Source organism: Narcine bancroftii, chromosome 1 (assembly GCF_036971445.1).
Source record: "Narcine bancroftii isolate sNarBan1 chromosome 1, sNarBan1.hap1, whole genome shotgun sequence".
Taxonomy (NCBI): Eukaryota; Metazoa; Chordata; class Chondrichthyes; order Torpediniformes; family Narcinidae; genus Narcine; species Narcine bancroftii.
Genome location: NC_091469.1, coordinates 157,322,612 through 157,394,700, shown reverse-complemented (window position 1 = coordinate 157,394,700; position 72,089 = coordinate 157,322,612). Strand labels below are relative to the sequence as shown.

The following is a 72,089-nucleotide window of genomic DNA, read 5'->3' as shown; positions in this document are numbered from 1 at the left end:
AGAAGAAATAACATAAAGATAGTGGGCCTTAAGGAAGATGAAGAAGGCAAGAATATGAGAGAGTTTATAAAAGATTGGATCCCTAGGATCCTAGGATGTGTAGAACTACAGCAAGAAATGGAAATAGAAAGGCCACATAGAGCATTGGCCTTTAAACCACAACCACAACAAAAACCAAGATCTGTTTTAGTAAAATTCCTAAGATATACTACAAGAGAAAAGGTACTGGAGAAGACAATGGAAAAAGTAAGAGAGGGCAACAAACCACTGGAGTATAAAGGGCAAAAAATCTTCATTTATCCAGATATAAGTTTTGAACTCCTAAAGAAGAGAAAGGAGTTCAATACAGCAAAGGCGATTTTATGGAAGAAAGGGTATAAATTTATACTAAAGCATCCAGCTGTATTGAAAATATTTATTCCAGGACAACAAAACAGACTATTCTCGGATCCAGAAGAAGCACGAAAATTTGCAGAACAATTACAAAATAGACTGAGGGATGAAGACGTGTAATGAGAGTAAAAATGACCACGATTTATATGTATGTGGGTAAAGAGGTATAAGTGTGTAGATGTATAATGTGCATACGTGAATGTATCTGTATTTAGAGGAAAATATAGATAGTATAGACAAGAATTAATAAGGGAAGGAAATGGAATAGAGGGAATAAGGAGAGAACTAAAAGAGTGACCTTTGTTACATATGAAAAGTGAAATCTTTTCTGGGGGGTGCTGGGTGGGGGGAAATAGCGGTCACTGCAAAATCAGTTGACGCTTGCGAGTGAATTCGCAAACCCAAATGGAGAGGGGAGATGTGGTTGTCCGACAAGGGATAAAGGACAACTCAGGAGGGGAAGGGGAGATTGGGGCTAAAGAAGTTTTAAATAGGAGAATAAGGAAAATGTTTGATGTTTTAGGAATGTTGTCTTATAAAGGGTTTAAAATAAGAAAACAGAAATGGAAAAGGAGGAAAGGTAATGATGGAAAAACGGAAAGGGAAGATAAACAAAATATAAAATGGCTACGTTGAACTATATGACTTTAAATATTAATGGAATACATAACCAAATCAAAAGGAAGAAACTGCTAAATTTACTGAAAAAAGAAAAAAATTGATATAGCATTTGTGCAAGAAACACACTTAACTGAATTGGAGCACAAGAAATTAAAGAGAGATTGGGTAGGACATGTAACAGCAGCATCGTATAATTCAAAAGCAAGAGGAGTGGCTATATTAATTAGTAAAAATGTGCCATTTAAAATAGAAGAGGAAATAATAGATCCAGCAGGGAGATATGTAATGATAAAATGTCAGATATATTCCGAGTTTTGGAATCTACTCAATGTATATTCACCTAACGAAGAAGATCAAAAGTTTATTCAAGATATCTTTTTGGAGGTAGCAAATACGCAAGGGAACATATTAATAGGAGGGGATTTCAACCTGAATTTGGATTCAAATATGGATAAAACTGGGAAAAAAATTAACAGAAAGAACAAAGTAACCAAATTTATAATTAAATCAATGGAAGAAATGCAACTTTTGGATATATGGAGGAAACAACACCCAAAAGAAAAGGAATATTCATATTACTCGGCTAGACATAAAACATACTCAAGAATAGACCTATTTTTGTTATCAGCTAGTATGCAAGATAGAGTAAGAAAAACAGAATATAAAGCTAGAATATTATCGGACCATTCACCCTTGATATTGACAATAGAGTTAGAGGACATCCCTCCAAGAATGTATAGATGGAGATTAAACTCCATGCTACTTAAAAGACAGGATTTTAGAGAATTAATTGAAAGACAAATTAAAATGTACTTTGAAATAAATACGGAATCAGTGGAAGATAAATTTATCCTATGGGATGCAATGAAAGCGTTCATCAGAGGGCAAATAATAAGTTATGTAACCAAGATGAAGAAGGACTACAATCAGAAAACAGAGCAGTTGGAAAGGGAAATAGTAAATATAGAAAAAGAATTAGCAATGAAGGAAGACACAACTAAAAGAAGAGAATTGGCAGATAAAAAAATAAAATATGAAACACTACAAACGTATAAGGTGGAGAAGAACATAATGAAGACAAAACAGAAATATTATGAACTAGGGGAAAAAACGCACAAAATCCTAGCATGGCATCTTAAGACAGAACAAGCTAAGAAAATGGTATTGGCATCAAGGAAAAAAGACAAACAAATTACATATAATCCAAAAGAAATTAAGGAAAATTTTAGAGAATTCTATGAACAATTATATCGAACTGGAAACGAAGGGAAAGAAGGGAAAATAGAGGAATTTCTGACTAAAATTGAACTACCAAAACTACAAATAGAGGAACAAAATAAATTAACAGAACCATTTGGAACAGTAGAAATACAAGAGATAATAAAAAAGCTACCAAATAATAAGACACCAGGAGAGGATGGATTCCCAATAGAATTCTACAAAACATTTAAAGACTTATTAATTCCGCCCCTCCTGGATGTAATCAACCAGATTGATGAAACACAAAGCTTACCAGATTCATGTAAAACAGCAATAATTACAGTAATACTAAAGCAAGGGAAAGATCCACTCTCACCAGCGTCATATAGACCAATATCTTTACTAAACACAGATTATAAGATAGTAGCTAAACTATTAGCAAACAGATTAGCAGAGCATGTACCAAAATTGGTAAATTTAGACCAAACTGGATTTATCAAAAAAAGACGCACAACAGACAATATTTGTAAATTTATTAACTTAATTCATGCAGTAGAAGGAAATAAAGCACCTACAGTAGCAGTTGCTTTAGACGCAGAGAAGGCCTTTGACAGAGTAGAATGGAATTATTTGTTCAAAGTATTGCAAAAATTCAGTTTACCGGAGAAGTATATTAATTGGATTAAAGCATTATATAAGGGACCGTTAGCGAAAGTGACAGTAAATGGACATGTATCAAAGCAATTTAACTTAAGCAGGTCAACGCGGCAGGGATGCCCACTATCACCTTTATTGTTTGCGTTAGCTATAGAACCACTAGCAGAATTGATAAGAATAGATAATAATATAAAAGGAATAAAAATAAAAGACAAGGAATATAAAATCAGTCTATTTGCGGATGATGTTATAGTGTACTTAACAGAACCAGAACTATCAATAAAAGAATTATATAAGAAATTGAAGGAATATGGAGAAGTGTTGGGTTACAAGATAAATGTAAATAAAAGTGAAGCAATGCCTATGAATAATGCGGATTTCTCAAAATTTAAGTAGGAATCTCCATTTAGATGGCAAATGCAGGCAATAAGATACCTAGGTGTACAAATAAACAAAAATCTCGGCCAACTATATAAACTCAATTATTATCCACTAATGAAAAAAATTACAGGACGATTTAGAGCATTGGAAAGATTTACCACTAACACTAATAGGAAGGATAAACTGTATTAAAATGAACATTTTTCCAAGGATATTATACTTATTTCAGGCATTGCCAATACAACTGACAGAAAAATTCTTCAAGGAGATTCTTATCCTTTGAACAAATGAAAGATAAGTACAATTTAACTCAAGATACAGCGCTGGCATATTACCAATTGAGATCCTACTTGAAGGATAAATTAGGAAGCAGTTTGAGTTTGCCAGAGGCAAGTAACCTTGAATATGTGATTACAGATACAATGATAATCAAAAGATTTATAACAAATATGTATATTAAACTGCAAGAAAAGGAGAATGAGGAAACAAATGGTAAAACTAAACAAAAATGGGAACAAGATTTAAATATAAAGATAAAAAAGGAAACATGGGAGAAATTATGTTCTGGAACGATGAGAAATACAATAAATACGAGGCTACGTATGATACAATATAACTGGATACACAGACTATACATTACACCTCAAAAGTTAAATAAATGGGACCCAACAGTATCTGATAGATGTTTTCGATGTAAAAAAGAAATGGGAACAACAATTCATGCAATCTGGACATGTGAGAAAGTAGAAAAATTTTGGGAAGATCTCAATCAGATATTAAATAAAATAACAGAAAACAATATACCAAAGAATCCAGAGATCTTTCTCCTAAGTAACATAAAAAACAAAGAATTTGGAATTGATTTGGAGGATGCACAAAAAAGATTTGTTAAGATAGCTCTAGCCGTAGCAAAAAAATGTATTATGTCAACCTGGAAATTGGAAGATAATTTGAAAATACAACAATGGTATATAGAAATGAATAAATGTATTCCATTAGAAAAAATAACATATAGTTTAAGAAATAATATTGAAATATTCGAACAAATATGGGAGCCTTATATTAAATACAATAGCGAAAACCTACCGGGGACAATCAATACCTAAGTTGATGGAAGGAGAAGGAAAGAAAAGAATGGACTCAGTAGAATTTCTGGTGTATTTTTGTTGAGTGACAACATTGTCTGACTGGTTTAATGTATCCTAGATTGTACACCTTAAATGGATGGGAGGGGGGGGGGGGTGGGGGGGGGGGTGGGTTGGGAGGAGGGGGGGGGAGAAAATGTCACTGTATATGTGTGAAAAGGAAAAAGTGTGTATCATGGCTAATGTGATTTATGGTGTGAAAAATAAAAAATTAAAAAAAAAACAAATCTTCCCACAGGGTCAATAACAATTGATTCTAATTTAAATGGTAACTTTGTATTAACTAAAATAGCCACTCTTCTTGCTTTGGAATTAAAAGACGAAGTTATAACTTGACCAACCAATTCACTTTCCAATTTTTTATGTTCTTTCTCAGTCAAATGAATCTCCTGCAAAAAAAAAAGCAATATCTACGTTCAACTTTTTAATATAAGCTAAAACTCTCTTTAATTGGATTATTGAGCCCATTCACATTCAACGTTACATAATTAAAACTATTTACCACCATAATATAATTTCAAAAATACTTGACTCCCATTTCCACCCTGGCACATCTCGGTTCCACAGCCAATCTTAAAAACATACAACTTCTTCAAGAAAGAAAGTAAGAAACCCCAATAATAAAAAAAAGAGAATAAAACCCCCAAAAGTGCTGATTAGGTCAGCTCTAATCCCCTTTATTAGGAGAATTGGCTCTCGCCACTAATAGCATGAGGCCTTGGATGAAGAAAGTCGGAAAAAAAGGATATGTCTCCCCCCCCCCCCCCCAGACAGAATATCAAAAATTAATATCAATCAGTCAAGTATGATGAGCTTCTTCAGGGTCTCTATTAACTCGATCAACATCAATGTCAACTTGAATTTTCTAATTGTTGTTAGGCAGTGAATTGGCAAATTCCAGAGCTTCAGATTCATTAGCAAAGAATTGTGCTTGGTATTCTCCATAAAAGATTTGAAGAACTGCTGGATATTGAAAAGCAAATTTATATCCCTTATTCCATCAAACTGACTTTGCTGGATTAAATTATTTTCTCCTTTTAACAATTGCATTACTCAAATCCACATATAAAAATGCTCTATTATTCTGAATCATTAGGAAGCTTTGCTGTTCCCTGGCTTTTTGAACTGCCATTTTCAAAATCATTTCTCTATCTCTATGTTTCTATAATGATGGGAAAATCCAGAACCCGGGGCCATGGTTTGAGGATAATAGGCAAACCATTTAGGACCGAGATGAGGAGGAATTTCTTGACCCAGAGGGTGGTGAATTCATTGCCACAGAGGGCAGTAGAGGCAGGTTCATTAAATCTACTTAAGAGGGAATTAGATCTATTTCTTCAGTATAAGGGTATTAAAGATTACGGAGAGAAGGCGGGGTCGGGGTACTGAACTTTAAGATCAGACATGATCTCGTTGAATGGCGGAGCAGGCTCGAAGGGTCGAATGACCTACTCCTGCTCCTACCTTCTATGTTTCTATGTTTGATAATGTAACATCGAATCAAAATAGAGGGTGGCGGTTGTCCTGGATACGGGTTTTTTTTTCTAAGAGCTCTATGTGCTCTATCAAGTTCCAATCCATTTGGAAAATTTTCAGAGCCCAAAATTTCAGGCAACCGATTTAAAAATAAAATTGAGCTGGATTAGTACCCTCAAAATCTTCCGGAAAACCAACAATTTGACATTATTTCTTTCACCCTGATTTTCCAACATCCCAACTTTATGCAATAAATAATTTTTCTGAATTTCTCACACTGTAGAAGAATCTTCTATTTTATTAACTCTATTTTTACATTCTTCTACTTCCATATGATAGTCTTGAAAATCTTCTTCAAACCTTTCAACCTTAATTTTAATTTTATCAACAGTTTTAATACACTTTGACATGACTGTCTTCATTACAGTCATTTCTTCCTTAACAGCTCCCAAGTGTGCAGTACAGCCTGTTCTCCAAACTTTGCATCCATTTTGGCACTCAATGAATCAATTGTATCAGAAATTTTATTAAAGATCTGTGGGTCAAAGGGTTTTGGAGTAACATAATATGCACCCACTTTAACAAGTATATTGACCTCCTCCATCTTCTTCTGACTCCTCTTCTTGGGACTGTGGTACGTAACTTTCTTCTTCCATTCTGCCCTCTTTCTTCTTCTGCAGAGGTGGCTAATGGTTGAAACTGTATATGGGATCTTTGGTAAGCACTTGTCTGACTTGCAAATGGTAGAACTCCAAATTCCTTGAAAATGTCTGGAAATAAATCTAGAATTTTCTCTACACTGTTCTGTGGTTTGGCACTATTAATATAACCATAAAACAAATGCAGCACAGAAACGGACCAACATGGCCCTTCTAGTCCATGCTGACCACTTTCTCTCACCTCACCCCATTGACCTACAGTCAACCCATAACTCTCCATTCCTTCTCCATCCATATACATTTCCAACTTCACCTTAAATGGTAATATTGAGTCTGGAAACTCATTCCATACACCCAGCACTCTCTGATTTGATTGAGGTATTTAAAATGATTAGGAGTATAGATAGAGTGGACGTTGGAGGGTTTTCCTTTAAGAAAGGGAGAGATACAAATAAGAGGACATGAGTTGAGAGTTGGGGGAAAAAGTTTAGAGGAAACATGAGGGGGGAATTTCTTTAAACTTTTATCCCCTAATTCTCAACTCATGTTCTCTCATTTGTATCTCTCCCTTTCTTAAAGGAAAACCCTCCAACGTCCACTCTATCTATACTCCTAATAATTTTAAAGACCTCAATCAAATCCCCTCTCAACCTTCTATGCTTCAAAGAATAAAGACCTGAATTATTTAACCTTTCCCTATAACGTGGACCCTGTAACCCCAGCAACATTCTAGTTAATCTTTTCTGCACTCTCTCCAATTTGTTAATATCTTTCCTATACTTTGGTGACCAAAACTGTGGACAATACTCCAGGTTTGGCCTCACCAATGCCTTGTACAATTTTAACATAACATCCCAGCTCCTTATATCCAATGCTCTGATTTATAAAGGCCAACATGCCATAAGCTTTCTTCACCATCCTATCCACATGTGACTTCACCTTCAGGGAACTTTGTGCCATTATTCCTAGATCCCTCTGTTCTTCTGCAATCTTCAATGCCCGACCATTTTTGCATTCCTTGATGTCCTTCCTCAGGCCCTTAATAAACTCCATCATAGAAAGCGTTAAATCTCTGGAGTAGAGGCCTGAGGAAGGATCGGTCTCAATATAAAGAAGTTATGTTTCAGATGGCCTCAAGCCTTCACCGCCCTTCCCAGCCCAACTGCAGTTCACTTTGTTGGACAAATCTCCAAAGTGGTTCAACTTCCCTAAAACAGCATCAATTTTTGGAAGAAATTTCAACATTAACTGACACTTTGGCTCTAACTATTTTCTTTCTTACTTTGCTGTGAAGGTTGAGAGTTAATCTCTATTTGGGCATTCCAGTTGAATTCTCCTTAACACTTGCTTGGTTATTTAAGCACTTTTTTTGTGGTTTAAATTGGGATCCGCTTAGCTCTTTCTTTCTTTGTGTTTATTTTTATAACTGGAGAAGAGTCAATTCTTTCTTTTCCTCTATAGGATTACCAATACCATATTCTCTCTCCTTCAAATTAATTAATAGTTTTCCATTGGGTTTCTGGATTTATTTTTTTGCAATATAATTTTCAATCTATTTCTATCCTTCACTTTGGCCTTGCTTGTTTCTTCCAGCCATAATATGTTTTACAGTTGTGCAAACCTGGCTTATTTTTCACTTTTTTTTCTGGGATTGCTGCTAACAGCGAGATTTGGGGGGTGGGGGGGGGGTTGGTAGGACCCCAAAACCCAGGATCAATACATATTCACCAAGATAAAAATATAACAAATATAAAAAAACAAGGGATTAAGGAGATGTATGGTCTTAGATTGCAGGAAGAACCTTAAGAAGGAAATTAGAAAGGCAAAAAGAAGGTATGTGGGGTCCATAGCTAATAAGGCGAAGGTGAATCCTAAGGGTTTTTACAAATGTGTGAACAGTAAAAGGAGGGTTAAGGATAGAAAAGGTCCACTGGATGATGGGACCGGTGAACTATGTCAGGAACCGTAAGAGATGGGAGAAATAATGAACAATTTTTTCTTGTCCGTATTCACGAGGGAAAGAGACATTATCTCATACGAGATAAGAGAGGCAAAGGGCTTAGTTATGGAAAGGATAGGGATTAGTAATGCGAGTGTTTTGGAGCTTCTAGGGTGAATTAAGGTGGATAAGCCTCCTGGTCCTGATGGGATTTTTCCCAGGACTTTAAGGGAGGTCAGGGAACAAATAGCGGGGACACTGGCAGTGATTTTTCAAAGATCACTGGAGGAGGGGGTGGTACCACAGGATTATAGTTCTGTTGTTCAAAAAAGGCAGTAGGTGTAGGCCAAGTAATTATCGGCCAGTAAGTTTGACTTCAGTGGTGGGGAAGGTTATGGAGGGTTGAAGTGCCAGTTGATGAAGAAGACAAAGACGATGTGGTCAAACAATAATCATGGCTTTTATTAGCAGAAACTCATGGTACAATAATGAAAGACAATAGGTGCATCTACAGTTATATCCAAGGGGAGTGTCCATAACAGGAGAGGAAATGCACAGCCAATGTTAGTACAGCAAGGCTCGCCAGAGGGGAGACAGGCAGCTTGGCAGACATTCACCACAGTCTCCCCCTGGCAGAAGAAGGGTTAAAATCAAAAGGACAGCTACTAGGGAAAACTTAAACAAGCGATACATGGATACCATGCTTGGCCTTGAGAATAACCTAATAGTCAAAATACACTAGTATCTAGCAAGCAATCGAAATATAATGAGATGTTTTATGAATATGTCAGCCTATCAGGTTGTTTACGAATTCTGGAGCTTCATCTCAAAACAGATGGCTTCTTTACAACCTTGGGAACTGGTACAGGTCCTGGGTCAGTAGAGTAGGAAGGACTGACTTCTGGACCTGCTCCAGAATCGCCAGCGTGAGGCAGTGGAGCCTCAGCATGGCCAACTGAAAGCTTACTAGGGGTCACAGGCTGGGGGGGTGGGGCGGGGGGGGTGAGCCCAACCTCTCAGGCTCCCTCTGTGTAGGGGTGCGAGGAAGGGGCAAACCAGGCGAGACCAGATCTCTTAGGGGTACAGTGTCAGTACTCCCGTCTGGGAATTTGACGTGAGTGTAGTTGGGGTTAGTATGCAGTAGCTGAACTGGTTGGTCTAACGGGTCTGTTTTACGTGCCCGAGCGTGGCTCTTCAGCATCATGGTTCCAGGCTCAGATAAACAGGCTGGCCAGTCCATCACAGATCCTGATTTCCTTGGAAAGGCAAACACATGTTCATGAGGTGTTTGATTTGTTGCAGTACACAATAAAGACTGAATAGAATGTAGTGCCTCAGGCAGCACCTCCTGCCACTGGGTAACAGGGTAACCATGTGTTTTTAAAGCAAGATTAACAGTCTTCCAGGCTGTAGCATTAGCCCTTTGAACCTGCCCATTGCCCTGCGGGTTGTACCTCATGGTACGGCTGGTGGCAATTCCCTTTCGTAGCAGGGCTCGCCGCAGTTCAGCGCTCATGAATGCTGAGCCCCTATCGGTATGAATGTAATTGGGAAAACCAAAAATGCTGAAAATTCTGTCAAGGGACTTAATGACAGACGCTGACTAGACGTCAGGGCAGGGTTTCGCAAAGGGAAACCTGGAATTTTCATCAATCACAGTAAGGAAATATACATTTTTGTTGTTGGAAGGTAACGGTCCTTTAAAATCTAAGATAATCCTCTCAAAAGGTCGGGTTGCCTTGAGGAGACTGGCCTTTGGAGCTTTGAAGTATTGCAGTTTTTATTCTGTACAAACAGGACAGCTGATTTCTTCCAGAGAGTAAGGAAGGTTGTTAGCCTTTATGTAGTGGAAGAATCTCGTGACTCCTGGGTGGCACAGTCTGCTATGGATCTCTTTAAGCCCCTCCAGCTGAGCACCAGCAGCAGATCGTGACCATGGGTCAGAGGGATTATTTAACCTGCCCGGTCTGTACTGGGTCTCATAATTATAATTTGAGAGTTCTATTCGCCAGCGTGCCATCTTATCGTTCTTGATTGTACTTTTGTGTTTAGTACTGAACATGTCGGCTACAGATTTCTGATCAGTGACAAGAGTAAATTTTCTGCCGGCTAGAAAGTGTCTCCAGTAGCGAACAGCTTCAATAATAGCCTGGGCTTCTTTTTCAATGGCAGGATGTTTAAGTTCAGGTCCGCATAACGTGCGGGAGAAGAATGCCACAGGTCCCATTCCATTTGGAATGGGACATCCTCGTCAATGGACGAGAGGGCAGCTTTGGCAATATCAGCTTTTTAAAAATTTTTAAAAATTTTTCACACTATGAACCATATTAACCAAAATACACACAAACATTTCCCTCTTGAACATACACAGTGTCATTTTCTCCCCTTTTGCCCCCTCCCTTCCTTCCCTCCTTCCCACCCCCTCCCCACCCACTCAACGTTCAACATATACGATACATTAAACCCATTAGACAATGTCATCACACAATGAAAATAAACAAGAAAATTGTGTCATCTACTTTTACACACTGGGCCAGTTCATTTCGTCTTCTTCTCATTCTATCATTTTAGGGGATGGAGGTCCGCGGTAGGCCCTCTCTGTTGTGTTCCATGTACGGTTCCCAAATCAGCTTTAATTCTCTTGAAAGCCTTCAAGGCCATTGGAGAGAGAGGAAAAGATTTAATGTCAAACAGAGGGTGTGCCTTTGTGGCATAGTCCCGAACCCATTTGCAGTAGTAGGAAAAGAATCCCATACACCTTTTAAGGGCTTTTGCTGAGTTTGGGGGGTGGTAACTTCTTAAGGGGGGCCATTTTCTCTGGGTTGGGACGGATTTCGCCCTTGCGGACAATGTAGCCCATATGGGTAGCTCTGTCGCATTGAACACACATTTTCCCTCGTTAAATGTAAGGTTGAGTTCTTAATCTGTTTCTAAAAATTTCTTTAAGTTGTTGTCGTGGTCAGCCTGTGTTTTCCCACAGACAGTGACGTTATCCAGATAGGAAAACATACCCTGTAACTCATACGTCCTAACAATCTTATCCATTTCCCTCTGAAACACTGTCACACCATTAGTGACTCCAAAAGGTACCCTTTTAAACTGGTATAACCTCCCATCAGCTTCAAAGACTGTATAAGGTCATTCCTTTTTTTTAATGTGGATTTGGTGGTAAGCTACTTTGAGGTCGATAGTGGAGTACACTTTGTATTGCGCCATCTGATTAATCATTTCATTGATGCGTGGCAGGGGGTAGGCATCCAGGTTAGTGTAATGGTTGATTGTCTGGCCGTAGTCAATAGCCAGTCCAGTAGCCAGTCCAGAAGCCAGTCCTTCCCACACTACAGACCCAGGACCTGTATCAATTCCCAAGGTTGCAAAGGAGCCACCTGTTTTGAGACGAAGCACCAGAATTCATAAACAACCTGACATATTAATTATATATCGATTGCTTGCTAGATACTGGCATATTTTGGCTGTTAGAGTATCTCAAGGCCAAACATGGTATCCATGTATCGCTTGCTTCAGTCTTTCCTAGCAGCCGTCCTTTTGATTTTAACCCTTCTTCTGCCGGGGGGAGACTGTGGTGAATGTCTGCCAAGCTGCCTGTCTCCCCTCTGGCGGGCCTTACTGTACTACCTACCATTGGCTGTGTATTATCTCTACTGTTCAGGACACTCCCCTTGGGTATAACTGTAGATGCACCTATCGTCTTTCATTATTGTACCATGAGTTTCTGCTAATAAAAGCCATGATTATTGAGTGACCACATTGTCTTTGTCTACTTCATCAACTGGTACTTCTGTTGTAAAGGGTTAAAATGTTATGTATTTATCTGTATTTTTATTGTATGATTTATTATGATTATTAACTAAAATATTCAAAAATAAATAAATAAACTGATCCATCTGCTTCTCGCCAATCTCAGATAGTTCAATATTAGCCCATATCTAATTCAAACATCCTGTTAATAAAGTTTAATTGTGCTGATTCATCATAATTTTGAAAGTTAGAAAGTTGCAAGCCTCCTAATTCATATTTCCAAGTTTGTTTCTGTAATGATACCCTTACCATTTTACCTTTCCATACAAATTTCCTCACCAAAGCATTTAAATCCTTAAAATTTTTTTGAGGAATCTTACAAAGAATAGACTGAAAAAATATCGAATTCGAGGAAAATTATTCATTTTAATACAATTAACTTGTCCTATTAATGTAATCAGTAAATCTTTCCATCAATTCAAATCATATTTAATTTTAGACAATACAGGTAAATAATTCAATTCATATAAATGACTATAATTACACTCCAACTTAACACCTCAATACTTAATCCGATCTGACCATTTAAATTTCACAATATGTCTACACAAAGAATAATCCATTTAAACAAAAGGCATAATCTCACTCTTTTCCCAATTAATTTTATTACTTGATCCCTCACCATACTGTTCCAATCTACCATGTAAGCTCCTCAAAGAATTCTGAGGTTCTGTTCAATATATCAAAACATCATCTGCGAACAAATTATTTTAAAATTCATTAGATTTTGCCTTAATACCTTTAATACTACTATCTTGTCTAATCACCTAAGCCAAAAGTTCAATAAATAATGAAAATAGGGCTGGTGACAAAGGGCAGCCTTACCTAGCCAATCTGATCAACAAAAAAGGTGAAGATAACTGTCCATTTGTCACGCCTCTAGTCGTAGGACTTCTACATGAAGCCTTAATGCAGCCAATAAAATGGGGCGAAAGTTAAATTTCTCTAAAACGTTAGATAAAAAAACTCCACTCTACTCTATCAAAGACCTTTTCTGAATCCAAAGAAGTAACTATTGGTAGGTTGGATCCCTCCCAATGCACATTAATTAAATAAATCTACTTCACAATATTTTCTGCCGAGTAATAATTTTTAATAAAACCCACCTGATCAAAATGAATTACATCTGGTAAATAAAGAGGAAAAAAAATAAATGAAAAGTAAAGGCATGGAAACTGGAAAGTTAAAAAGAGCTAAGAGCAGCTAAAAAAGCTTGTCACACCATGGACTGCCAGTAGTTTACTGCCAAAGGCTGGAATTTCAAGCCTGAATCTCTCCATCCTCTACATCTTTTTTTGCATCACAAATGATAATGGCCATGCATATACCGTTATGGCTGTCCATTGCTCTTGGTGTTGGAGCCACCTGGTTTCTTGTCTCCGCTGTAGTCTCAACATTGGAGTAAATAGCTTCTCTTTCTAACTCCTGTAAAACTGTCAAAGGCACAAAAATGTCAGAAAACATAGCGGGGAAATCACAGCTCCCACGCGACCGTCCCGCAGGATTGAAACTGTCAAAGGGAATATGAGGGAATCCTGGATCAATGATCACAGAATGGGGAGCTTTCCAATGTGGGCCCTTGGCCAGGCTCATGGGAGGTGACGTTGCTGCTCTATTCCCAGCTCCAGAGGTAGGAAAAAGAATCGAGGCTGGAATTCCAGGTGCAGCACCTTTGGGGAGGCACACTTTCATCTGAGGATTGCGGATGAAGATTTAAATAGAGATCTTTTCAGTGAGATCTAAGGGGTGGTTAGCGTAGCGGTTAACGTGATGCTATTACAGCGCCAGTGACCCGGGTTCGAATCCAACGCTGTCTGCAAGGAGTTTGTACATTCTCTGTGGGAGAACCCCCCACCCCGTAAGCTTGGGATTTGAACCCCAGTCCCGATGGCTGGCACTGTAACTGCATTGCACTAGCAGCTATGCTATCCATATCACCCTTAGTTTGTATGTTCTCCCCATGACTGCGTGGGTTTCCTCTGGGTGCTCTGGTTTCCTCCCACCCTTCAAAGTACTGAGGCTGTAGGTCAATTAGGTGAACTTGGACAGCACGGACTCATGGGCCAGAAGGGTCTGTTACCATGCTCTATGTCTAATTTAAAAAAAAAATTACCTAAGGAAGAATGAGAGGTGCCCAATTGAAATGTACAAAATACTCTTATTGGGTTTGACAAGTTAATCCCATGAAGGATATTTTCCATGACTGAGGAGTCTAGAACCAGGGCAAGCATTAGGCAAATCTTTTGGATGTTAGTCTTCCATTTTACCCACACAACTGAATCAACCAAGCTCAGAGAGAGCATCTTTGATGAGGCTTGGATGATTCTGGAAAGACTCGTTATTAGACTCAAGTTTAATCTCAGCCTTGCTTTTCAAAGAACATTCTCAATGTGAACGAGGAGTTTTGGAAGATTGCCCCATTACCTGGCTCTGCTCCTTGAGATTTCAGATTGATTGCCACATTGGGATCAACAGAGCTTCGACCCTTATGGGAATCTGTCAAAAAAAACCCCACAAAGGTAAGAAAGTATTTCCAGGGAGATGAACACTGAGGGGTGGATGGGTGGGTCATAGAAGACCTCAATTCTCCTTTTTTTATCAGGTGGGAATTACTCCTCACTCCTGATCTGATCAGGGTTCAGTGAACCAGACATTTAGTTGTGGGTGAAACAAGAGCTGTACTTTGGATCTCTGCCCTTCCACGCTATTTGAACTCTTCCATCTAATCTCTAAAATAGTCCACTCCAGACAGCATCTTGGTGAATCTCCTTTGCAAATGTTTTGAGGTATATTATATTTTATATTATATATAAATGTTTTTAAAAGAGATAAATTGTGGGGGTTTAGTGTTGGTCCCTTTACAAGCAAATATTTCACAAAAGAGATCTCATTTAAAATGCAAGAGTTTTCCATAAGCCGAGATTTCACGTCCACAGTAACTTTACAGAAACATTGAAGAATGCCTATGGAGACTTCACAAGTAGGTGTTAATTAGACTGATGCTGGGAATAAATGGATTATTGTTGAGGATACTGAATTCCTCTAATGCAGACTTCAGACCACAGAAGCAAGCAGTGGAGGAGGGAAGGAGGAAGGAAGGGGCGGAGAGTGTGACAGATATGTTTCTGGGACATAAAATGGGGCAGGTTTTTTAGTGTAGGTCACATACAAACACTTTAAAACAGATCTTTGAAGAAGCTTTCGAGAGTGCCCAAGAGACTTCACTAATGGATTGTTTACAAAAAGTTAACAGATGAAAGAACTTGTCGGAGCCACATTGTGTCTGGAGGAGTACTTGCTATTCTAGGAGAGTCATGTGGTTTTGCAAGGAAAGAGAGACAGAGAGAGAGACAGAGATGAGTTCAACAGTTTTACAATTAACAGCAGCAACAGAGACTGGAACAGGACAAGCTGGCAAGCTTGTGGAAGACCCCATTTGGAAGACGGGTTGTGAGTACTAAGTTCAGTGTGGTCAAAGACTTTGTGGTTCATGCAAGAGGAGAGAACTGGCTGCATAATGTTTCACTTGAAATAGGAGAAACAAAAAGGCACTCTGTGGTGACCTGAAAGAAAGAGGTTATCATCTGGAGATCCCTGAGGTGGCAAGTTTCATCAGTAAGACACTAAAGTGGCTGATGGAAGTACAATAGTTATGGGTGTCCTGGGACAACAAATCTCTCTCTGAAAACTGACAAGAACCATTTACCTTTCAAGCACCAAAGCCGGGTGAACTTTACAAATATTAAATTCTGTGCACAGTATAAGAATTGCCTGCAACCAGTGAACTTGGAGGAATGAGAAGTGAGATTGCATTGTGAACCAAAGAACTTTTCTGAACTTACACACACATTACATGGAGATGCGCTTAGAATTAGAAGGGGGTTAAGTTAGATTGGTTATGTCAATAGTGATAAGTTAAAGTTTGATTCTGTTTTCATGCTTAAAGTTAATTAAAAGCAACTTTTGTTTAAGTAATCATTTGTCTTGGTGAATATCTATTGCTGCTGGGGTTGGGATAACAAATGCTCCAAGCCTGAAACATCGGTTATATATTTCTATTGTTGCTATAAAAAGTGTACTGTTTGACCGGCTGAGTTTCTCCAGCATTGTGTTTAACTTCAAACCAAGTTGAGTGGCTTTAGATCAGCCAGGACAACTGACGCCATGTTGGGAAGCTCTCGATTTAATTTAGTTTAATTTAATTTAGACATACAGTATGGTAACAGACCCTTTCAGCCCACAGACCCGTGCGCCCAATTACACCCAATTAACTGGCATCTCCTGGAGTGTTGTGAAGAGAGGGAGGAAACCCGAGCCCTTGGGGAAACCCCACGCAGACACAGGGAGAATGCCAGACAGCATGGAGTTTGTCCCGATCGCTGATGTTGTGACAGCGTTGCACTAACCTTGCCACCCTTACTGAAGGCGGATGGGGGTCTGTGCAAACTGAGAAACTGTGATCGATGGATATTTCCATGGGTTGATATATTTGTGCTGGGGACCAGGGGAGTGACAGGAGTTTTAAAGGCTATCAGCCATGATCCAGCAGGTATGGTGGAATGGGGTTGAGGGGCTGAAGGTCATCCTGTTCCTATCTCCCTCTGTGAAATGTAGTAAAGCCATCAAACCCAGGAACATTCCCACCAAATGCTACGCAGTGCACCGTTTCAATTTACATTTAGACACACAGCACGGTAACCGGCCATTTTGGCCTATGAGCCCGTTCCGCCTAATTACACCCCATTGACCTACAACCCCACCCCCAGTACATTTTTGAACAGTGGGAGTTCACTTAGAGATTCACCTTTTTTCACAAAGCAGAGAGCAAAACCAGCCAAAAGCAGGAAAACAGCTGCAATGGATTTTCCAATGTAGAGAGCCAGCTTGAATGCATTAATTCCCCCCGTGGGTGGGAGGAACTCGCGGCTGTCTCTCCCATATTGGTTCTTGGCCACACAGTGGTAGCTCCCTCTCAGGCTGGGTTGAAGCAGCTCTACCGTGATTTGATTTCTCTCTGGATCTCGTGTGACTCTCGTCCTGCTGCTGTTCATGGCCAGCGTGTTGTTCCCAGGGCTGATCCACGTGATGTCTGCAGGAGGCACCCCTTCAGCCGTGCACGAGAGTGTGTCTCCAGCCACAATTCGCAGCTGCAGGATGGCCGCTGGGACTTGAAGAGGAAAGAAAGTCGAGTTAATCTCCACTGGACGGGGTGTGGCGACGGAATCCGCGTGAGGTGACACACAGGAGATTGGAGGAAAATATTCAGCGAGGAAACGGGCCATTGTGATTGCTCTCACGTTGGTGTGGATGCTGGAGACAGGATTCAACGTCCCCAGTTGGCGTATGCATCTTCACAACACAGGGTCTGGAAATTTAGCAGCTCAGTGGGATCCTGAACCTTCAACCTTGTCACTGGAAGTGTCATCTGATCAGGGTCAGAATTGGCAGAGGAGATAGGGGCAGCGTTGAGTAAGGAAGTTGAGCCCAAAAGCAAGAAAGGGACCCTCAAAGGATCGGGCCAATCTGGCTCCAGCTCCTCAGCAGGAGCTCCTGACCCTCCTATTCATGTTCAATGTGTTTTTATTGTTAACACAACAATATTGACAGATTTTTCCTTACCCACAACCTCCAGCTTTATTTCATCCTGAATCACTAGTTCCGGTCCTTCATTCCAGATCCAAATGTGACTGAAGTAGAAGCTGGTGTCGTTCAGTCTGAGGTCCGTCACCCTGATGGAGGCGTTTCCTTGCTCTGGCCTTCCCACCAGCTCGTATTGACCTCCTTTATTTACAGTGACATTGCAGGGAAGGGCCGCAGAGAAGGAACAGGTGCAATTAAAGACAGTAAACTCTTCCTGTAGATTCCCCTTCGTCCAGACGATAATGATGGAGCTGCCATTCTTTCTCTTGGGTTTGTAAGTCAATGGCAGCAATATGGCAGAACCACCCCTTTTCCCAATCACTGGTGAGGCTCCGGTGCCAGGATCTTGGAAGGAGAAAGATTTTAAAGCATAAATATTATTTATTTGTTGCATAGATTTGTTGTATTTTCTTTATCAATACTTCATCCAAGACCCTGATTTTGATTTGGAGCAGCAGCAAACCCATACGGCCCGTTTCAACCTCCTACCCAAGATCCGCAAACCTAATTGTCCCAGCAGATCCATTGTATCCTCCTGCTCTTAACCCTCTGAACTGGTGTCCTCGTACCTCGACTCCACTTTGTCCACCTTGGTCTAGTCCCTCCCCACTAACATCTACGACACTTAACACGCCCTCCATCACTTCAACAACTTCCATTTTCCTGAACTCAGTCTTATTATCCTTACTGTGGATATCCAGTCACTATACCCCTCCATCCCCCATACCAAAGGTTGCAAAGTTCTTTGTTCCTTTCTCAACAAACCAGTCCCAACCAGTCCCCCTCCACCACTGCCCTCCTCCGGCTGGTAGAATCTCTCTTCACCTTCAATAACTTCTCCTTTGACTCATCCCACTTTCTCCAAGTCAAAGGGGTAGCTTTGGGTACCCTCAAGGGACCCAGCTAGGCCTACCTTTTTGCTGGCTATGTGGAGCAATCCATGCTATAAGCCTAAACAGGCAAGGCCCCACCACTCTTCTTCTGCTACATCAACAACTACTTTGGTGCTGCCTCATGTACACATGATGAGTTTGTCAACCTTATCCACTTTGCTGCCAACTTCCACCCTGACCTCAAATTCACTTGGTCCATCTCTAGCAACACTCTCCCTTTCCTCGATCTCTCTGTCTCCATCTCGGGAGACAAACTCTCGACATATACCTACTATAAACCTACCAGCTCCCACAACTACCTCGACCTCACCTCTTCACACCCTGTCCACTGTAAGGATTCTATTCCTTTCCCTCAATTCCTCCATCTCCGTCGCATCTGCTTCCAGGATGGTCTTTTGTATGAGATCATCAGAGATGACTTCCTTCTTCATACAAAGGGGTTGCCTTGGGTACCCACCACCACCAATAACTCGGTGCTCAGCCCCATATCCTCCGCTGCTCATGCATCTTCCCTGGCCCCCTCCGCACCTGTACCAGCACTGACTTACCACAGCGTACAAAACAAATGAAGAATGCACTCACTCGTTTCTTCCAGCACACCATGAAGTCAACTTTCTTTAATTATCCACTAGACACAACATTGCATTCTTCAACTCCTCAAACCCTACCCAACTAAACCTCTCTGACCTTCACTGCCACACGGATGATGCTGGCACTCTCACTCCCCTCCTCCTGCATCTGAGATTCACCACCCATATACTGATGCTCAACACACATGCGCGCTATTACTCCCCATGCATCGCATCGCTTATGTCATCAGCAACGACTAGCACTGCTCCCATTGAAGATAAGTATGTGACTGCCACACCTTTACATTTAACAAGGAGAGGATTCCACTTGTCCTCACCTACCTCGTATTCAGCATATCATTCTCTGCCATTTCTGCCACCTCCTACCTGATCCCACCACAAGTCACTCCTTCCCTCTCCAGCTTTTGGAGTGACCACTCCATCCACCACACACTCGTCAGCTCCTCCATTCCCGCCAATCTCCCCCTTGGCACCTACTCCTGTGACCGCAGGAGATGCTCCACTTGTGTCCACATCTCCTCCTTCACCACCAATCAGAGCCCCAAACAGCCCTTCCAAGTAAAACAACATCTCTCTTGTGAATCTGCAGGGGTCATCTACTGCATCCAATTCTCCCGCTGTGGTCTCCTCGACATCGGAGAGACTGAACGCCGACTGGGAGATATTGCTTCGCTGATAGTGTGGATCTCCCAGTGGCCATCCATTTAACTTCCCAACCCCACTCCCTTGCTGACATGTCTGTCCATGGTCTCATGAATTTCCAGATTGAGACCACCCACAAATTGAAGGAACAACACCTCATATTCTATCTTGGCACCCCCCAACTGCTTGGCATTAATATCAACTTCTCCAGTTTCCCCTGGCCACGGCACCCCACCCATGTCTCCTTTCTTGTTGCGCGCTCTCTCACTCTCTCTCACTCTCTCTCCTTCAGTTCAGCTCTGCATTCACTGAACCAAACCCTCCCCCTATCAATTCTCACCTTTCCTATCTGGTCTTCCTATACATATCTCTGGTTCCTTCCCACCCTCCTAAAACATGGGGTCTATAGGTTAATTGGTGCCTTTGCGTGGCATGAGCTCATGGGCAGGAAGGGCAGTATCTCTAAATATAATTATTTTATTTTAAATTTTAAAATATCAACCTCCAATTTGCAGAAATGCCCTTCCTCTGTCTTCCTGCTCTCTCTCATCCCTCAGTCGTGCCCACAAAAATCACATCAACATGATGGAGTCATTAAACACCTTTAATGACCAAAAGCTTGAGCATTTCTGATACGCTACCTGGCCAGGTTCCAGGTACAGGAGCAAGAGGGGGCAAATCCGTGCATGCCTGTCTTTACTGGGAAATCCAGGGAGGAACCAGGGGAAGGGTTAGGGAAGGTCAGGGAGGTTTGTATTGGCCAGTCCATACATCTATGCAAATGCCTTTCACTGCACCCTCTGCTTCCCTTCCTCCAGCCCCTCCTATCTCCTATCAGGGAGCAGCATTCTGCCACCCTCTCCCCATCACCTTTCAGCTCCTTTATCTTCTTCTCCCTCCCGCCTGCCTCCAGCCTGCCAGCCCCCCTTCCCCACCACCTCCTTTTCCGGCACACCTGAAGAAGGGCTCGGGCACGAAACATCGGCAGCTGATTGCTTTCCATGGATCTCGTCACTTCCTCCTCCACTTTTGCGCATTGTACAGCCCGATTTTCTCCTGTGTTTTCTGTTTTTATGGCCACATGGTTGCCCTTATTTTAGACTCAATAATTTCATTCATGAGCCCCAGGAACTCTCACCCTACTAAACCAGCCTCGGAATATACTGCGCCCTTGTCATGTGAAATAAACAAAAAAGCTGTAGATTCTGGACACTGAAATGACAGGAGTTGGGGCAACTCGGTGGGCCATGCAGCATCCGCTCATTGAAATGTCTGGTCAATGTTTTGGTTGGAAACCTTTGTCCAGATTGGTCCCAAATCCAGGAATGCCACCGGCATAAGCTTTTGATGAAACCATTTGGTTGATGGATAAGGAGGGAAACTGGAGAGAAAAAAAAAGCTGTTGGAAATGCCCAGCAGATCATGTGGTGTCCGTGGAGAGCAGAGTCAGTATCGCAGATGGGTCACTTCCAGTAAAACTGTCCTGCTCTTCACGGACACCACATGATCTGCTGGGCATTTTGGGCAGCACAGGCGGTGCCACGCTGTTACAGCGCCAGTGGCCGGTACGGGGGTGCGAATTCCGCGCTGTCTGCAAGGAGTTTGTAGGTTCTCTTCGTGTCTGCATGGGTTTCCTCTGGGGGCTCTGTTTGCCTCCCACCCTTCAAAACCATAGTGAGGGTTGTGGGTCATTTGTGTGTAATTGGGCTTTTGGGCCAAAAGGTCCTGTTACCGTGCTGCATGTCTTAAATTTTAAATTCTAATGAAGTAGGGAAAGCGGGTTAGGTGGTCAGCATGGCTTTATTGAGGAGCAGGCTGTGCATCTCTAGCCCAAATGAGTTTTTCGAGGAGGTGACAAACAAATTGAAGTTAGGGCAGTAGACGTGGATTTTGATGAGGTGCTTGATGAGGTCCCCCATTCAGTAAGTCATAAGGCATGGTATCCAAGGAACTTTGTCTGTTTTGGTTCAGAATTGTCTTGCCTGCAAATAGCAAAGGGTGGTAATAGATGGATTATACTCTGCCTGGAAGTCCATGATTAGTGGCTTTCGGGAGGGATCTCTTGTGGGACCTTTTATCTTTGATGAATGAATTGGTGGAAAATGTAGAGAGGCAGGTCAGTAAATTTGCAGATGTGAATAGCATAGAAGATTGTCATAGGTTACAATGGGATATAGATTGAATGTTGAAGTTTTACAGACTGCACTTGGGGTACTGTGAACACTTTTGGGCTCCTTATCTAAGGGTGTGTTGGCATTGCAGACAGTCCAGATGAGGTTGACGAGAATGATCCCTGGAATGAAAGGGTTTTCTTATGAGGACTGTACCTATTGGAGCTTAGAAGAATGGGTGGGGATCTCTGAAACCTATCTAAAGGCACTTTCAGGTGGTCAATTGCCCCGCATGTAAAGCCGCAGGTTTAGGCAACATGCGGCTGTTTTGAGGCCACTTGATTGTGCAGAAGGCGCTCTTGAGGCGAGCTACATAACCCTCCTCCGAGAGGGATAATCAGCTCAGCTCAGTGGTTCCCCCAGCCACCTGAATGCAGCTGGCTGAAAGTGGATGTTAAAACCATCAAGCTGCTGATCACAGCTGACACTGGGCAGGAGCCCGAGTGCGCTCAGAGCCACGTCCTGTGCAGCCATGTCCTTCAGGTGGCCAGCGTTGCGCTTTAAACGCTGCCACCTGAATGGCAATTTAAAGGGCTGCTTCTGCTTCTTCAGGCACATTCTTAGTGTAGAATACACCTGAAAAAGCCTAAAGGCTCATTTAGGTAGTAAAAAGGGATTGAATGCAAGGAGGCCTTGCTGTGTGGATGCAGAATGGGTTGACTTACAGAATGCAGAGGTTGGTTGTCAATGGAGGTGAATGGTGTTCCACAGGGATCTCATCTCACCTGGGACCCCTCCTGCATGTGATTTTTATAAATGACCTGGATGCGATGATCCTAACCCGAAACTAAGCTACTCCGTCACCACCAAAAGATCTGCCTGTAGTAATGAAAAACCACCATTTACTCACACGAAATGCAATGTGAACACTGTGGAGTGTTTCCAGCACTTTTGTGTATTTGCACGGCCAATCAACTACCTTCAATTTCATGTAAGTTATTTGTTTGTAGGACACACAAAGACACAATGCTAATCCCTTCAGATTTCTCTTCAGAAAACACCCCTTAACCACGACCCTCAGTCTTCCATCATCAAGCAAATTTTGGATTGTTTGCCAACAATCACGTGCTTGTACCTTCGACATCTGTCTATCACTTGGGATTTTGTCAAAGGTCCATGTGAACCATGACCACCATGCTGTCCCAATTGATTTCCAGAGTTAACTCTTAACAACTTTTTCCCCCAAGCCACCAGGCTCTTGAATTCCCAGAACATATGTAGTACCATGGACTTTTACTGTATATGTCTTAATATTTTAATATTTCATTGTGTTTAACTTCTATTCTAATTTACATTTATGTATATCTACTCCGTGGCCCTGGAGAAACGCTAGCTGTCTTCACTAAAGAAGCATGGGATGAGTGTCAAATAAAGGCGACTTGACTGGACTTGAAAATCTAATTTGTGAGGTAGTATTTTCCCTGCAGAAGAACATTGTGACTTCATCGAATTAGTCCCTACATTTCCAAGAGAGCAGAAATCCTGTCTTAGTGCTTTTTCCAACAATTTCCCTGTCATTGATAGAGCTCCCTGGGCTCTACTTCCTGGCCTATCCTTTCTGATCTGTGGTTCACACCAATCCAAAACATGTCTATTTGAGCCCCACCAATCTCCTCCCTTCCTTCTCATAGCACTGTGGGATAGATCCTCTCAATCCCTGGGGATTTATCCATCTTGATGCCAATATGTCCGATAATACTTCCTTGACCAGATGTGTTCCAGAGTATCAGCGTACCCCTCCTTGAACTTTCCATCCTACACGTCCTTCCTGGTGAATGCCGCGATCCTGTTCATGTTCCCTGGTTGATATCCCCTTTCAGGACTAACTCATTCCCCCGTACCCTCTTCCTTTGAATGGACTAATAGAGAATTTTTGGATTCTCCTCCATCCTATTTATCAGGGGCTCTGTTGCTCTCTTTTTGTCCTCATAACGTGGCAAAGAAAAAGACCCTTTGGCCCCAGTTCCTTCTGCACTTCCTGGTCAAATGCACACGATAGATATTCCTCTATTCCTCATAACCAAGCATATCGTGCAGTCTCTTAAATGCTGCTCTCATATCTGCTTCTTCCATTTCCCCCGGCAGTCCATTCCAGGCACCAAGCACTGGGTAAAAATACCTCACACTGCACATCTCCTTTAAACCCCCTCCCCTCACCTCCAAATGCATAATTGGACACGGTTACACCGGGAGAAAGGTTCTATCTACCTGATCTGTGCCTCTTCTAATTATATAAACATTTATCAGAGCATCTCTCAACCTCTGACACTCCAGAGAAATCCGCCTGTTTGTCCAATCTGTTCCCATCCCCCCGATCCAGGTTGCACTCTGGTAAAGGAGTGAAACACGCAAGTCTGCAGACGCTGCGCTTGTAGTGAAAATACACATAAATTCTGGAGGATGTCCTGTAGATCCTTCGTGACGGGCCGAGTTCCTCCAGCGTTCTGTGTTAGCACTCTGGTAAATCTCCTCTGCACCCTTTCGAAAGCCATCCCATCCTTCCTGCAGTTGGCGAACGGAATTTCATGCAATTCTCAAAACGCAGCCTCACCAAATGTTATATTGTTGCAACATGACTTGCATACTCCTGTGCTCACTGCCCCAACTAATGAAGACCAGCAGGCAAGCAGGCCATCCATCCTTACCCTATCTCAGGGTGGCTAACCTTTTAATGCTGCCCAATTAACCTACACCCCCGGTACGTACTCGTGGGCCAAAATGACCTCTTACCATGCTGTATGTCGAAATTAAAAATTAATATGTTGGCCACCCCATGCCTGTAGAGCTCGTCGAAAGAACCAAAGACTTGTTGATCCAAACCAAGGCTTTTATTAGCAAAAGACCGGAGCTCTTCACAGGTGGCCGACCAGTCCGGAATGATCCGACCTGGCTAGGGACACAACCCTTTAAGGCCCAGACAATAGTCGTGGCTTAGCTCTCAGCCAATCGCTGTAAGCACAGTCTAGATACTGTAACTATATACACTATATACATTGGTGATAGATCTGTACTATCACATTCACCCCTTCTTGGAGAATTGGCCCTGGGAAAAAAAAACAAAAACGAGGGAGAATGAAAGGAAGGGGTAGGTCAAGGACTGTAGCGGTCAGGGGGTCGTGACCGCTGTGGTGCCGGGATTGGGGTCGCTGGAGTGGTGTCGCCAGTGGGCTCGTCGGGTGCGACTGCTCCGTCGCTCAATTCCCCAGTCGTGTTGTCGGCAGGGTGGCCCGGGTCATTGGGGTGCTGTTGGTCCTTCTGTTGCGGCACGGGGCCTGGAGAATAAGGAGTTGGGGGGTTTGCTGGGTCTACCGCGTCCTGAGCTAGGTCCCGCACCGAAACAGTGTCCTCCCGCCCGTCTGGGAACTCATCGTAGGCGTAATGTGGGTTTGCGTGGAGTAGAGTCACTCGGTTGACCAAGGGGTCGTTCTTTGAGTGCCGGACGTGGCGTCGCAAAAGGACGGGGCCAGGGACGGTGAGCCATGCCGGTACAGTGTTTCCTGATTCGGATTTCCTCGGGAAAAGGAACATCCTTTCGTGGGGGGTGGCATTTGTTGCAGTACATAGGAGGGAGCGGATGGAGTGTAAGGCACTAGTGAGAACCTCCTGCCAGTGAGAGGTGGGGAGACCTTTAGACCGGAGAGCCAGTGTAACCGCTCTCCATATGGTGGCATTCTCCCTCTCGACCTGGCCGTTACCGCGTGGGTTATAGCTCGTGGTCCTGCTTGAAGCAATACCACACTCCAGAAGGTACTGTTGCAGCTCTGCACTCATGAATGAGGACCCCCTATCACTGTGGATGGAATTGGGGTACCCGAAGATGGTGAAAATACTGTGAAGGGCCTGTATCACTGAGGTGGCAGTGGTGTCTGGGCAGGCCACAGCGAATGGGAAGAGGGAGTACTCGTCGATGGCCGTAAGGATGTAGGTATTACGGTTGGTCGACGGTAGGGGCCCCTTAAAGTCTACGCTAAGACGCTCGAAGGGGCGGGTGGCTTTGATAACGTGGGATTCAGCGCACACCGAACAGGCTTGGGTCATGGAGCGGATCTCCTCGACTGTGTAGGGTAAGTTGCGCGCCTTGACCAAGTGAGCAAACCTAGTGACCCCTGGATGAAAGAGCGCCTCATGGAGTTTCCGTAGTCTGTCCATCTGTATGCTGGCGCACGTCCCCCTGGAGAGCGCGTCAGGCGGGTCGTTGAGCTTACCAGGCCGGTACTGGATGTCATAGTTAAAGGTGGAGAGTTCGATTCTCCATCTGGCGATTTTGTCGTTTTTTTATCTTACCACGCTGGGTGTTGCTGAACATGAAGGAGACCGCGCGTTGATCAGTCAACAGTGTAAAGCGCCTCCCAGCGAGGTAATGTCTCCAACGACGCACCGCTTCAACTATGGCCTGGGCCTCCTTCTCGATCGAGGAGTGTCTACTCTCCGGACCCTGGAGGGTTCTGGAGAAGAAGGCTACAGGCCGACCGGCCTGGTTCAAGGTGGCTGCCAGGGCAAAGTCGGATGCATCGCTCTCGACTTGAAACGGGACAGACTCATCAATCGCGTGCAGCGTCAAAGCAGCGATGTCAGATTTGATTCGATCGAAAGCCGCTGTGGCTTCGGTTGAGAGGGGAAAAGAGGTGGTCTTGATAAGAGGACGTGCCTTGTCGGTGTAGTGTGGAACCCATTGGGCGTAATACGAGAAAAGGCCCAGGCAACGTTTGAGAGCTTTCTGGGTATGTGGGGGGGGGTAAGTCCATTAGGGGACGCATGCAGTCAGGATCTGGCATGACTATCCCGTTCTCCACCACACAACCTAGAATAGCGAGTCGTGTGGTCCGGAAGACACACTTGTCCAAATTGTAAGTCAGGTTTAGCTGACGGGCAGTTTGAAGAAATTTGTCTAGGTTGGCGTCGTGGTCCTGCACGTCGTGGCCTCAGATGGTGATATTGTCCAGATACGGGAAGGTAGCGGTTAGCCCGTTCTGGTCCACCATCCCGTCCATTTCCCGCTGGAAGACCGCGACACCATTCGTGACCCCGAATGGTACCCTGAGAAATTGATATAGCCACCCATTCGCTTCAAAGGCCGTGAATGGTCGGTCCTCGCAGCAGATCGGGAGCTGGTGGTAGGCCGAACGTAGGTCAATAGTGGAGAAAATGCGGTATTGGGCGATCTGGTTCATCACATCCGTGATGCGTGGCAGGGGGTACGCATCCAGGAGCGTGAAGCGGTTAATGGTCTGGCTATAGTCGACCACCATCCGTAGTTTTTCCCCATTCTTGACAACCACCACCTGGGCTCTCCAGGGGCTTGAACTGGGTTCGATGATGCCCTCATCCAGCAATCTACGCACCTCACTCCTAATGAATTGCCTGTTTTCGTAACTATATTGCCGACTTTTGGTGACCACAGGCTTCCAGCCAGGGGTGAGGTTTGCGAAGAGTGCTGGCGGGGCAATCCGGAGTGTGGAAAGGCCGCAGGATTGGCCCCGGGGCATGGGGGCAGGTTGCTCGGGTGCTTCGGGAGTGGGGCGATGGCAGACCGAGAGGGGGGCGTGGGGTCCCCCAAAGTGGAGGGACACCGTTTGGAACTGACACTGGAAGTCTAATCCCAGCAACAATGGGGCGCACAATTGGGGAAGGACGAATAATTTGAAGTGGGTGACCGTCACGCCCTGTACTTCCAGCGTGGCGATGCAATACCCCTTTATCCCAGTCGAGTGCGACCTCGTCGCTAATGAGATCCTCTGGGTAGTGGGGATAATGTCAAGTCCCCAACGGAGGGCCAGTTCTGGCTGGATAAAACTGTCAGTTGACCCAGAGTCAAATAAGCAATTGGTGTAGTGTCCATACACTTTAATCAGTTCCATTGCTCTGGTGAGGGGATGAGAGCATTGCTGGTTTAGTGTTATTGAAGCAGTTGACAGGGGAGTTTTGCGCGATGACGTCACACAATGAGATGACGTCACGCAACAGGATGACGTCACGTAACGGGATGACGTAGTCAACGCTCGAGGAGCAGGTTGGAGGACCTCCCGGAAGTGCTGTTGTGGCGGCGTTGGCGGGTGAATGGTAAGTAGTGGGGTTTGTAGTTGCTCGCGATTGGCAGTGGGTAGGTCGTTGGTCGCGGCGGTCGGGCCCTGGCAGTCGTCGGTGATGGACGCTAGGGTGAGCACCTGGTTGGCCGTGGGGGTGGCTGTGGCGGCGGCAGCAGCGGCGGTAGCGTCGGCCCCCCAGGGTGTCTGTGGCGGCGGCAGCAGCGGCGGTAGTGTCGAGTGTTCCGCACGGGGGCGAGAGGCGGGCCAACGCCATGGTTGTGAGGGTGGGCTGCCCCTTCCGGGTTCGGCGTCTCCGTGACATCAAGCGTTGCCGTGCAGGGGAGCCCTCGCTCTCATTGGACAAGAGCTCTGGGGAAGAAGAGTTTGAATGGGATAGCGGCGATTGGGCTTCACACGAGGCACTGTGTTTGCCGGCGGCCATTTTAGACCTGCAGACTGCAGCAAAGTGGCCCTTTTTAAGGCACTTCTGGCACCTGGCTTTTCTTGCTGGGCACTGGGACCTGCTGTGCTTGTCCCTCCCGCAGAAATAACATTTTGGGTTCGCACGGGGCAGGGTAGCAGCAGCCGACAGGCCGTCAGTATCTCGGGGGGTGGTAGGGTAGAAGGGCACTCTACTCACATCAGAACGAGGGGTCCAGTCCCTAGAGAACTCGGTGGACTTTAAGGCTGCATCCTCCATTGTGATCGCAATACGGGCCACGTCCTCTAGTTTTTCTACCCTTTGCTCGAGCAAGAGCAGCCTCACTTCGTTCGATCGGAGCCCGGCCACATAGGCATCCCGGATGAGATCGTTTGTGATCTCGGCAGCAGTTTTGTCCACACAGTTACAGTCCTTGCCCAATGCCTTTAATACTTGTAAATATGCCCTGCTGGACTCGCCGGGCTGTTGCTTCCTCGAAGCAAGCACGAGCCGGGCATGAACTCTGTACACCGGTTGATTATACAGTCCTTTCAGTACCTTTATGGCTGCAGTGTAAGTAGTCTCATCCTGGATGTTCTCGTAGACTCTCAAGGACACCATAGACAGCAATGCTGTTAGACGCTGGTTATCCTCCTCTACCTGAATGAATCTCAGGAAGTTTTCAAAGTTCAGCAGCCAGAACTTAAAGGCTTTGAAAGCTGTAGCTGACTGTGGGTCGATATCAAGTTTTTCTGGCCGAGTCAAACGCTCCATCCCTTCCAAAAAAAAATTCTTTTGCCAATAAAATTGTAGAGCTCGTCGAAAGAATCAAACACTTGTTGATCCAAACCAAGGCTTTTATTAGCAAAAGACAGGAGCTCTTCACAGGTGGCCGACCAGTCCGGAATGATCCAACCTGGCTCGGGACACAACTCTTTACGGCCCAGACAGTAGGTGTGGCTTAGCTCTCAGCCAATCGCTGTAAGCACAGTCTAGATACAGTAACTATATACACTATGTACATTGTTGATAGATCTGTACGATCACAATGCCCACTTTCAAGGAGCTAAAAATCAGGACCCCCCGTTCCTTCTGCACATCAATGTTTATAAGAATCCTGTCGTTGTACTTTCCCCTGACCTTTAACCTTCCAAAGAGCTGCATCTTACTCTTGCCCCGATTAAATTCCGTCTGTCTTTAACGGATCTATTTTAGAATTCTTTGATAGCTCTCTGCACTGCTCACAAGTTCACATTTTGTGTCATCTGCAAACTTTCCTAATCCACCTACCTCCTTCTTAATCCAATCATTTCTCTACATTACCAACAATAGGCGTCTACTGAACGTTTACATTTTGTTTCACAGATGGGACTCAGTTCTCACCTTCTATTCTTCTCTGATGTACACAGGCATGGACAAATCTCCTGCGTCTGCTTGGATATACCCGATGACATTGTGGGAAAGATTTTTGGATCCAGTGATCATAATGCGATTCGTTTCAAGTTAATTAATGGGTAAGAAGATTCTGAACTGGACAAAAGCCAATTTTCAGGATCTGGAAAGGATCTGGATTGGGATGTTATTTTCTGGCAAGGATGCATCAGGTACTTGGATGCCTTCAAAGGCGAAATTTTTAGAGTACAGAGTTTGTATGTTCCTGTCAGGATTAAAGGCATATTGAACCTTGGTTTTCAGGGGATATTGGGATTTGGTTAAGAAGAAGAGGGAGGTGGGCAGCAGGTATCGGCAACAAGGAACAAGCAAGGTACTTGAGGAGTATAAAAATATCAAGAAAAAGCTCAAGAAGGAAATGATGAGGGTTAAAAGAAGAAATGAGGTTGCCTTGGGAGACAATGTGAAGGAAAATTTGAAGAGTTTCGACAGATGTTTTAAGAACAAAAGGATAGTCAGGGACAAAACTGGACCTCTTGAAGATATGATTGGTCGACTATAATCTTAAATGGAATTCTTTGCATCAGTATTCATTCAGGAAATGGGCATAGAGTCATGGGAAGTAAGGAAAACGAGCAGTGAGGTCATGGAACTTATACAGATTAAAGAGGAGGAGGTGCTTAAAACAAATGAGGTTGGATAAATCCCCAGGATCTGGCAAGATATTCCGTCGGACCTTTGGGGAGGCTAGTGTAGAAATTGCAGGGGTTCTGGGAGAAATATTTAAAGTGTTCTTAGCCATGGGTGTGGTACCGGAGAATTGGAGAGTGGCTCAGAGAACTATAGAACGCTACCGCATGGAAAACAGGCCCCTCTAGTCTTGCAACCGTCATCTCCCTAGTCCCACTGACCTGCACCCATTCCATCAACCTCCAGGCTTCTCCTATCTGTATGCTTATCCAATTTATTCTTAAAACACAAGATCGAGTCCACATTCACCACATCGGATGGCAGCTTGTTCCGCAATCCCACCACTGTCTGAGTGAAGAACTTACCCCTAACGTTCCCCTTAAACCTTTCCTCTTCATCTTAAAATGATGACCTGTCATATTTATCTCCTCAAATCTAAGTGGGAAAAGCCAATTCGCATCCACTCTGTCTGTACTGCTCAAACTCTTGTAAACCACTATCAAATTTTCCCTCATTCTTCTTCACTCCAAGGAGTAAAGTCCTAATCTCTTTAATATTTCTCGGTAACACAACTCCTGAAGACCCAGCAACATCCTTGTAAATCTTCTCTGCTCTTTCAATCTTATGACATCTTTCCTCTAGTTAAGTGACCAGAACTGCACACAATATTCCAAATTTGACTTCACCAATGTCTTAAACAACTCAATATAACATCCCAACTCCTACACTCAAGACTTTGATTTATAATGGCTGAGATGCCAAAAGTCTTTTTACAACCCTGTCCACATACGATGCCACTTTCAGGGGACAATGTATTGTTTCCCAGATCTCTTTCTCCTCTGCACTCCTCAGTGCCCTATCGTTTACTGTTTATGTCTTACCTGGGTTTCCCCTTCCAAAATGCATCACCTTGCACTTATAACCATTTACGGAGCGGAAACAGGCCATGTCGGCCTTTCGAGTCTGCACCAATTCACTAGAACAACTCCACTAGCTCAAATCTCCCACTCTCCACCAATACCCTCCAACCCCTTCACCTCCATGTAGACATCCAACCTTCTCTTAAATGACAGAAGGGACCCTGCTGCAACTATCTAATTCAGAAGATCATTCCATTCTGCCACCACTCGCTGAGTGAAAAAGCCACCTCCTAAAGTGTTGCCCCCTTACCCTTAACTCATGGCCTCTTGTTCCAACCTCTCCTGCCCTCAGGGGAAAGAGTCTGTTTATGTTTAGTCTATCTATTCCTTTCATAATTTTAAATACCTCTATCAAGTCCCCTCTCAGTCATCTACATTCCAATTAATAAATTTCCAGTCTCCTTAATATCTCCCTGTAATTCAGATGCTTTAAGCCAGGCATCATCCTTGTAAACCTTCTCTGCACCCTCTCCACCTTATCTATATCCTTGCCTCCATTAAACTCCATTTTCCATTTTTTGGCCCATTCTCCTAACTGGTCCAGACCCCTCTGCAAGCTTTGATAACCCTCCTCGCTGTCCACGAAGCCTCCTGTCCTTGTATCGTCAGTGAAATTGCTGATCCAATTTAACACATTATCATCCAGATCATTGATATAAATAAATAAACAATGATGGTTCCAACACAGACCCCTGAGGCCCACCACTAGTCATAGGCCTCCAGTCTGAGAAGCAACCATCACTACCACTCTCTGTTTCTCCCACACAGCCAATTTCAAATCCAGTTTACCACCTCTCCTTGAATACCCAGCATGATAACCTTCTGAGCTAACCTCCCATATGGGACCTCGTCAAAGGCTTTACTAAAGTCCATGTAGACAACATCCACAGCCTTTCCTTCATCCACCTTCCTGGAGACCTCGAAAAACTCTACAAGATTTGTTGAACATGACCTATCACACACAAAGCCATGCTGACTCTCTTTCATCAGCCCATGACTATCCAAATACCTATATATCCTGTCTCTCGGAACTCCTTCCAATAACTTACCCACTACTGACATCAGGCTCACCAGCCATAATTACCCAGATTATTTTTGGAGCCTTTTTAAACAATGGGACCTCATGAGCTACTTTCCAATCCTCCAGCACCTTACACATGGCCAAGGATCATTTGAATATAACAGCCAGGGCCCCTGAAACTGTGCTGGGACCATTGTTGTTTGTCATCTATATCAATGATCTGGATGATAGTGTGGTAAATCAGATCAGAAAGTTTGTAAATGACCCAAAAATTGGAGGCGTTGTGGACAGTGAGGAAGGTTTTCAGTCTTGCAGAGGGATCTGGACCAACTGGAAAAATGGGCTGAAAAATGGCAGATGGAATTTAATGCAGACAAGTGTAAGGTGTTGGATTTTGGTAAGAAAAACCAAGGTAGCACATACACGGTAAATGGTCGGGCACTGAGGAGTGTGATAAAACAGAGGGATCTGGGAATATAGATAAATAATTCCCTGAAAGTGGTGTCACAGACCGACAATCCCGTGCCCGCCAATTTACACTCAATTAACCTACACCCCCCAATATATTATTTGAACAGTGCGAGGAAACCAGAGCCCCCAGGGAAATCACACGCAGACACGGGAAGAACGTACAAACTCCTTACAGACACTCCAGTCCCAATCGCTGATGCTGTAACGAAGTTGCGCTAACTGCTACGCCAACTGAGCCCCCAAACCATTCTAAGGTGAGATGCCAGAAGAGTAGAAGGTGGTAAATGTTGTGTCTCTATTCTGGAATCGCTGCGGGGAAAACTCTGGCAGCGACAGGCCAGTGAGTCTCACATCTGTGGCTGGTAACTGACGAGAGTACCCTGAAGATGAAGGTAGACATATACTTGGATGGATATTAAGGAGCATGGTTTTGGAAGTGGAAGGTCCTGTCTCACAAATTTGTCTGAGTTCTTTGAAGATACGATCATGAAGGGCAGATCTGTATTTCGTCAAGGCATTCGATTTGGTTCCGCCCAGTAGGCTGTTCCGGAAGGTTGGATCACATGGGATCCAAGGTGAGATAGCAGAATGGCTATAAAACTGGTTTCATGGAGGAAGTAGAAGGTGATGGTGGGAGGTTGTCTTTTGGACTGGAGACCTGTGACTAGTTGTGTGCTACAAGGTTTGGTGATGTGCCCTTTGTTTGTCATCTACGTTGTTAAGTGTCTGATATTGTAGATGGTGAAGATTGTTGCCAAAGGTTGCAACAGGGTCCTGCTAGGTTGGGAAGGGGTACAGAGGAATGGTTGAGGGAGTTTAATACAGAGAAAGATGCATTTTGGGAGATCTAATGTGGGTAGGACCCACACAGTGAATGGTGGGGAGCAAAAGGCACAGGTACATAGTTCCTTGAAAGTGGCATCACAGGTAGACAGGGAGGTCAAAAAATCCTCTGACACATTGACCTACATATTGAGCATTGAAGTTGGGAGGTCATGTTTCAGTTGATGTTGATGAAGACCCATTTGGAGTTTTGTGTTCATTTTTATTCACCGTGGTGCAGGAAAGATGTCAAACTGGAGAAGGTTTACAAAGATATTGGCAGGATTCACGGGCCTGAGCTACAGGGAGAGGTTGAGCCGGCTGGAGCTTTGTTCCTTAGAGTGTGGGTTGACAATGTGTGGTGTCACAGAAGTTTCCAATATAATGAGAGGAATGCGGAGAGTCTTTAGCCCAGAGTCGGGCAAATCAATTTAAATTGTGGAAAGATTGAACAGGAACCTGAGGGGTAACATTTTTGCACAGAAGATGGTGGGTATATGGAATGGGCTGCCAGAGGAGGTGGTTAAGGCAGGTTTGATAAAGATTTGGATGGATACACAGATAGGTTGGGTTTAGAGGAATATGGGCCAAATGCAGTCACATGGGTGTGGGTGTGGGTGGGACATTTTGGTCGTCATGGGTAAGCTGGGCCGAAGGGCCCGTTTCCATGCTGTGTGACTCGATGACAACCACTGCTAGTGACACGGAGATCCCAGGAAGCAGGAAGGAAGACACTGTGGTAAACCACTGCTGTATGTATTTGTCTGGTCAGGCACACCCATTGGCCCCCCCCACAGGCATCTGTATAAAGGTGACTGTTCCACCCCCCCCCCCCCTCCCTCAGTGCAGGACAGTCGAGCTGTGTGGATATGACTTTGTTTTTTTAGTGAATAAAAACCTTTGGTTTCTCAACCTCAGTCTTTGAGTAATTGATGGTGCCTCAAAAACATGAGTGTAATCGTATTACTTTACTACCTAATAGAGCAGTGTTATGCAGTTATAAAAATATTTCAGTCTCTATTACTTTTTACCTTTTATAATGAGAGTCCCATGTTCCAGTTCAAATTTATCCTTTGGCTTCTCTTTGAGATCGACACGACACTTGATCTTCTTATCTTTGTCCTTCAGCATCAGCTTTTGAATGAGTATGGAGGCATCGTTCCTCCGTGGGTTCCCTCTTGCTTTGTAGCGACTTTCCTCATTCACCTCGATCTCATTCTTATACTTCCTATTTGATAATTTGTGTAATTGAAAAACTGATGGACATTCGTGTTTTTCCAGGCAATGCTGATGTTGCCACGATAGTCAGGGTGAGGGTGAATGAACTTGCAAAATAGAATCAGACGCTTCCCTTCTCGCCCCACCACCTTGTCTGGGGTCTCCATACTCCATCCGTTGCCAGAATGGCCTTGAGGACAAAGAAACATGATGTTAACGTGATGCCAGAAGTTTGTGGAGGTTTGGTACGACACCAGAAACCCTGGCACAATTTCTATAGATGTGCGGTGGAAATTGCGCTAGCTGGCTGCATCACAGTCTGGTATGGGGACACCAATACCCCCCACCCCCCCAAGCGCAATGCTCTCCAAAAGGTAGTGCACACAGCCCAGGACACCATCGAGAACATCTCCAAGGAATGCTGCTGTCGGAGAGCAGCAACAATCATCAAGGATCCACACCACCCAGCACACACTCTGTTCTGGCATCAGGAAAGAGGTATCGGTGCCACAAGACTTGCACCAGCAGGTTCAGCTGCTACCCTTCCACTGTCAGACTCCTCAACCACAGACTCAGTCAGGGACTCGTTTAAGGACTCTGACTTCTGCACTTTATTTATTTTTAAAATTCAATCTGTATTGCAGTGTTTACAGCTCTTTACGTGTGTACTCTGTGTACAGTATTTTTGGACTACCAATAAGTGGTAATTCTGCCTCGTCCACAGGAAAAGGAATCTCAGGGCTGTATGTGACGTAACTCAACCAATAAATCGGAAATTGGAAATCTAAAATGTTATCACTGAACTGAGGGCCACAGTCACCAGTGAAGACTGTGGCCGCCCAGCTCCTTCTGAAATGGGGCAAGTTGCATTGCATTATGAGTGTCACATGCCACAGGTTGTGAGAGGAGAGAAGTGGAACAGGAGGGACAGAGACATTCCTCCCTGCGCTATCTATCAGCTGCTGTCTGGGAGAGAACTTCACGATTTACATCACTTGCCTAACAGCTTGTAGATGTTTGTGGGAAAGGCACAGAAAAATGACAAAGAGAAGGGAACTCATATTTGGAAAACTTTAAAAAGCAATAAAGAACCACTAAGCAAGCAATAAAGAAAGGGAAATTAGAACATTAATGGTGTCACAGTTGCTGTAGCAGTTAGTGCAACACGGTTACAGTGCCAGCGATTGAGATTGGAGTTCGAATCCTGTGCTGTTTGTAAGGTGTTTGTATGTCCTCCCCACATCTGCGTGGGATTTCCCCGGGGCCTCCGGTTTCCTCCCACTGTTCAAAAACGCGCTGGTGGTTGTAGGTCAATTGGGTGGAATTGGGAGGCATGGTCTCATGGGCCGAAATGGCCTGTTACCGTGCTGTATATCTAAATTAAAATTTTTAATTTAACTCTAGGCCATGACAACACAGAAACAGGCCCTCCAGCCCATCTAGTCTGTGCCAAACTTTTATCCTGCCCAGTCCCACTGACCTGCATCCAGAATCTATCCCTCCATACCCCTCCTGTCCATGTACTGGTCCAAATTTTTCTTAAATGTCAAAATCGTGCCTGGATCCACCACTTCAGCTGGCAGCTCGTTCCACACTCTTACCGCTCTCTGCGTGATGAAGTTCCACCTAATGTTTCCTTTAAACATTTCGCTTCTTGCCTTTAACCCATGTCCTCTAGATATCTTACACAGAACTCCATGTTCTCTCTGAATAAATTCATGACCTCTCTCTTCATTCAAGGTTCTCTGACCTTTGGCAAAAGCTGTTCATTCTGTGGTGAAACCACTATTGAACATATTTGCATGTCATATATAAATACCATGACCTTTCCTGGTTGACCCTGGTCTCTCTGACCGGCTCGTGACTCCTCCTCCTTTCTTTCCCATAAAGGCTGTCACGCCACAAGCCTGCCCCCAGTTCGTGTCCAGGTCAGCGTGAGCAACCAACAGAGGGATCTTGTCCATCTCTTGTAAATAAAAGCCTTCAGTCTCGGCATCGTCAGTCTTTGTGTCACTGATCATGCATCAATTTTATTTGCAAGAATGTTTTTTGGAACACGGACAAAGACATGAAGTTGGATCACCTGGAAATCATCCCAAGAGAACTTAAGGCAGCCAACAAGTTCGCGCTCTGATGCTGCGGTTTCGAAAATTTCCTCACAGCCACCGTAGCAGCAATCCAGTTCCATCTGCTGCACTCAGACATCGGGCACAGGATCTACCGGATGGTCCGGGACTGCCCAACATACAGAGCCGCAATGGAGCATGGCACGAACTCCACTCACGTAGGCAGCGACCGGAGGAAACCTTCAATGACTTTGTCAGAGCTCTGCAGGAGCTCGCGAGGGACTGCAACTGCCAGGCTGATCAGAGATGCCTGTGTAGCAGGCATCTGCTCTGACTACGTGAGGCAGAGGCTTCTCAGACAGAGGCAACTGAGCCAAACTCAGATCATTGAGCTGGCGAACACTCTTGAGGTAGCCATCCAAAATGCCGAATTGTTCCCCAGTGAATGCACGGCCGTCTTGTGGGGAATACAGGGATCGCCATCTTGGGAAGTGGCATCACCAGCTTCGTCCTGCTCTGAACTGACCACCATTGCCATTAGCGACCACCCGAAGTGCTATTTCTGTGTGCAAACTAAGCACCTGAGGAAATGCTGCCCTGCCAGGAACTGCAGGAAGAAAGGACACTTCGCGAAGATCTGTAAGTCCAAACCAATTCTGAGATTCACCAGCTCCGTCATCTTTAACATAACATAACATAACATAACATAACAATTACAGCACGGAAACAGGCCATTAGGCCCTTCTAGTCCGCACTGAACCAAACACCCCTTTCTAGTACCACCTCCCTGCACAATGCCCATAACCCTCCATCTTCTTCTCATCCATATACCTGTCCAACCTTTTCTTAAATAATACAATTGACTGGAGGAGTCACGTGATGGAGTAGTGGCCGGACGGTGAACTCCAGCCCTCTCCAGAAAAGTCGGGAAAAACAAAGGAAAACACAAAGGCACAGAAATAAAAGTTAAAGAAAAGTGAGTATAAAGGTGGAAAGAAGATGGCGACAAAAAAAGAAAAATCGAAAGCAACGGTAAGAAGAGAGGAAGAGAAGACAATGGAGGAAGAAGGTGAAGGCCTTACCTGTTCAAAGAGGCCCGCGGTGGAGAGAGAAACCCGCTCCCTCAGGTCGGTAGATAGTGGACTACAAAAATGGCTCGCTGAGCCGAGTAAAAGTGTGCAACCGCGCATGAAAAAAAACACACCGACGGGAGGGGGGACCAGCTGGGGAGTCGATCTCCACAGCCGGCAACGACAGCTGCAGAACACCTGCAGCAAGAAGAGACCACAGAAGACAATGGAAACAAGAAAGAAGAGAAGAAAAGGGCAACAAAGAAACAACAGATGGCCAACCCAGAGGAAGAAGAAGAGAAAGAGGAAGAATACAGTGAAATAGAAGAAGAAGGGAAAGGCAAGATAAAGGATATACTTTCTCTATTAAAGGATACATGGAGTCATTTAAAGAATGGCAAGCGCAGGAATTTAATGATTTAAGAAGAAGAATAAACAACACAGAAGAGAAAATGAATAAAATAGATATGACCTTAACAGAAATGGGAAAGAAAATAGACAAGATGGAAGAGCGGGCAGTAGCAGCAGAAATGGAGGTAGAAGACTTAAAAAAGAAATTGGAGGAATCCAATAAAAAAGCGATAGAGACACAAGAACTGTTAGCTCAGAAACTAGATATAATGGAAAATTATAACAGAAGAAATAACATAAAGATAGTGGGCCTTAAGGAAGATGAAGAAGGCAAGAATATGAGGGAGTTTATAAAAGATTGGATCCCTAAGACCCTAGGATGTCCAGAACTACAGCAAGAAATGGAAATAGAAAGGGCACATAGAGTATTGGCCTCTAAACCACAACCACAACAAAAACCAAGATCTATTGTAGTAAAATTCCTAAGATATACTACAAGAGAAAAGGTACTGGAGAAGACAATGGAAAAAGTAAGAGAGGGCAACAAGCCACTGGAGTATAAAGGGCAAAAAATCTTCATTTATCCAGATATAAGTTTTGAACTCCTAAAGAAGAGAAAGGAGTTCAATACAGCAAAGGCGATTTTATGGAAGAAAGGGTATAAATTTGTACTAAAGCATCCAGCGGTATTGAAAATATTTATTCCAGGACAACAAAACAGACTATTCTCGGACCCAGAAGAAGCACGAAAATTTGCAGAACAATTACAAAAATAGACTGAGGGATGAAGACGGGTAATGAAAGTAAAAATGATCACGATTGATATGTATGTGGGTAAAGAGGTATAAGAGTGAATAGATACAATGTGCATACGTGAATGTATCTGTACTTAGAGGAAAATATAGATAGTATAGACAAGAATTAATAAGGGAAGGTAATGGAATAGAGAGAATAAGGAGGGAATTAAAAGAGTGACCTTTGTTACATATGAAAAGTGAAATCTTTTCTGGGGGGTGCTGGGTGGGGGGAAATAGCGGTCACTGCAAAATCAGTTGACGCTTGCGAGTGAATTCGCAAACCCAAATGGAGAGGGGAGATGTGGTTGTCCGACAAGGGATAAAGGACAACTCAGGAGGGGAAGGGGAGATTGGGGATAAAGAAGATATAAATAGGAGAATAAGGAAAATGTTGGATGTTGTAGGAATGTTGTCTTATAAAGAATTGAAAATAAGAAAACAGAAATGGAAAAGGAGGAAAGGTAATGATGGAAAAATGGAAAGAGAAGATAAACAAAGTATAAAATGGCTACGCTGAACTATATGACTTTAAATATTAATGGAATACATAACCAAATTAAAAGGAAGAAACTACTAAATTTACTGAAAAAGGAAAAAATTGATATAGCATTTGTCCAAGAAACACACTTAACTGAATTGGAGCACAAGAAATTAAAGAGAGATTGGGTAGGACATGTAACAGCAGCATCGTATAATTCAAAAGCAAGAGGAGTGGCTATATTAATTAGTAAAAATGTGCCATTTAAAATAGAAGAGGAAATAATAGATCCAGCAGGGAGATATGTTATGATAAAATGTCAGATATATTCGGAGTTTTGGAATCTACTTAATGTATATTCACCTAAGACAGAACAAGCTAAGAAAATGGTATTGGCATCAAGGAAAAAAGATGAACAAATTACATATAATCCAAAAGAAATTAAGGAAAACTTTAGAGAATTCTATGAACAATTATACCGAACCGAAAACGAGGGGAAAGAAGGGAAAATAGATGAATTTTTGACTAAAATTGAACTACCAAAACTACAAATAGAGGAACAAAATAAATTAACAGAACCATTTGGAATAGTAGAAATACAAGAGATAATAAAAAAATTACCAAATAATAAGACACCAGGAGAGGATGGATTTCCAATAGAATTCTACAAAACATTTAAAGACTTATTAATTCCGCCCCTCCTGGATGTAATCAACCAGATTGATGAAACACAAAGCTTACCAGATTCATGTAAAACAGCAATAATTACAGTAATACTAAAACAAGGGAAAGATCCACTCTCACCAGCGTCATATAGACCAATATCTTTGCTAAACACAGATTATAAGATAATAGCTAAACTATTAGCAAACAGATTAGCAGAACAGGTACCGAAAATGGTAAATTTAGACCAAACTGGATTTATCAAAAAAATACGCACAACAGACAATATTTGTAAATTTATTAACTTAATTCATGCAGTAGAAGGAAATAAAGCACCTGCAGTAGCAGTTGCTTTAGATGCAGAGAAGGCCTTTGACAGAGTAGAATGGAATTATTTGTTCAAAGTATTGCAAAAATTCAGTTTACCGGAGAAGTATGTTAATTGGATTAAAGCATTATATAAGGGACCGTTAGCGAAAGTGACAGTAAATGGACATGTATCAGAAAAGAAAAGAGTCCGGGGCAGGTAAGAAAACTTTTTAAAAAGTCTCTTACCAGGGTCTGCGGGGAGGAGTCGGCGTCGGAGGCGGCCATTGGTCGAGCCAGCGTACAGGAGAGTGTGACGGGAAGGTAAGGTCTTTTTAAAGACTCTTACTGGGGACAGAGCTTAGCAGTAGGGAGAGGAGAGGAGAGGAGAGGAGAGGAGAGGAGAAGGACAGAAAAGAAAAGAGTCCGGGGCAGGTAAGAAAACTTTTTTAAAAGTCTCTTACCAGGGTCTGCGGGGAGGAGTCGGCGTCGGAGGCGGCCATTGGTCGAGCCAGCGTACAGGAGAGTGTGACGGGAAGGTAAGGTCTTTTTAAAGACTCTTACTGGGGACAGGGCTTAGCAGTAGGGAGAGGAGAGGAGAGGAGAGGAGAGGAGAGGAGAGGAGAGGAGAGGAGAAGGACAGAAAAGAAAAGAGTCCGGGGCAGGTAAGAAAACTTTTTTAAAAGTCTCTTACCAGGGTCTGCGGGGAGGAGTCGGCGTCGGAGGCGGCCATTGGTCGAGCCAGCGTACAGGAGAGTGTGACGGGAAGGTAAGGTCTTTTTAAAGACTCTTACTGGGGACAGAGCTTAGCAGTAGGGAGAGGAGAGGAGAGGAAAGGAGAGGAGAGGAGAGGAGAGGAGAAGGACAGAAAAGAAAAGAGTCCGGGGCAGGTAAGAAAACTTTTTTAAAAGTCTCTTACCAGGGTCTGCGGGGAGGAGTCGGCGTCGGAGGCGGCCATTTGTCGAGCCAGCGTACAGGAGAGTGTGAAGGGGTTAATTGGTAAAAGACCAATAAATAAGAGGGACAGCGAGCGGCCCAGCGAGTGAGTGGCCCAGTGAAGGAGTGGGACTTCCAGGCTTTGGCTCATCAGGCTTCGGCAAAAGCAGGCGGAGAGAAAGCTAAGATAGTCTTCTTTACTTCTTCATTGGGGTAAGGGATGAGTGTTAAGGCTGTGTGTTGTCGGGAGTGCCGGATGTGGGAGGTCCTGGAGTCTTCCAGACTTCCGGATGTCCATATCTGCACTAGGTGTGTCGAGCTGCAGATTGTCAGGGACCGTGTTAGGGAACTAGAGCTGCAGCTCGATGACCTCAGGCTGGTTAGGGAAACAGAGGTAGTCATAGACAGGAGTTACAGCCAGGTGGTCACGCCAGGGCCACGGGAGGATGAAAGGTGGGTAACTGTTAGGAGAGGGACAAAAGAACGTAAGGTGCCAGAGACGAGCCCTGTGAATGTAACCCTCAGCAATAAGTATGCCTCTTTGAGCACTGTTGAGGGGGACATCAAGGTTGGGGGGAGTGACAGTGGCTGTGCCTCTGGCACGAGGTCGGCCCCTGTAGCTCAGAAAGGGAGGGAAAGGAAGAGGAGGGCAATTGTGGTAGGAGACTCCATAGTTAAGAGGACGGATAGGGGATTCTGCGGACGCAGCAAGGAGAACCGGATGGTGGCTTGTCTCCCTGGTGCCAGGGTCCGAGATGTTGCTGCTCGTGTCCCAGATATCCTAAAGTGGGAGGGACAGGAGCCAGAGGTCGTGGTACATGTAGGTACCAATGACATAGGGAGAATTAGAGAAGAGGTCCTAAAAAGTGAGTACAGGCAGTTAGGTAGGGAGTTAAAAAGAAGGACCGCAAAGGGGGTAATCTCTGGATTACTCCCTGTGCCACGTGACAGTGTGAATAGAAATAGGATGAGGTGGAGGATTAACACGTGGCTGAAGGGGTGGAGTAAGGGGCAGGGTTTTAAGTTTCTGGATAACTGGGACCTTTTTTGGGGGAGATGTGACCTGTACAGTAAGGACGGGTTACACTTAAATCCCAGGGGGACCAGAATCCTGGCAGAGGTATTTGCTAGGGCTACTCAGGATCCTTTAAACTAGAATGGTTGGGGGGAGGGAACAAAATAATACAGAGCAGTAAGGAGAAGGTTAGAATGCAAACAATGAAAGTTTGTAGTAAGTATTTGAATATGGATGGGCAGGTGATAGAGAAGGGAAATGCTCTGGAAGAAGATGAAGGGCAATTGGCAGGAAAAGTAAATAATGTTGTTCTTAAAGATGAGGGAAAACAGGGATTAAAAAATGGGAAATCCCTGAAATTCATATATTTTAATGCCAGGAGTATTGTAAAAAAGGAGGATGAGCTGAAGGTGTGGATTGATACTTGGAAGTATGATGTGGTAGCGATTAGTGAGACATGGTTGCAGGAGGGATGTGATTGGCAACTGAATATCCCTGGGTTTTGTTGTTTTAGGTGTGATAGAGTCGGAGGGGCAAGAGGAGGTGGGGTTGCATTGCTTGTCAGGGAAAATATTACAGCGGTGCCTAGGAAGGATAGATTAGAGGGCACATCCACGGAGGCTATTTGGGTGGAACTGAGGAGTAGGAAAGGAGAGGTTACACTTGTAGGGGTGTATTATAGACCACCCGGAGGGGACCGAGACCTAGAGGAGCAAATCTGTAGGGAGATAGTAGATATTTGTGATAAGCACAGGGTTGTAATTATGGGAGATTTTAATTTTCCACATATAGATTGGGAAACACATTCTGTGAAAGGACTGGATGGGTTAGAGTTTGTGAAATGTGTGCAAGATAGTTTTTTACAACAATATGTAGAGGTGCCGACCAGAGAAGGAGCAGTGTTAGATCTACTGTTGGCAAATGGGATGGGTCAAGTGACGGAGGTTAGTGTTGGCGAGCACTTCGGGTCCAGTGATCATAATGCCATCAGCTTCAATGTCATTATGGAAAGAGAGAAATCAGGGCCAAGGATTGAGGTTTTTGATTGGGGAAAAGCTAGATTTGAGGAGATGCGAAAGGACTTGCAGGGTGTGCATTGGGACAATTTGTTTTATGGGCAGGATGTAGTAGAGAGATGGAAGTCTTTTAAAGATCAGATTTTCAGAGTGCAAAAGTTTTATGTTCCTGTTAGGTTAAAAGGAGGAGCAAAAGGTTTGAGAGAGCCGTGGTTTTCAAGGAATATTGGAAACTTGGTTCGAAGAAAAAGGGAGGCGTACATTAGATATAAGAAGCATGGAGTTAAGGAGATGTTTGAAAGATACATTAAATGTAAGAGGAATCTTAAGAGAGGAATTAGGAAAGCTAAAAGAAGGTACGAGAAAACTATGGCAAGCAGGGTGAAAACTAATCCAAAAGAGTTCTACAAATATGTTAATGGTAAGAGGAAAGCTAGAGACAAAATTGGTCCCTTAGAAAATCAGAGTGGAAAACTGTGTGTGGAACCTAGAGAAATGGGGGAAATATTGAACAGTTTCTTTTCTTCGGTATTCACTAAGGAGAAGGATATTGGGAGATGTGGGATAAAAAAAGCAAATTGGGTAAATATGGGGAATATAGAGATTACAAAAGGTGTAGTTTTAAGGCTTTTGAAGAATATAAAGGTGGATAAGTCTCCGGGACCAGACGGGATCTTCCCCAGGACATTGAGAGAAGTGAAGGAGGAAATAGCAGAGGCTCTGGCGGTAATTTTTCAAATGTCATTAGATATGGGGATAGTGCCGGAGGATTGGCGCATTGCGCATGTGGTTCCGTTATTTAAAAAGGGTTCAAGGAGGAAGCCTGGCAACTATCGGCCTGTAAGTTTGACGTCTGTGGTAGGTAAATTAATGGAGAAAATTCTTAGAGATAGTACTTATAAACATCTGGATAGACAGGGTCTGATCAGGAGCACTCTACATGGATTTGTGGGAGGAAGGTCATGTTTGACCAATCTGATTGAATTTTTTGAAGAGGTGACTAGGAATGTGGATGAGGGTAGCGCAGTGGATGTTGTCTAAATGGACTTCAGTAAGGCCTTCGATAAGGTACCACATGGAAGGTTAGTTAGGAAGGTGCAGTCTTTAGGTATAAATTTTGAGATAGTCAAATGGATTGAACATTGGCTGAAAGGGAGAGGCCAGAGAGTGGTCGTGGATAATTGTCTGTCAGGTTGGAGGCCGGTGACCAGTGGTGTGCCTCAAGGATCTGTATTGGGCCCATTGTTGTTCATTATATACATTAATGATCTAGATGATGGGGTGGTGAATTGGATTAGTAAATATGCAGACGATACTAAGATAGGTGGAATAGTGGATAATGAAGAAGGTTTTCAAAGATTGCAGAGGGATTTGGGCTGCTTAGAAAAGTGGGCTGAAAAATGGCAGATGGAATTTAATGCTGATAAGTGTGAGGTGCTTCATTTTGGTAAGAAGAATCAGAATAGGACATATGTGGTAAATGGGAGAGTATTGAGGAATACAGAAGAGCAGAAAGATTTAGGAGTAACGGTACATCGTTCCCTGAAGGTAGAAACTCACGTGAATAGGGTGGTGAAGAAGGCTTTTAGTATGCTGGCCTTTATCAATCATTGCATGGAATATAGGAGTTGGGAGGTGATGTTGAGATTGTATAAGACGTTGGTGCGGCCTAATTTGGAGTTCAGTGTGCAGTTCTGGTCGCCTAATTATAGGAAGGATATAAACAGAGTGGAGAGAGTGCAGAGAAGGTTTACCAGAATGTTGCCTGGGTTTAAGCATCTGGAGTATAGGGAGAGATTGGACAGATTAGGTCTTTATTCTTTGGAGCGTAGAAGGTTGAGAGGGGATTTGATAGAAGTATTTAAGATTATGAAAGGGATAGACAAAATGGATGTGGATAGACTATTTCCGTTAAGAGGAGGAAAGTTTAAAACAAGAGGACATGAGTTAAGAATTAAGGGGCAGAGGTTTAGAGGTAACATGAGGGGGAACTTCTTTACTCAGAGAGTGGTAGCTGTGTGGAATGATCTTCCGGGAGAAATAGTGGCGGCGGAGTCAATTGTATTATTTAAGAAAAGGTTGGACAGGTATATGGATGAGAAGAAGATGGAGGGTTATGGGCATTGTGCAGGGAGGTGGGACTAGAAAGGGGTGTTTGGTTCGGTGCGGACTAGAAGGGCCTAATGGCCTGTTTCCGTGCTGTAATTGTTATGTTATGTTAAAGCAATTTAACTTAAGCAGGTCAACGCGGCAGGGATGCCCACTATCACCTTTATTGTTTGCGCTAGCTATAGAACCACTAGCAGAATTGATAAGAAAAGATAATAATATAAAAGGAATAAAAATAAAAGACAGGGAATATAAAATCAGTCTATTTGCGGATGATGTTATAGTGTACTTAACAGAACCAGAACTATCAATAAAAGAATTATATAAGAAATTGAAGGAATATGGAGAAGTGTCGGGTTACAAGATAAACGTAAATAAAAGTGAAACAATGCCTATGAATAATGCGGATTTCTCAAAATTTAAGAAGGAATCTCCATTCAGATGGCAAATGCAGGCAATAAGATACCTAGGTGTACAAATAAACAGAAATCTAGGACAATTATATAAACTCAATTATAATCCACTAATGAAAAAATTACAGGACGATTTAGAGCATTGGAAAGATCTACCACTAACACTGATAGGAAGGATAAACTGTATTAAAATGAACATTTTTCCAAGGATATTATACTTATTTCAGACATTGCCAATACAACTGACAGAAAAATTCTTCAAAGAGTTAAAGAAAATAATAAGGAAATTTTTATGGAGAGGGGGGAAACCGGGGATAGCACTAGATAAATTAACAGAATGGTATAAACAAGGAGGCTTACAATTGCCAAACTTTAAAAATTATTATAGAGCCGCACAATTAAGATACCTATCAGATTTTTATCAAACAAGGGAAAAACTGGATGAGATTAGAATTAGATAAAATAGGGGAAAAGATACCTGAACACATATTATATAAATGGGATGAAAAATTGGTACAACATTGAACTTCTCCAGTATTACATCATCTCCTCCACATTTGGAAGAAGATTCATGTAGAAAGAAATAAAACAAATTATCAATTACCAAAACTAATATTGACACAAAATAAGCTACTCCCTTTTACAATAGATAACTTTTCCTTTAGAGAATGGGAAAAAAAGGGATTAAAAGAATAGAAAATTGTTTTTCAAGAAGTAGATTCTTATCCTTTGAACAAATGAGAGATAAGTACAATATAACTGGAGATACAGCGCTGGCATATTACCAACTGAGATCCTACTTGAAGGATAAATTAGGAAGCAATTTGAGTTTACCAGAGGGAAGTAACCTTGAATATGTGATTACAGATACAATGTTAATCAAAAGATTTATAACAAATATGTATATTAAACTGCAAGAAAAGGAGAATGAGGAAACAAATGGTAAAACTAAACAAAAATGGGAACAAGATTTAAATATAAAGATAAAAAAGGAAACATGGGAGAAATTATGTTCTGGAACGATGAGAAATACAATAAATACGAGGCTACGTATGATACAATATAATTGGTTACACAGACTATACATTACACCGCAAAAGTTAAATAAATGGGACCCAACAGTATCTGATAGATGTTTTCGATGTAAAAAAGAAATGGGAACAACAATTCATGCAATCTGGACATGTGAGAGAGTAGAAAAATTTTGGGATGATCTCAATCAGACATTAAATAAAATAACAGAAAACAATATACCAAAGAATCCAGAGATCTTTCTCCTAAGCAACATAAAAAACAAAGAATTTGGAATTGACTTGGAGGATGCACAAAAAAGATTTGTTAAGATAGCCCTAGCCGTAGCAAAAAAATGTATCATGTCAACCTGGAAATTGGAAGATAATTTGAAAATACAACAATGGTATATAGAAATGAATAAATGTATTCCATTAGAAAAAATAACATATAGTTTAAGAAATAATATTGAAATATTCGAACAAATATGGGAACCTTACATTAAATACAATAGCGAAAACCTACCGGGGACAAACATTACCTAAGTTGATGGAAGGAGAAGGAAAGAAAAGAATGGACTCAGTAGAATTTCTGGTGTATTTTTGTTGAATGACAACATTGTCTGACTGGTTTAATGCAACCTAGATTGTATACCTAAAATGGATGAGAGGGGGGGTGTGGGGGGGGTGGCTTGGGAGGAGGGGGGGGAGAAAAAGTCACTGTATATGTGTGAAAAAGAAAAAGTGTATATCATGGCTAATGTGATTTATGGTGTGAAAAATAAAAAATAAAAAAAAAATAATACAATTGACTCCGCCGCCACTATTTCTCCCGGAAGATCATTCCACACGGCTACCACTCTCTGAGTAAAGAAGTTCCCCCTCATGTTACCTCTAAACCTCTGCCCCTTAATTCTTAACTCATGTCCTCTTGTTTTAATCTTTCCTCCTCTTAACGGAAATAGTCTATCCACATCCACTCTGTCTATCCCTTTCATAATCTTAAATACGTCTATCAAATCCCCTCTCAACCTTCTACGCTCCAAAGAGTAAAGACCTAATCTGTCCAATCTCTCCCTATACTCTAGATGCTTAAACCCAGGTAACATTCTGGTAAACCTTCTCTGCACTCTCTCCACTCTGTTTATATCCTTCCTATAATTAGGCGACCAGAACTGCACACAGAACTCCAAATTAGGCCGCACCAACGTCTTCTACAATCTCAACATCACCTCCCAACTCCTATATTCCATGCAATGATTGATAAAGGCCAGCATACTAAAAGCCTTCTTCACCACCCTATTCACGTGAGTTTCTACCTTCAGGGAACTATGTACCATTACTCCTAAATCTTTCTGCTCTTCTGTATTCCTCAATGCTCTCCCATTTACCACGTATGTCCTATTCTGATTCTTCTTACCAAAATGAAGCACCTCACACTTATCAGCATTAAATTCCATCTGCCATTTTTCAGCTCACTTTTCTAAGCAGCCCAAATCCCTCTGCAATCCTTGAAAACCTTCTTCATTATCCACTATTCCACCTATCTTAGTATCGTCTGCATATTTACTAATCCAATTCACCACCCCATCATCTAGATCATTAATGTATATAATGAACAACAATGGGCCCAATACAGATCCTTGAGGCACACCACTGGTCACCGGCCTCCAACCTGACAGACAATTATCCACTACCACTCTCTGGCCTCTCCCTTTCAGCCAATGTTTAATCCATTTGACTATCTTAAAATTTATACCTAAAGACTGCACCTTCCTAACTAACCTTCCATGTGGTACCTTATCGAAGGCCTTACTGAAGTCCATATAGACAACATCCACTGCGCTACCCTCATCCACATTCCTAGTCACCTCTTCAAAAAATTCAATCAGATTGGTCAAACATGACCTTCCTCCCACAAATCCATGTAGAGTGCTCCTGATCAGACCCTGTCTATCCAGATGTTTATAAGTACTATCTCTAAGAATTTTCTTCATTAATTTACCTACCACAGACGTCAAACTTACAGGCCGATAGTTGCCAGGCTTCCTCCTTGAACCCTTTTTAAATAACGGAACCACATGCGCAATGCGCCAATCCTCCGGCACTATCCCCATATCTAATGACATTTGGAAAATTACCGCCAGAGCCTCTGCTATTTCCTCCTTCACTTCTCTCAATGTCCTGGGGAAGATCCCGTCTGGTCCCGGAGACTTATCCACCTTTATATTCTTCAAAAGCCTTAAAACTACACCTTTTGTAATCTCTGTATTCCCCATATTTACCCAATTTGCTTTTTTTATCTCACATCTCCCAATATCCTTCTCCTTAATGAATACCGAAGAAAAGAAACTGTTCAATATCTCCCCCATTTCTCTTGGCTCCACACACAGTTTTCCGCTCTGATTTTCTAAGGGACCAATTTTGTCTCTAGCTTTCCTCTTACCATTAACATATTTGTAGAACTCTTTTGGATTAGTTTTCACCCTGCTTTCCATAGTTTTCTCGTACCTTCTTTTAGCTTCCCTAATTCCTCTCTTAAGATTCCTCTTACATTCAATGTATCTTTCAAACATTTCCTTAACTCCATGCTTCTTATATCTAATGTACGCCTCCCTTTTTCTTCGAACCAAGTTTCCAATATTCCTTGAAAACCACGGCTCTCTCAAACCTTTTGCCCCTCCTTTTAACCTAACAGGAACATAAAGCTTTTGCACTCTCAAAATCTGATCTTTAAAAGACTTCCATCTCTCTACTACATCCTGCCCATAAAACAAATTTTCCCAATGCACACCCTGCAAGTCCTTTCGCATCTCCTCAAATCTAGCTTTTCCCCAATCAAAAACCTCAATCCTTGGCCCTGATTTCTCTCTTTCCATAATGACATTGAAGCTGATGGTATTATGATCACTGGACCCGAAGTGCTCGCCAACACTAACCTCCGTCACTTGACCCATCCCATTTGCCAACAGTAGATCTAACACTGCTCCTTCTCTGGTCGGCACCTCTACATATTGTTGTAAAAAACTATCTTGCACACATTTCACAAACTCTAACCCATCCAGTCCTTTCACAGAATACCAATCTATATGTGGAAAATTAAAATCTCCCATAATTACAACCCTGTGCTTATCACAAATATCTACTATCTCCCTACAGATTTGCTCCTCTAGGTCTCGGTCCCCTCTGGGTGGTCTATAATACACCCCTACAAGTGTAACCTCTCCTTTCCTACTCCTCAGTTCCACCCAAATAGCCTCCGTGGATGTGCCCTCTAATCTATCCTTCCTAGGCACCGCTGTAATATTTTCCCTGACAAGCAATGCAACCCCACCTCCTCTTGCCCCTCCGACTCTATCACACCTAAAACAACGAAACCCAGGGATATTCAGTTGCCAATCACATCCCTCCTGCCACCATCTTTGATGATGTCACATCCACCGTCACTTCTGGGGACCTGGGACAGCCATGAAAACTACTGGTTTAGGGGGAATATCTTCACACAGAGAGTGGCGGGGGGGGGGGAGGGGCAGTGTGGGAGTGTGGAATGAGCTGCCAGCTGAGGTGGTGAATGTGAGCTCACTTTTAACATTTAAGATGAATTTGGACAGGTCCATAGATGGGAGGGGAATGGAGGGCTATAGACTGGGTACAGGTCAGTGGAACTAGGGAAAATTATAGTTCGGCACAGACTAAGAAGGGCTGAAGGAGTCTGTTTCTGTGCTGAAGAAGCAAGGGAAGAAGGCCACAGAGGAGGAGAAGGAAGGAATTAACCTGTTGCAAGCAGCTATCTGGAGCAGACATTTAACACTGAGGAAAGCTGAGAACCTGGTAAGGAAGCGTAGGTAGGAGGAGCAGATAAGAACAAGCTTCTATGTAGATCCTTTCAAGTTTGCGAAGGGTCTCTTTACAGAGGAGAAGATTAAAGGTTTCTCAGTGTCAAGGGCAGAACTGGAAAAACACCTGGAAAAGTTCAACCCAGACAGTCAATGCCACAATGAGATCACCATTCAACCAATCCATTCACCAGAACACCAACTGGATATCAGCCCACCTAGATGGGCTAAATTGTACATCGAGCTGGGAATGCATCAGTCTCAGGTCCCAATGCAGTGACATACAGGCTCTGTATGTCCTGTAGTTCCTCTGGAGGCTCATGCAGGAAGTGTGGTGAAACCAGGTGATATCAACATCCTGGCAGAGAATGGGAGGGATTCTGATCCCAAAAGAAAAGGGTTCATCAGAAATTAGCCAATTCTGCCAGATCAGTCTCCTGAACCTCAGGGCAAAATTTTCCTTAGCGTGGTAGCTCATAGGTTGTCAAGATATCTGCAAAGGAACCATCTGATTGATACATCAATCCTGAAATCAGGGATCTCGCGCTTCTCTGGCTGTCCGGAACATGCTTGTACTATCTGGCATTAGATCTGTGTCACCAAGAAGGAGGGAACATATCTTCATGTGATGTTCCTGGACCTCACCAACACCTTCAGCTCAGTCCCTTATAACCTCCTCTGGACTGCTTCTGACTTCTTCAGGGTCCCAGTGGCCCTCACAAACCTCATTAAGGCAGCTATATTTGACCACAGCAGACTACACCATGGTGTGGCAATATCTGGAGGTGGGAATCATGGCTGGTTGTACCATCTCCCCAACAGCCTTCACCATGGCCATGAAGGTGATCATTAGAGCAGCTTGATGGGTGGTTGGAGGGCAGCGCATGGGATCTGGCTTGAGGCTGCTGCCTATCAGAGCATAGATGGACAATCTGACGCACTGACCACAACCAAGGCTTGTACTGTATGCCCGTTGAGGAAGCTTCATGAGAATGTCGAGCAGGTTCAGGTGAAGATCAAGCTGAGCAAGTCCAGAAGCATCTCCATCATCAAGGAGAAGCTGGTAGATCAACACTTCTACATGGGCAATGAGACAATTCCAACAATCTTTGAAAAACCAGTGAAAAGCTTAGGTCAGTGGTTTAATGCATCCCTCAAAGAAGATACTTCATATCAGGAAGGATGTTGTCATTGTCAGGACCGCACTACCTGGCAAGTTTTAAAATATTTTATTTATAGATGCCATACTATCAATTACATTACATGCATTTCATTCACAATTAATCATATGTGGCTTTTACAAGTTTAAAAATGAAAATAGAAAGAAACGAAAAAAGAAGCCCCCACTTAATCCCCCAGAAACCCTAAGAAAAAGAAAAATGACCTAAGCCCCACCCCCCCATCAAAAATGGAAAAAAATTTAAAAGAAAAAATGGAATGGATATTTTTTTTAAAGTTCCAGAAATATTGCTTAAACTAACACGTTAGAGCAAATTCAAATATATAAATCTTATGTTTTAAATTAATTCTAAATATTAAATTTCAATATATCCAATATTCATCCATTAGATCAATTAAGAATCTTCTATCTCTTCCATCATGCAATTTAAAATTCCGTGTTGAATCAATTCTTGAAAGTAAAATAGAACATCAATACAACTCCATTCATAGACATATTCTTCTTTCTTCTTTGGCTTGGCTTCGCGGACGAAGATTTATGGAGGGGTAAATGTCCACGTCAGCTTGTGGCTGACAAGTCCGATGCGGGACAGGCAGACACGGTTGCAGCGGTTGCAAGGAAAATGGGGTTATAGTAGAACTCCCCCTGTTGGTGCTAAAAAAACATAGCACCACCCTCCCCCCCTCTCCCAACCCTCCCCCAGTTAAGCAGGATGTGGCTCATTCCCACAAACGAGCCCAGGAACAGCGGCTGATGGACTCCGGCACCCTTCACCTCCCAGGTGCTACATCAGAACAAAGTCTCTACTTCACTCATCCATTACCTCATTCCAATTAATTCCCTCTCATTTTCTTGGCCTATTAAAGGCAAAGTCTAATGCCTGATGGAAATCCATAAAAAAGGTATTTTTGCCGTCCGGTAATACAATCTTCACTGTCACTGGGTAACAAAACGTAAACTTGTATCCTTTTTCCCAAAGATTTTCCTTGACTTAATTAAACTGTCTCCTCATAGCCAACAACTGTGTAGATAAAGTTGGGAGTGCGAGGAAAGATGCACCGAGAAGCTGTTAAAGATCTCACCAGACCTGCTGAAAAGGGTAGTCAATGGCTCTGGATGAGGAGAAAGGATTCAACCTGGGCATCCAAGTGAGTGAATGGCACCTAGGGGATGAATCCAGGACTCATTGCTGATCCCTCCAGAGGAGTCGTGGGTCTATCAGCGAAACACTGAGGAAAGAGGGCACCCACTGATAACCCAGAAGATCCCACCACTCACTTGACTACCCTGAAGAGACTAGGCAGTAGGTCTCAGGAGGCCCATAAAGAGATATTAACATCTAGTCCTTACACAACATACCTGGTTCTACAGTTCTAACCCGTGCAAATGGAGCTATCAGGGAGATGGCACATCTCATGAGATGAACACTTCACAAACCTGGTTGCCATTTCGACTAATCTACCTTGACAGTGACACAAGGTCAAAGAATAAATAATAATAATAAACTCTCTCCAGTGTCTGAACTTAGTCTCCACCCCTTGAGTTCAACCTCAACTCACCATTCCAACTCTGGCCCACTCACACTTGCCCTTCTCACCTACTTAAACTGTCCTGCTCTCGGACATTCTCACTCCAACTCCCACGCGCTGCAAAAGGGAGTTGCCGCGAGAGTACGTAAAAGAATACTCAACTGTAGTTCTTCATTTAAATTTTTAATTTAAACAGTACAGCACTGTGGAAGCCTCTTCAGGGCCATGAAACCCATGCTGTCAATTACACCCAATTAACCTACACCTCACATGTTTCGGAGGTTGGGAGGAAATTGCAGCATGTGGTGAAAACAGTCAACCAAATTATAACACCTAAGGCGTGATCCTACACAGTTTCCATTGGAAACCCATTTTATCTCATGCAGTTAATCATTTAATTCACACAGTGAAAACCGAGTGCTACTCCTCACGACAAGGTACTTACGTTTAGCGGAGACACCCAGGGCAACGGCACAAAGCAAAATGCACAGCATTCTTCTCTTTCAGTGAGTTCTCAAATATCACTGACCCTTCTTCTGCTTTGATGGAACTGATTTCTGCTGAGTTCTGCCTTTAAATATCATTTGGGCTTGAAGAATCTTGCAAGTTCAGATGGTTCAGATGAGGAAGTTTATTTTGACACATTGCGTTTCCGTCGCCCATCCCTCATCATTGGAGGAGTAACATGGAATTGCACAACTGCAGCCATAGTTTCAGATACTGGCTGCTCTTTTGTCCACGGTGCATTGCAAAGGGGCTATCGATATTCCAAGACAAAACCATACATTGCTTATAGCCTATCTTGAAAGAATTTTCAAGAATTCTCAGTGCTGCTAAACTGTAGAACTGATCTCTCTCTCTCTCTCTCTCCCTCTCTCTCACTCACTCAGAGAAAACCAACTGCGACAGCCAACTGCGTTCAGACAGACTGTGGCTCCAGACCTAATCTTCTGAGTCCATTCACCTGTTGCTATCCAAAACAATAATCCATTACTCCACAGCAAGTCCAATGAACACCTACTTGTGAAGTCTCTATATGCATTCTTCAAAGTTTTTGCAAAGGCACTCGGAGCCTGAACTGTCTGGCTTGAGCAGAGCTCTGGCATTTTAAATGAGATCTGTTTTGAAGTATTTGTATGTGACCTACTCTACAAAACCTGCCACAATTTCTCTCCTTTTAAAACATATCTATATACAATATAAAATCTATCATAATCCTTCACAGTGGTAGCTGCTGTGCATTGGCAAAAGCCATTTTCAAGTCACCAAGTCAAATTTATTGTCATCTGAACATACAAGTACAACCCGAGGAAGCAGTGTTCTCCAATCTGCGATGCAAAGCAGATGTAAACTCATAAACAGACAAACAATACGTATGCAGGATTAGTATTCATCTATACAAATAAATGTTGTTTCATGAATATGAGAGTGTCAGATGGTGAGTGTGAGCAGTTCCTTTGGTCGTTCAGTGATCTTAGTACCCGTAGGAAGAAGCTGCTCCTCAGCCTGGTGGTACTGGCTCTGATCCTCCTGTATCTCTTCCCCGACGGGAGCAGCTGAAAGATGCTGAGTGCAGGGTGGAAGGGTCCTCATTGTGACCTCTTTAGACAATGATCCTGGTAGATCACCTTGATGGTGGTGGTGGAGGGGGGTGGTGGGGGGATGTTGGGGGCGGGGAGGGAAACTCCAGTAATCCTCCCTGCCATTCTTATGATCCTTCGGATTTTCCTCGGCTCCATTTCTCTGCAACAACAGAACTACGTTGTGATGCAGCCGGCCTGGATGCTCTCGATAGAGCTCCTGTAGAAGGTTGTCATAATGGTGGCCGGTAGCCTTGCCCACTTCAGTCTTCTCAGGAAGTGCAGTCTTTGTTGCACCTTCCTGATAAGTGAGGAGATGTTGAGTGTCCATGATAGGTCACTAGCAAAGTGAACTCCAAGGAACTCGGTGCTCTCCACTCTCTCCACAGCAGAGTTGTTGATGTGTAGTGAAAGGTGGTTGTTTCTGGTCCTATTTACTGGGGGGGAAAAAAACCAGTGCATCAGCACCTCCCAGAAATGCAGTGGAAGAAAGTCATTCTCGAACCCAAGGACTGATCAAGAAGAGTCTTGTGTGCAGTTATTTCTGAGGGGAACTGCTGTGGACTGGCCTGGGTCCCACTGAACTCTTCAGAACAATTTGCAGTGCTATGTGCCTTTAATCATGTGTACATGGTGGCAGAAGGAAGTAGCCAGGAAGAATACGTGGCTGTGGAAGGAAGTCTGGGTGAGTACATTCTTATTGAGGTTGAGAACAGCAGGAGTACGAAGAGGAAGCAGCGAGCTCACAAATGGGAAGTCCTTATATCACTTGCATGCAAGAATTACACTTTGCTTCATTGAGCACCTTCACTCTGTCTGTTGCAATAGAGGGGATCTCCCAATGGCAATCCATTTTCCCGCCCCATTGCCATTCCAACATGCAGTGCCAGACTGAGACCATGTGCAAATGGGAGGGACAACATCTCATAATGCCATCTGGTTGGAAGGTCCCCAGAGGGGAATAACACTGAATGTTTCAGTTTCTGTGAGCTTGCCCTCATCTCTCCCCCTTCCCTTATCCCTCTGTCTCCATTCCTCCACCTCTGCATCCACAGAGAAACCCTATCTCCGATCAATTCTCACCTTTCCCCTCTTGTCCTCCATGTCTGATTATCACCATTTTTCTGTTGGCCAGTGCCCCTTCCCCTGCCCTTCTCGCCTAGCCTTTAAATTCAGACACCTTCCTGCTTTTTGCCCATACCTTGAACAAGGTCGCAGACCTGAAATGTTGGTTATGCAGGCCGTTTGGAGTTTGTACATTCTCCCCAGGCCTGCATGGGTTTTTCCTGAGCACTCCAGTTTCCTCCTACCCTTCAGAATGTAAAGGGGTTGTAGATCAATTGGGTGTAATTGGGCGGCATGGGCTGAAAGGGCCTGTTACTGTGCCTCGGGGATTTGCGGAAAGTCCGGGATCTGAGATTGAACAAAATGTCTAACTTGTAAATATCTAAAAAAAAATGCGTGTTTGCTGAATTAAATTTTACCACTGCTTTTTCTTAAGAAGCAAAATTATTTTGAATAAAAGGGTCTTTGAAACATTTAATGCCCAATCTGTGCCAATCATTAAAAGATGTATCCTGCAACAAGGGTAGAAAAAGGCTATAAAAGGTCGAGCAAGGGAAAAATTCTGAAATCCAAAATAACCTAAATTGCACCCATATTCTCAAACTATGTTTAAATATCATATTATCAGTTAACTTAAATAAAGAGGAAAATAAAAAGGACCCTAAAATTGCCAATAAAGAAGTATTCTTTGTAAAATATCATTCCATTTCTACCCTTGAAGAGCGGTCAACCAAATTATCCAAATGTAACAGAAGAATTAACTGAAAAGAATAGTGACTGCTCAATAATATAATCTAAAATTAGGAAACACCAATCTCCCATTGCTTTTATTTTTTTGAAGATGAGCTTTATTTATGCAAGGGCGTTTCCCCTATAGGAAGATATAAGCGAGTCAAGTGAATCACAAGATTTATGGATGAAAATTGGGACGGATTGAAAGAGGTACAAAAATGTAGGTAAAATGTTCATTTTAATAGAGTTAATACCAACCGATCATTGAAAATGATAAAGGCAACTATCTCGATAATTAATAATTTAACCTGATTAAATAGGGTGGAAATGTTTTCCTTAAAAATATGTTTGTAGTTCTTAGTAGTTGTGACGTTGAGATAAGTACATTGATTCTGCACAATCTTGAAAGGAAAATTAGAATGACTTGATATAAAACCAGGTAAAGGTGAAAGTTCACTTTTATGCAGATTCAACGTATACCCAGAAAACAGATTAATATGAGAAATCAAAGCCTGTCTACTTGGTAAAGAAACCCCTGGATTAGAAACAAAAAGCAAACAATCATTTGCGTATAAGGAAACCTTTAGTTCATTGCCATCTCTACCTTCATGAAGAGCAATTGTTAAAGGCTCCAATACCAAGTCAAAAAGTAATGGACTTAAAGAAGAATCCTGATGAAGATTAAAAGGTTTTGACTTTTGTAGATTAGTAGGAATTGAGGCAGTGGGACATAGATATAATAATTTAATCCATTTAATAAAACATGGCCCAAATTTACATTTTTCCAAAGTAGCAAATAAATAACCCCATTCCACCTGATCAAAAGCTTTCTCTACATCTAAAGAGAACACACATTCAGGGGTGGGAGTGGGAGGTAAATATAAAATATTCAATAAATGATGTATTGTAGAGAGGTCACTACTGCTAAAGCCAGGTCATAGCTCACGGTTGTAGCTCCTGGGCTTTAGCTCGAAATTTGCAGAGGAAAGATGACAGATGTGCCAGTAGAGTGTATTCAACACTGAGTTTATTCAGGGGCAGCTCTGCCTTTTATAGTGAGCTCGGCCATATCACCACCAGGGCGTGGCTTGAGTGGGCCGGCCACTGATTGGTCAGTCCCAGCATCTGGGCCACAATTAGGCCCCCTGGGATCTGCTGGCGGTAGTTGGCCAGTTTCGCCAGTCCACCGGCGGCCTAAGGAAACGGGCATCTCAGCCCATGCAAGCTCTCGCCGGTCACTGCATTTGATGGCCATTCCCAGGGGGCCCAATCTGGGCCCGAATGCTGGAACTGACCAATCAGTGGCCAGCCCACTCAAGCCACATCCCGATGGCGATGCGGCCGAGCTCACTATGAAAGGCAGAGCTACAGTATATTAAAATAAGAATAATGGTTTTTAATCAAATCAGTTTGATCTTCCAAAATGATTAATGGTAAAATATTCTTCAGTTTATGGGCCAATATTTTAATCAAGATTTACTTAATCAAGATTAAGTAAAGAGATAGGCCTATATGAAGCACATTCAATTGGATCCTTCCCCTTTATTCAGAAAAAGAAATACAAGTTTCATTAAAAGGTAAAGGAAGATTCCCTTGTTTAAATGAATCATTAAGCAAAGAACTTAATTGAAACACTAGCAATTTGGAAAAGGATTTATAAAATTCCACAGGGCATCAATCAGGGCCAGGAGATTTACCAAATTGCAGAGAAGAAATCGCAAGAAGTATTTCCTCTTGAGAGATAGATGCCTCCAAACTCGTACGTTTATTCTGAGAAACTGTAGGCAGATTAAGGTGGCCCAGAAAATCCAACCTTGAAGTATTATCGTTATTAGACTCAGAAGTATACAATCTAGAATAGAATGCCCTAAAAGTATCATTTATTTTAAAATGATCAGTAGCCTCTGTACCATCTTCCACCCGAATCTTAATAATTTGTCTCTGAGCAGCCATTCCTTTCAGTTGGCTTTGCCAAAAGCTTACCAGACTTTTCACCATGGATGTAGAACTCTTACTCCTCAAGAGTTGCTGGTCAATGGAATAAGTAGAAAGATCAACTCTCCTTTTATACAAATCAGATTTTTATCTTATTCGTACAGTAAATCAATCTGTTTGACCTGATTGACCACATCTAACCTTTCCTTATTAGTCTTCCTCTTTACATAAACGGTGTAAGAAATAATTTGACCTCTAAGATTCACTTTCATAATATCCCAGATAATCAAGTTAGAAACTAGGGGGGTGGGGGCGTGGCAAGATGGCGTAGAGGACAGACATGGAATCCCACCCTTCCTTAGCTAGTTTTTTAAGTACCCATTTTAAAAGTTTATAAAAGTGATTAAAAGTTGTATTTTTACTTTTTGAAACATTAGTGGGCTATAATGGCTACTAATGTAAAAAAACCGAAAACTCAATTGCAGAAGAAACTACCTTTTAAGAGCATTGAAGAATTGAGGCCTACCTGCTTAAATGAAGCCACGGAGTCGACTTCCGGAATTCCCAAGGCACAGAGGACCCCTGCCCGGCTAAGTATGATGCCAGCGCCGATCCTGCCTCTGCAAGATGGCGCCGTCACGTCGACGAGCTCGGCCAGTGCCGAACCGCGCGCCCGTGACGTATGGCGCATGGGTGACCCAGCCAAGAGAGGAGCCCTTGAGCCCGCGCTGCGGTCGGGTGGGTAGAGTGGCGCCAGAAGACACACCTGCGCAGTCCCTGGCCTTATCGGGCATGCGCGGTGCCTCCAGGGTTCGGGAGCTGTTTGATTGGGTGTGGGTTGTGGGGGGGGCCCGAGCGGCGGTGTCCCGATGTGGTCGGGGTGCCATTGTCGGGTGTTCAAACCCACAGCTGCACCGGAAAGGGTCCGACAACATTTTGAAGAGGAAGAAGACTTACCTCTACTGGGCAGCATGCAAGAGCAACTGGAAGTGGAGACTAGAGAAGGTAGGCCTCAAAAAGAGGCACTGGAATCTGGAATGGAGTCTTATGTGTGCTGTTTTGGAAGGGATTGCTTATCAAATGAATAATATGTTTAAACAAATGACTTGAGGATTTTTGGAAGTGACAACTAAGATGGATACTATGTCTGAAGATATGACCGCAGTTAAGAGTGATGTCAATAAATGTATCAAATCAGTGGATACAGTGCAAGAAAATTTTTTAAAAATTGAAACAGCTTTTCTTGAAGTAAAAATCAAGTTGAACATAATAGGGAAAAAATGGAGAAAGAGGAAGATTCTTTTGTGGATTGGGGAATTCAGAAGAAGGAATTAGTGAAAAAAATCGATCCATTGGAAAATCAAAGTCGGAGAAATAATGTAAAGAGTGTGGGTCTTCCAGATGATGATGAAGGTTCCGATCCAATAAAATTTTTTAAGAATTGGATTCCCGAAATGTTGGGCAAGGAGTTTTTTCCTGAAGGCCTAGATTTGGACCGGGCACATAGAGCATTGCGGAGGAAACCGCTTCCAGGACAACCGCCACAGGCAGTCTTAATCCGTTGTCTGAAATATCAGGACAGAGAAATGATGGTGCAGAAGGCACGACAAAGTCAAACTCCGATGATGATTCAAAATAACAGAGTATTTTTTTACGCAGATCTGAGTCAGGAGATTATTAGGAGACGTCGGGAATTCAATTCGACTAAAGAAGTGTTGTGGCGGAAGGGTTACAAATGTGCTTTTTGTTATCCTGCAGTGTTAAAAGTCTTTTATGGTCATTTTCAATCTCAATTTTTTGAAAATGACCATGATGCATTAATTTTTGCTAATTCACCACCAGAGTTGGGAGGAAATGGTTGATTCTCGCCGCTGTCACCTAAAAGGAAGGCAAATGGAAATGGAAATGACAATGGGAATGGGAAGAATGGGAGAAATGGGAAGAATGGAAAGAAAGAAGTGTTAACTCAAAATCTTATTGACATTGAAGACCCGGAACAATCATTGGGATTGGAGTGAATGGTTGAATATATTTACTGTATTTAATTGTGTTGATGTGAACAATGTATTTCTGGCTGGGGACGGGACGGGGTGGATAGCACTGAAATCTTTGATAGTCATTTGCCACTAGTGGGGTTTACCACACCCAGTTTTTAGGGCGTTACTACCTTTGGGTATTTTTTTGGGGGGTTAATAAATTTTTTTAAAAATTTTTTAAAATCTTTTAAAAAAATATTTAAGGGAGGGATAGTGATTTCAAGTTATTATAAGGGGAGTGATATTTTGTAGTAGGTGATCATATTGTTAATTTGAAGGGATATCTAATTTGAAATTTGCAACTTTTAATGTTCAGGGGTTAAATAACCCGATTGAGCAAAAATGAATTCTGGCTTATATTAAGAAAATGAAAATTGATATTGCTTTTTTGCAAGAAACATATTTGACTGGAAAAAAAAATCTCAAATTGAAGAGAGATTGGGTTGGTCATGTGTTTTCTTCTTCTTTTAATTCTAAGGCAAGAGGTGTAGCGATTTTAATTCATAAAAATTTGCCTTTTGAATTACAATCCACTTCGGTAATACAAACCGGAGGGCAGATTACTATTTGAATGGCAATAGATTAAGAGATGGGGAAGTGCAGAGAGACCTAGGGGTACTTGTACATCAGTCTCTGAAGGCAAGCATGCAGGTATAGCAGGCGGTTAAAAAGGCAAATGGTATGTTGGCCTTCATATCAAGAGGGTTTGAGTCTAGGAACAAGGATACCTTACTGCAGCTGTACAGGGCCTTGGTGAGACCCCACCTGGAGTATTGTGTGCAGTTTTGGTCACCTTATCTAAGGAAGGAAGTTCTTGCAATGGGGGGAGTGCAGAGGCGATTTACCAGGCTGATACCTGGAATGGCAGGAATGACTTGTGAGGAAAGATTGTGCAAATTGGGATTGTACTCGCTGGAGTTTAGAAGATTGAGAGGGGATCTCATAGAGACCTATAAAATTCTGGCAGGACTGGACAGAATGGATGCAGATGGGATGTTTCCAAGGATGGGAAAATCCAGAACCCGGGGCCATGGTTTGAGGATAATAGGCAAACCATTTAGGACCAAGATGAGGAGGAATTTCTTTACCCAGAGGGTGGTGAATCTGTGGAATTCATTGCCACAGAGGGCAGTAGAGGCAGGTTCATTAAATATATTTAAGAGGGAATTAGATTTATTTCTTCAGTATAGGGTATTAAAGGTTATGGAGAGAAAGTGGGGACGGGGTACTGAACTTTAAGATCAGCCATGATCTCGTTGAATGGAGGAGCAGGCTCGAAGGGTCGAATGACCTACTCCTGCTCCTATCTTCTATGTTTCTATATTTCTATGGAAGGAAATGCTGGGAAAGTTTTAAGGGTGAAATGTAAAATATTTGCTGAATCTTGGACTTTGCTTAATGTTTACGCATCTAATGTAGATGATGAGCGTTTTATTTCTGATGCTTTTTTGTTGTTAAACCAGGCTAATGAAAATATCTTAGTTGGGGAAGATTTCAATTGTGTTCTGGATCCTTTATTAGATAGATCTCCAAAACGTATAAAGAAATCAAAGATGGTGATACAAATTGGGGCCTTGATGAAAGACTTAAAATTAGTGGATATTTGGAGAAGAGTCAATCCTATGGAGAAGGATTTTTCCTTTTATTCGTTTCGACATGATTCATTTTCCAGAATAGATTTCTTTTTAGTATCGGCACATTTACAAGGAAGAGTATTACAGGCGGAGTATAAAAGTAGGGCTATATCGGATCATTTTTTATTATTTTTCTCTTGTGTAAGTTCAGAAGTGGTACATCTTATAGATGGAGATTTAACACAATGTTGTTGAAAAAAGCAGAATTTGCTACCTTTATTAAAGAACAGGTTACTTTGTTTTTGACCGAGAATGATAACTCTGTAGATAGTTGCTTTGTGTTGTGGGATGCGCTAAAAGTTTATCTAAGAGGGCAGATTATGAGTTATACTACTAAAGTTAAGAAACAGTATATGGCAGAGAGTTTAGAACTGGAGAAGCAAATTGCTGAATTGGAGAAGGAATTTCAGAAAGATGTGACAGAAGATAAAAAAGTGGTTTTGGCTAATTTGAAACTAGGTTATAACACATTGCAAACTTATCAATTTGAGCATTTAATTAATCAATCCAAGCAGCTTTATTATGAGTTGGGTGAGAGGGCACATAAGGTACTTGCATGGCAATTAAAGACGGAACAGGTTTCACGGACTATTAATGCTGTTAAAAAGAATTCAATGGTTACCTATAAACCTCAGGAGATTAACGACCAGTTTTATTCATTTTATCAAAAATTATATACTTCTGAGGGGAAACAGGATAGTGGTTCTATTAAATCTTATTTATCCAAATTAGCATTATCAGCATTAAAGGAGGAAGATGTCGTGGAATTGGAAGCTCTGTTTACAGAATTTGAGATTAAGGATGCTATACGGGAGATGCCAAATAGAAAGTCACCGGGGGATGACAGATTTTCTGTGGAATTTTATAAAAATTTTGATGAAGATTTATCCTCTATGTTTGAGGATGTATTACAACAAGTAACTGAAGAGCGTGTTACCGGAATCTTGTTCCAGTGCTTTAATTACTGTAATTCCAAAAAGAGATCGAGATCCATTGAAAGTGTCTTCATATAGATCTATTTCTCTATTGAATCTAGACTATAAAATTATAGCAAAAGTGTTAGCAAATCGACTTGCTAAGTATTTACCTAAATTGATACATATTGGCCAAACAGGTTTTATTAAGAATAGAAATGCATCAGATAATATTCTTTGATTGATTACTTTGGTCAATGCATATCGATATCAGCCCAACTATCCAATGGTGGTTGCGCTTGATGTGGAAAAAACCTTTGATAGGGTTGAATGGGAATTTTCATTTAAGGTGTGGGAGAAGTTTAAATTTGGCCCTTTTTTTATTGGTTGGGTTAAAGCTTTATATACAAACCCGATTGCTAGGGTGGTGACAAATGGTCAAGTTTCATTACTGTTCAAATTGACGAGTTTGACTCGACAAGGGTGTCCATTGTCACCAGCCTTGTTTGCATTGGCTATTGAACCATTAGCTCAAACAATAAGACAGAACGAACAGATAAGAGGGATGAGAGTTATGGATGAAGAGTATAAGATTAACCTATTTGCAGATGATGTTTTGATATATTTGACAGACCCAGAATGATCATTGCCGCATCTGCAGGAATGTTTATTGCAATATGGAACATTATCTGGATATAAGGTTAATTAGGATAAGAGTGAAATTCTGCCAGTTGGAGAAGGAGATTATTCAGGATATAAAGATATTATAAAATTGAAATGGTCTGATAAAATTAAATATTTAGGAATAATTGTAAATGCCGATTATCAATCTTTATATAAGTTAAATTATGTTCCTTTACAAAAAAAGATTAAAGCAGATTTAATTAAATGGAAAGATCTCCCATTAACTTTAATCGGTCAAGTTAATTATATTAAGATGAATATTTTTCCTCAAATTCAATATTTAATTTGAATTTTTTCAGGATTTAAATAAAGCCGTGAGAGAATTTTTATGGAAAGGCAAATTACCGTGGGTAGCATTATATAAAATAACTTGGAAGTATGCGTTAAATGGGCTTCAATTACCTCATTTTCAAAATTATTATGGAGCAGCCCAGTTGAAATTTATTAGTAGATTGATGGATTTGGACCAACCCCCACGTTGGGCAAAAGTTGAGATGGCTTGCATTTCTGAAATTGAGGTGCATCAATTTATATATCGAGGGAATATAAATTTGTTGTGGGAGTATAATATGCCGATATTAAAGCATCTATTAAAGGTGTGGACCAAAAGAAATAAGATTTTAGGATCAAAAGGTAAATTGTCAATTTTAACCCCACTCCGGGAGATCCAAAATGAGTGGTGGACTAGCCTCGCCAAACGAACCCAGCTCAGTGCGGACATTGGCGACTTCAGGGGTTTTTACGAGGCTCTAAAGGCTGTATACGGCCCCTCACCCCAAGTCCAAAGCCCACTGCGCAGCTCAGTCGGCAAAGTCCTCCTCAGCGACAAGATCTCCATCCTCAATCGATGGTCAGAACACTTCCAATCTCTTTTCAGTGCCAACCGCTCAGTCCAAGAATCCGCCCTGCTTCAGCTCCCTCAACAGCCCTTAAGGCTAGAGCTGGATGAGGTCCTCACCAGGAAGAGACATATAAGGCAATTGAACAACTGAAAAGTGGCAAAGCAGCAGATATGGATGGAATCTCCCCAGAGGTCTGGAAGGCTGGTGGCAAAACTCTGCATGCCAAACTGCATGAGTTTTTCAAGCTCTGCTGGGACCAAGGAAAGCTGCCTCAGGACCTTCGTGATGCCATCATCATCATCCTGTACAAAAACAAAGGCGAGAAATCAGACTGCTCAAACTACAGGGGAATCACGCTGCTCTCCATTGCAAGCAAAATCTTTGCTAGGATTCTCCTAAATAGAAAAAAGAATAATGCCGAAAATGTTCTCCCAGAATCACAGTGCGGCTTTCGCGCAAACAGAGGAACTACTGACATGGTCTTTGCCCTCAGACAGCTCCAAGAAAAGTGCGGAGAACAAAACAAAGGACTCTACATCACCTTTGTTGACCTTACCAAAGCCTTAGACACCGTGAGCAGGAAAGGGCTTTGGCAAATCTAGAGCGCCTCGGATGCCCCCCAAAGTTCCTCAACATGCACGAAAACCAACAAGGTCAGATCAGATGCAGCAATGAGCTCTCTGAACCTCTCTCCATTAACAATGGCTTGAAGCAAGGCTGCGTTCTCGCACCAACCCTCTTTTCAATCTTCTTCAGCATGATGCTGAAACAAGCCATGAAAGACCTCAACAATGAAGACGCTGTTTACATCCGGTACAGCACGGATGGCTGTCACTTCAATCTGAGGCGCCTGCAAGCTCACACCAAGACACAAGAGCAACTCGTCCGTGAACTACTCTTTGCAGACGATGCTGCTTTAGTTGCCCATTCGGAGCCAGCTCTTCAGCGCTTGACATCCTGTTTTGCGGAAACTGCTACAATTTTTGTCCTGGAAGTCAGCCTGAAGAAAACTGAGGTCCTCCATCAGCCAGCTCCTCACCATGACTACCAGCCCCCCCCCCCACATCTCCATCGGGCACACAAAACTCAAAACGGTCAACCAGTTTACCTATCTCGGCTGCACCATTTCTTCAGATGCAAGGATCGACAATGAGATAGACAACAGACTCGCCAAGGCAAATAGCGCCTTTGGAAGACTACACAAAAGAGTCTGGAAAAACAACCAATTGAAAAACCTCAGAAAGATTAGTGTATACAGAGCCGTTGTCATACCCACACTCCTGTTCGGCTCCGAATCATGGGTCCTCTTCCGGCATCACCTACGGCTCCTAGAACGCTTCCACCAGCGTTGTCTCCACTACATCCTCAACATTCATTGGAGTGACTTCATCACCAACATCGAAGTACACGAGATGGCAGAGGCCGACAGCATCAAATCCACGCTGCTGAAGATCAAACTGTGCTGGGTTGGTCACGTCTCCAGAATGGAGGACCATCGGCTTCCCAAGATCGTGTTATATGGTGAGCTTTCCACTAGCCACCAAGACAGAGGTGCACCAAAGAAGAGGTACAAGGACTGCCTAAAGAAAGCTCTTGGTGCCTGCCACATTGACCACCGCCAGTGGGCTGATATCGCCTCAAACCGTGCATCTTGGCGCCTCACAGTTCGGCGGGCAGCAACCTCCTTTGAAGAAGACCGCAGAGTTCACCTCACTGTCAAAAGAAAAAGGAGGAAAAACCCAACACCCAACCCCAACCAACCAATTTTCCCTTGCAACCGCTGCAACCATGTCTGCCTGTCCCGCATCGGACTTGTCAGCCACAAACGAGCCTGCAGCTGATGTGGACTTTTACCCCTCCATAAATCTTCGTTCGTGAAGCCAAGCCAAAGAATGTAATAATCAGATTATTCCTTTTTCAATATTTAATAATTACTTAAAGAGTTGGGATTTTAAGGGTATAAAGACATTGCAGGATTGTTTTGTAAAAGGACAGTTTCTTTCCTTCAATCAAATGAGAGAACATTTTGATATCGCTGAAAATTCTTTGTTTGTTTATTATCAACTTCGAGCTTTGGTGAAAGATATGTATGGTAGAGAGATGATTTTACCTGTATTGATGGAATTTGAATCTTTGATTTCTTCTATACCAAAAAAAGGGTTATATTTCTGTTATGTACCAAGTCTTCTTTGGCTTGGCTTCGCGGACGAAGATTTATGGAGGGGGTAAAAGTCCACGTCAGCTGCAGGCTCGTTTGTGGCTGACAAGTCCGATGCAGGACAGGCAGACACGGTTGCAGCGGTTGCAGGGGAAAATTGGTTGGTTGGGGTTGGGTGTTGGGTTTTTCCTCCTTTGCCTTTTGTCAGTGAGGTGGGCTCTGCGGTCTTCTTCAAAGGAGGTTGCTGCCCGCCAAACTGTGAGGCGCCAAGATGCACGGTTTGAGGCGATATCAGCCCACTGGCGGTGGTCAATGTGGCAGGCACCAAGAGATTTCTTTAGGCAGTCCTTGTACCTTTTCTTTGGTGCACCTCTGTCACGGTGGCCAGTGGAGAGCTCGCCATATAACACGATCTTGGGAAGGCGATGGTCCTCCATTCTGGAGACGTGGCCCACCCAGCGCAGCTGGATCTTCAGCAGCGTGGACTCGATGCTGTTGACCTCTGCCATCTCGAGTACTTCGACGTTAGGGATGAAAGCGCTCCAATGGATGTTGAGGATGGAGCGGAGACAACGCTGGTGGAAGCGTTCTAGGAGCCGTAGGTGATGCCGGTAGAGGACCCATGATTCGGAGCCGAACAGGAATGTGGGTATGACAACGGCTCTGTATACGCTTATCTTTGTGAGGTTTTTCAGTTGGTTGTTTTTCCAGACTCTTTTGTGTAGTCTTCCAAAGGCGCTATTTGCCTTGGCGAGTCTGTTGTCTATCTCATTGTCGATCCTTGCATCTGATGAAATGGTGCAGCCGAGATAGGTAAACTGGTTGACCGTTTTGAGTTTTGTGTGCCCGATGGAGATGTGGGGGGGCTGGTAGTCATGGTGGGGAGCTGGCTGATGGAGGACCTCAGTTTTCTTCAGGCTGACTTCCAGGCCAAACAAGTATTACAAGTATTACAAGACAATATGGATAAACTGAAATGGGAGAAGTCTAAGCTCAAATGGGAAAATTATTTAGCTTTTGTTTTTCCTGAAGATTATTGGGCAGATATGTGTTATGATAGAGTTACTAAATTGACAAATGTGCAGTATAACATTTTACATCTGTTATATTTAGCTCCAGAGAAATTGAAAAAATATGGTTTTAGTAACTCGGATTTTTGTTTTAGATGTGGTGTATGTACTGGTAATTTTCTACATGCTGTTTGGTTTTGTGTTTATGTACAACCATTGTGGGAAGAAATTAGGTTAATTTTGGAAAAATTATATAACATTAAGTTACCATTAGATCCTTCTATTTTTTTAATGGGTTACATGGTTCCTTTAAAGAGATTAGGGCTGGATAAATTTCAAATTGCATTTATACGTTTAGTGATGTCTAGCTCGAAAATGTGTAGCAAGTACATGGAAAGATAGTGATTAATATAACACGATGGCAGAATGAATTGAAAGGTATTTTTATGGAAAAAATTACATATAATTTGCATGATAATTATTCTTTTTTTGTCAATAAGTGGTTACCGTATTTGGAATACGTGCATTTAGATATACTTTAATGTATTATATATTTTCCTTTTGTTTTAGCTCTCCTTAAGAGAACTGGCTGATGGTGGGATGGGAGGGGTATTTTCTGTTTTCTGTGTTTATGTTTTTAATTTTCTTTTTTATATACATATAAAATTACTTTTATTGAATTGTATACTGTTTTTCTATTAACAATTCTTTAAATAAATTAAGTAAAAAAAATCAAATTAGATACTATTAGAGAAGAAATTGTAGTAAAAACAAAAGCTGGATTTGCTCCTCGATGTAAGTCAAAAAAATCTTGTCTGAAAGTAAGGTGGAATCAAATTACCAATGCCTCCCTATGAAAGGAGTAATTCAAAGGTAAGATAACAGGTGCCTGGTCAGTTATTACTTGATATTCACATGATTTGGTCAATAAAATCAAATGATTATCTTGTAGCGGTACACTGTGTGGGGTGGGGGGTGGGAGGATGGGGAAAGGACAGAACCAGCACTAATAGCTCCAAACTCATGACAGCTAGACATAACAGCCTCCTATCTACTGGCAACTAGCCACTACAGCCACGAGACTCAGTAGCACCCATAGGTCTATCAAGAAGTCCTGGCCTACTCAATGTGAATGTCCTGAGGTAGTACGTACTCCAGATGTCATGATGTCATGTCACCTGTTGTTTGTCTATATCAAGCCTGACAACATGTCAATAAATGCTTTTTGCTCTTCTCTTCACTGCCTGTCAACTTCAGGTGTGGTCTCATTATTTCAATATGATGGAGTATGAGTACAAACATCATCTTCCACAATCTATTAAAAAGTAATCTATCTGAGAATAGGAACAGAGCACCTTTGAATAAAATGATATTCTCTACTATTAAGATTTAAAAAATGCAAGACATCTGAGATACCATAATTTGTTAAAAGGAATGAATTACAGCTGCAGGTTTACTTGGAACAGTAGGTTTAGAAGAAGAGCATTCTAGAACAGTATTTTTCCAATAATGAAAGTTGTTCCCACCCCCCACCACCTCCCCCACCCCACTCCATAAATCAGGTAGGGCTGAAAAAAATCTTTCAAAAAATTCTGGTTTGTCTGTGTTTGGGGAATTAAACATTAACAACAACCCTATTGTTCGATAATTTATCAGTAAGAGTAATATAGCGGCCTTGTATATCAGATAAAGTGTTATGAAGAGCAAATGGGATATTCTGATTAATTAAAATGGACACTCTCCTAAACTCAGCACCAGAACAGGAATGAAAATGTTGTCCTTGTCATTTTGTCATGAGTCTATCCCTTATCAAAATTCATGATATGGGCTTTTTGAAGAAAGGCAATATCAGCGTTCATGTGACTAACATGGGGAAATACCCTTGGACATTTAACTGGACCATTCATCCCTTTAATATTCCATGAAATAAGTCTAACTGAGCTAATCATACATTTTAATTATTATTAATTAATGTTGTAAAAATAATCCAGCTGTATCTGTCCACCTTCCAAGAGCTGCCACCCTGACACCACACTGTTAGAGAAAATATGCAGACCATGAAATGAAAACAATCTTTCAAACCTACTAAAACCCCAAATAAAAACCATGCTCTCCAAACCTCCCAACTCTGAAGATTGCCTAGGCAATGAGCAATCCGATAAAAAAAAACATTGTGACCCTACACACTTCTACTGCAAATGTTAATATAGCTCTGTAGTTTTCAAACTGCCCTCCCCCCCAACCTCACATTCACTTTAAGTAATCCCTATACTCTAGGTCACACATGTCAAACTCTGGCCTGCGGGCCAAATTTGGCCCGCAATATAATTATATTTGGCCCACAAGATCATATCAAAAATGTATTAGAGGTGGCCCGCTGGCCGCTGTGCCAGTATAGCGCATGCACAGTAACCGCTGTGTCCCAGGGTGAGAGAGAGAGAGAAAAATCCTGGTCCTTGAAAAGTAGTGGTGGGTGGTTTTATAAACACGCTGTCGTGTCCCCCCGCCCACCCCCCCCACCGCAGCGCAGCCTAGCTGGTGTCAGGGGAAGCCAAGGCCGCTTCCCAGCGCCCGGAACCCCAGTGGCACAGCATTTCTTGGAGTTGCAGATGGAGTCGGGATGCCGGAGGGAAGATTGGGGCTCCCCGCTGGGCGATGGGGGTGCCGGCCGCCCTGCGCCTTCCCACCGGACCAGCGGCGGGTGCCCGGAGTACACGTGGAGAGCGAGGCTGGTCGGGCAGGTAGGGTGGAACCCCCTGCCAATCTCGGGAGTGGCGTGGGCTGGATTGGGATTAGCCGCGCTCACCTGCTCCTCCACCGCTGACTGGGATCCCAGCGTGGTCCTGAGCACGGAGACTGCCCTGGAAAGGTCCTGGGACACCGGCACGGAAAGAAAAGGGGGTCTGGGAGAAACTCAGCAGGTCAAGGGGGGTCCGGGAGAAACTTAGCAGGTCAAGGGAGGTCCGGGAGAAACTCAGCAGGTCAAGGGGGGTCCAGGAGAAACTCAGCAGGTCAAGGGGGATCCGGGAGAAACTCAGCAGGTCAAAGGGGGATCCGGGAGAAACTCAGCAGGTCAAGGGGGGTCCGGCAGAAACTCAGCAGGTCAAGGGGGGTCCGGGAGAAACTCAGCAGGTCAAGGGGGGTCCGGCAGAAACTCAGGGGGGTCCTGACCTCGCCAGGACCGTTGCCCACTCTCCCTCCCTGCCGCAGACCGACCCGCGACTCACGGTGACGGGGCTGCTGATCCGTCGAGATGCCACCCTGCAGCGAGAGCCAACGCCCCCGCACTGTCGTTGTCCAACCCGATCGCCCGCAAACCCCGCCCTCCCGCACACAGGCCTGAGTAAGGATTATGAACTTTAATCTCAGGATAAAACGATCTTCCAATAGTTTCATGTCACAGTGATAAATATATTCCTAGTTAAAAATGGTCCTGCACCTGGATACAAGCTCATTAGGCATAAAACTTGAAAAGTGTGTCAATCAAAGGATATCTGTACCAATGGAAAAAGGGCGC

At 42.9% G+C, this 72,089-nt stretch overlaps 1 protein-coding gene across 1 annotated transcript; it reads right to left on the bottom strand.

Moving 5' to 3' along the window:
• Window positions 1-17,613: 17,613 nt before the first annotated feature.
• Window positions 17,614-54,513, bottom strand: LOC138751965 (uncharacterized). Its single transcript, XM_069915080.1, has 4 exons — window positions 54,428-54,513; window positions 35,021-35,397; window positions 17,910-18,275; window positions 17,614-17,849 (listed from the first exon to the last, which is right to left on the bottom strand). The coding sequence occupies exons 2-4, from the start codon at window positions 35,118-35,120 to the stop codon at window positions 17,614-17,616; spliced, it is 702 nt and encodes a 233-aa protein (XP_069771181.1). The 5' UTR covers window positions 35,121-35,397; window positions 54,428-54,513.
• Between the last annotated feature and the right edge of the window lie 17,576 nt (window positions 54,514-72,089).

Coding starts and splice junctions, on each gene's coding strand:
- LOC138751965 (XM_069915080.1), bottom strand. CDS start 35,120: ATGCTGAAGGACAAAGATAAGAAGATCAAGTGTCGTGTCGATCTCAAA. Junction 18,276..35,020: donor TGGGACTCTCATTATAAAAG/GTAAAAAGTAAT, acceptor TCTCCTTCCAAG/ATCCTGGCACCGGAGCCTCA. Junction 17,850..17,909: donor AATAAAGCTGGAGGTTGTGG/GTAAGGAAAAAT, acceptor GAACATGAATAG/GAGGGTCAGGAGCTCCTGCT.